Source organism: Chelon labrosus (genome assembly GCF_963514085.1).
Source record: "Chelon labrosus genome assembly, chromosome: 6".
Lineage (NCBI taxonomy): Eukaryota > Metazoa > Chordata > Actinopteri > Mugiliformes > Mugilidae > Chelon > Chelon labrosus.
Window position 1 is genome coordinate 21,781,701 of NC_140342.1, and position 52,682 is coordinate 21,834,382.

General features: G+C 40.5%; 2 protein-coding genes across 2 annotated transcripts; both read right to left on the bottom strand.

The window, feature by feature from the left end:
- Positions 1-2,226: 2,226 nt before the first annotated feature.
- Positions 2,227-7,142, bottom strand: LOC311490042 (putative ferric-chelate reductase 1). Its single transcript, XM_084547379.1, has 8 exons — positions 7,043-7,142; positions 6,361-6,449; positions 5,446-5,652; positions 4,047-4,163; positions 3,690-3,834; positions 3,307-3,480; positions 2,910-3,116; positions 2,227-2,779 (listed from the first exon to the last, which is right to left on the bottom strand). Exons 2-8 carry the CDS (start codon positions 6,445-6,447, stop codon positions 2,727-2,729), a joined length of 990 nt encoding a protein of 329 aa, XP_084403505.1. The 5' UTR covers positions 6,448-6,449; positions 7,043-7,142; the 3' UTR covers positions 2,227-2,726.
- Positions 7,143-20,437: 13,295 nt separating this feature from the next.
- LOC311489917 (uncharacterized protein) lies at positions 20,438-50,129 on the bottom strand (the record flags this gene model as incomplete). The annotated part of the gene is made up of 49 exons (XM_084547227.1): positions 50,112-50,129; positions 46,403-46,458; positions 45,364-45,390; positions 45,143-45,205; positions 44,812-44,865; positions 44,603-44,665; positions 44,402-44,461; positions 44,247-44,312; positions 44,100-44,165; positions 42,700-42,777; positions 42,570-42,623; positions 40,648-40,752; positions 40,466-40,537; positions 40,302-40,367; positions 39,405-39,473; positions 39,095-39,163; positions 38,832-38,903; positions 38,676-38,741; positions 38,523-38,591; positions 37,859-37,924; positions 37,659-37,730; positions 36,684-36,743; positions 36,468-36,524; positions 35,797-35,868; positions 35,489-35,560; positions 35,333-35,398; positions 35,100-35,177; positions 34,055-34,114; positions 33,113-33,184; positions 32,958-33,017; positions 32,808-32,876; positions 32,655-32,726; positions 32,067-32,132; positions 29,695-29,766; positions 29,050-29,115; positions 28,866-28,919; positions 28,696-28,767; positions 28,539-28,610; positions 27,318-27,380; positions 26,288-26,356; positions 26,157-26,210; positions 25,902-25,976; positions 24,839-24,901; positions 24,680-24,742; positions 23,907-23,984; positions 23,578-23,617; positions 23,430-23,481; positions 22,910-23,324; positions 20,438-22,063 (listed from the first exon to the last, which is right to left on the bottom strand). The coding sequence occupies exons 2-49, from the start codon at positions 46,448-46,450 to the stop codon at positions 20,438-20,440; spliced, it is 5,043 nt and encodes a 1,680-aa protein (XP_084403353.1). The 5' UTR covers positions 46,451-46,458; positions 50,112-50,129.
- Between the last annotated feature and the right edge of the window lie 2,553 nt (positions 50,130-52,682).

Genomic DNA, 52,682 nt, shown 5'->3' on the forward strand with positions numbered 1-52,682 from the left:
TACTAATGTTAATGGACACTATTGCACCTTACACCTTATATAATTTATATTCTTCCTTCTCTATTTCTTGTACATTTGTTCATATACTAATATGCTAAATTATAAAATATAAATATAACGACTCAGTCACTTTCTAGTGAAACAAAAACTTCTATAAGTCTATAAGTTGACCCTGAAACACCAATAATACAGAAAGTAACAGACACCATGTGCAGCAGAGTACCATGCTTTAAATACATATTCAAAGGTGAGGCGATGCCCTGGTTGTTTATGGCTTAAAACAAACCGCACACACCGTTTTAATGAAATTTCACGAGTGGACTTGATGCACAGGTGGCATCCTATCACAGTACCACACTGGAATTCACTGAGCTCCTGAGAGCGACCCATTCTTTCACAAATGTTTGTAGAAGCAGTCTACATGCCTAGGCACGGACGTAATTTGGTGGGGGAGGGGGGTGACACAGGGGACATGTCCCCTGCACTTTTTCAAAAGGCCGTTTTGGTCCCCTGCACTGTTTACCGTCCAAAAACAATGTTCCGCTATAGTAAACAGAGACGCGTCAAGCACTAGGACCAAGCGGAAAACGGCCGCTCAAGCTGAAGCCCGCTTCCCTTAGTTTAGCCCCGCCCACAAGCTCCTCCATTGGCTCTGCCGTTTCTTGTGTGATTGGCCGTCCCCGCTGTCACTCCACCTTGATTGCACACCTGTCTGCTAGTCTGCGGTCAGGAGTCCTTGTTAACCTGCTGTCACTGTAAATTGGGCGTTTGTTCTGCCTGGGTCACGTCAGCTAGAAGGATTGTAATATCAGAGGTTTCATTTGCATTTACGTTTGAATCCTTGTCCGTGTGCGTGCCGACATTTTATTCAATTTCTCCCCACCTGTGATGCCAGTTTGACCTGCCCACCACTGGGTGCTGCTATGTAAATGAGCTCTGTGTAAATTGGTGGTAGACTTAGACTTAGACTTAGATAAACTTTATTGATCCACAAGGGAAATTGCTTGGTTACAGTAGCTTAGTTGTCATAAAAAACACACTCTTAAGAACCTCAGATAAAAAGAAAAGATTAAATTAAATAAAATAGAAATAAAAAATAAGTAGAATAAGATCTAGTAACATAAAATAGAAATAGTATAAGCCAAAATGTACAAATTATCATATTAAAATATGAACAAATGTACAAGAAATGGAAGAATATAAATATAAATTATATATACAGGGTAAGGTGTAAGGTGCAGTAGTGTCCATTAACATTAATAACAATGAGTTATCTGTCACTGTCACTGTCTGGTACTGAGTTGGAGTGAAGTTGACTAACTATGTCAAACACAGAATTGGGTGATAATGTTTTGCTACATGCTTTACAACCAGTCAAACCAAAAAAATGGAACATTAAACTTAAAAGTAGCAATAGAAAACTAGAAGAACTACTAGAAAACACAGAGAACTGAAAGATTAGAGTTTTATTAAAAATACTTGTGTCCCCCCCAACATCTGAAATCAAAATTTCGTCCTTGTGCCTACGTGCTTGATTTTATACACCTGTGGCCATGGAAGAGATTGGAACACCTGAATTCAATTATTTGGATGGATGAGTGAATACTTTTGGCGTTATAGTGTATTATAATCTGTGAAAAAAGTGCAAATTAACCTTAATTAACTCTACCTATTTGTCTGTTTTATTTATTTTTTTAATTTCATTTGATTGTTGCACTTGGCTTTTTTGCTTCTAAGTAATTAGGTAAGGTTTTGCCAGCTGGCTAAGACAGCCAGAAACTGAACCACTACTGACATTGGAGCTTTTCATTAACAAAGTTTAAATTTGTATAATCTGTAGATCAGTTACCCTGACAAACATATGACTTAACTAGTTGTCAATATTTGGTGCACATTCCTTTGGCTAAAGATACCAGAATCTGATTAACTCCTGTACATTACTGTAAAGATGGAAACTGAATGTTGTGAATGAAAATAACAGCTGTAAACAGTAGATTTCAACAACAAGAAGATACAACTACAAATTACAGTAACTGGCTGGCAACTGTTCTGCAAGATCTTTACTGGTCTCTGACGGAGAAAATCTTTCAGAGTGTTTAAGGGTTTAAGTAGATTCTCTGTCATTTGTGGGTGTCAGATTTTCAGTCATCCAGGTCATGTTATATGAAAAAAATTAAACCCAAACAAACAAACCAAAGTTTTCTTAACACATTACCACTTATTAAACTCCCAACCAGTCATTTAGACCTGAAAAAGCCACTTGGATGAGTCCAGTTGCTTTTGTTTCACCTTTGTTTGCAGAAATGTGTGCGAGTCAATGACATGAAGCCACAAATGATAAACATAATTTCATTTTTTATTGTTATTTATGTGTTTGGTGAACTCTCCTCTCATCCGTTCAACAGATTACATAAAATTGTTAAACGTAATAATCATCCTGAGTGTCCCACATCCTGACTGGTTACATGCGAGCGAGCAAATCTGCCATTTGCAGATGATGCTTGTGGGGAAGCCGGTTTCCAGAACTCTGCAGAAAACTAAAAAAATTAAAACATCTGTCTGTTTCTTCATCTCAAAGTGGTTATCAGGTACAGTGCAAAAGATCCCCTGAGCATCTCTAAATTAGTAAAATAAAAACACTTTATAAACAGTGACTCTCAGTATACAGCTGATAGTCTGTAATATCAGCTGTCTTCATTGGGTCACCACTTCCTCTCTGGACGCTTTCAGTCTGTCTTCAGGACCGACAGTGTGAGGACGCTCAGCAGGAACAAAACAGCTGGAAGAGAACAAGACATTTTATCTATTAATAGTTGTAGATTTTATTTATTTATTTATTTTAATTCATCTCAAACTGAGAGGCCCTAAATCTTCAGCCTGAAAATGGAAAGGGCGGTGTTGCTGATTACCGCGTGGATGGAGAGCACCACTGGCTCCTGATTCTGTCGTCGGGGTGACGGTGGCGGTGGTGGTGACTTTGGCAGTGGTGGTGGTGGTGGTGGTGACTTTGGCGGTGTTGGTGGTGGTGGTTGCTGGTGTAGTGGAAGTGGTACTGCTCAGGTTGGTGACATCCACAGAGCTGCTGGTCAGGGTGACGTTGAGGTTCCCAGGGTCCGCTGCATAATAATAATTATTATTTTATTATGGTATGTTAGAGAACAAGACATTTTATCTATTCATAGTTGCAGATTTTATTTATTTATTTATTTAAATTCATCTCAAACTGAGAGGCCATAAATCTTCAGCCTGAAAATGGAAAGGGCGGTGTTGCTGATTACGAGTGTGAATGGAGAGCACCACTGGCACCTGATTCTGTCGTCGTGGTGTTGGTGGTGTTGGTGGTGACGTTGGCAGTGGTGGTGGTGACGTTGGCAGTGGTGGCGGTGGTGGTGGTTGTTGGTGTAGTGGGAGTGGTACTGCTCGGGTTGGGGACATCCACAGGGCTGCTGGTCAGGGTGACGTTGAGGTTCCCAAGGTCCGCTGCATAATAATAATAATTATTTTATTTTTTTATAGCACCTTTAGTCCATAAAATTCAATTCAAAGTGATTAGTAAAATTAAACACATAATAAAAAATTGATAAATGTGTGGGTATGTCGCATTTTGAGAGCATGTAATTGTCTTGGTGCAATCATATATTCAAATGTGGGTCTATTTATATGGAAAGACATAGGATAAATGCACTTACTTCCATTTACCTCTCCCGACCCGAGGATGATGGTGAAGGCGGTGTCTTGGCTGCTCCTGGTGGGGGTGGCGGCGTTCACGTTGGGGACGTTGAACTCGCACTGGATCAAATTGTCTTTTACCACGCCTCGAATTTCTGTCACGTTCTAAAGACAAATAGGACACAAAGTATGGTGAGTTAATGTGAAATGCTCCTATTTTTTGAGCAATCGAGAGATACGTGTGGTGCTTTTGAGCACAAATTGAGCAATCCTCCTACTCCACTGTGTATTTGCTGGTATGATTTAAAAGAGTTTTATGTGCATTAATTTCTGTATTAACTCATAAATATAATATTTAGCTGTAATCAAGGCCTCACCCTCTCTAGTTTAGTCAGCTCATTGTTGCTGTTGTCTCTTTGCATCGTCTGGAAGAAGAACTTCTCATTGTCACCTTTGGAGCTGTCTTGACCGCAGATGAAAAGAATGGGGGTGCCCTGAGGAGATGAAGCAGTGATAATGAAAGGTTCAGACGATCAGCATCACAAAGTGTCTATGCCAAGGTTGGAAATACGTCAATAAAGTGATGAAATAGTCCAGACAAAAGCTGAGTTTCCGACCTTTCTTGTTTTGAATGTTCCAGTCAGCCAATGATATGGCAGTGAAAAAGTCACTTAATGGAACATGAAGACAGCCTCTTAACTCAATAAATAACATATTAACGCCTTAAATGTCACATGGCTACGTTCTAGATGTTTGCATTTGGACCGATCATAAGTTCAATAAAAGTTTAAATAAAAAAATAAGCGGGGCGGCACAGTAACATACTCGTTAGGTTCATTTGTGATTCTAAATTGGTCGTAGGTGTGAGTGTGAATGGTTGTCTATCTCTCTGTGTTAGCCCTGTGATAGACTGGAGACCTGTCCAGGGTGTACCCCGCCTCTCGCCCATTGACCGCTGGGACAGGCACCAGCCACCCCTTGACCTTTCTCAGGACAAGCAGTTACAGAAGATGAATGAATGAAAAAAATATATAAGCAGGACACTGTCTCTTTTGATGTGAACACGGTCCTGTAACTTTGAATACAGATTTATACTCTATGGTCAATGACCTTGGTACAGTATTTGCCATGAGTCAGTCATTAACCTGTAAAATCCAGGATCATACAGCTAAGTTGCCTGTATTTGCATTATGTTGCTTTTGAGGCGGCAACTTCCTAGTTAAGTCTATTAAAAGTCTAAATAAAAAAAAAAAAAGCAGGACACAGTCTCTTTTGATGGGAACATGGTCCTGTAACTTTAAATACAAATTTATACTGTATGGTCATTGACCTTGGTAGAGTATTTGTCATGAATCAGTCATTAACCTGTAAAATTTAGGATAATACAACTAAGTTGCCTATATTTGCATTATGTTGCTTCAACTTCCCGGTTTGAAAGTTTTACTTTGAAACCTTTGTTGAACTGCTATCTGTATGTTATATAAATTAAAAGATACCTATTTGTCTGTTTTGTTTTGTTTTTTATTTCATTTGATTGTCGCACTTGGCTTTTTTGCTTATAAGTAATTAGGTAAGGTTTTGCCAGCTAGCTAAGACAACCAGAAACTGAAACACTACTGATATTGGAGCTTTTCATTAACAAAGTTTAAATTTGTATAATCCGTAGATCAGTAACCCTGACAAACATATGACTTAACGAGTTGTCAATATTTGGTGCACATTCCTTTGGCTAATGATACCAGAATCTGAATTGTTCTATAGTTTTGTGCGCTGTACCTGAGTTGCGTTCATGGTGAGCCCCACAGCGATGTACCCAGCGGAGTTTCCACTGAGTTCAAAACCCAGCTCGACACCATTTGGAGCCATTGGTTGGCTAGCATTCATAGACGTAAACAGACAGCTGTCGTTTCCTGCAGGATCACATTTATATGGCACCTCCACACACAGTTTAGTGGTTCCACAACCGTCCCGAGTGATGGACACCTGGTCGAGACAAACACATATCAAAAGTCAGTATTCTTATTTCCTTCTGTCATTGAAGTACTTTTAGCTGATTCTGCATTTTATATGATAGTTTTAGGATATTACTGGTGGTGGCTAAATTAAAGGGCCACTCAAGAATTTTGACAGATTATAATTATACACACTCATTTCCTTTAGTGTTGAATAATGGGGCTACAATGGAGACAAATGACCTCTGATTATGTCAGCTTATGAAAGGTGTTATTGGAATGGATTCTGACCCGTATTAGGGACTACAACTACTACTACGTTTTTTTTTTTATCTGTTCCTTTTGAGCTTCTCAAACTTTACTTTAGCGCACTTTGTAAAAACACAAACATATTTTGACCTGTGACATAAGGGCAGTGTGAAGACTTTCCTCTTACATTTAAGCCGAACAAAACTGCTTCTCGGAAAAGAGCCATAACCGCATCAACATTTCTTAATAAAAGCACAAGCAGAGAGACCTACATGCAAAAAAATTTACATATGGACACAAACTAAAAACCATCCTAGCTAACTAACGGCTTTATGGGCTCCACTATAAACACCTGTATTGTTTGTCTTGTTGAAGCTGGTGCAGTTAAAACTTGTCAAAGTGTTTTTTTAAACAAATACAGCTTATCGGCTTAGGACAAAGGTCGCTGTGGTGCAATCTCCTGTGAGGATTAAGCTCAATGAAAACCTACCTGTGTGTTATTAGGAGATGTTCCTTGGACACCTATTGCCACAAAAACCATCACTGTGGTGATCGACAGGATTGATCCTCGCTGCATTTCTGCCAGGAAGCAATTACAGACAAGAGAAAATTAAAATGAGTCGGGCAAAATCTATTTGAAAGATCTTAGAAATTAACTTTTTAATTAGCATCCCACGACTGGGAAGCTCTTAAAAACTACTGTGAATTTGAAATAACACATCTGATTTTTGTAAAGAACAATAATGTACAATAAAATCATTTCAGTCAGATCCACAATGCGATAAACTCATTTTAAGTCAAGAAAAAATGAAAATAAAAACAAATCAACGAGAAAAACTACAAATATAATATAATGCTTGCTGGGAAACCATTTATAGATAATGGATAGATGATTGTATACTACAATATAAATAATTACCAATTAAATCTATCATCCTCACTTTTTTTCCAGACTTTTAAATAAATTTAAACGCAAAACTTAAATAATTTTTAAGTTCGAGCTTTGTCAAACTATTTGATGGAAAATGAACTTAATTAAATAAACACATTCTGAATTATGTGATAAATCTCGTTACACTTACATGTAATCTTAAAATTAATCAAATTTATAACATAAGGAAAATAAATAATGTAGGAGAAAATGAGATTGGATAAAGATTTGCAGGACTTACTTGTTTTTGTGACGACTAAATGTTGAGTTGAAGAAATGTTCTCTGTCGGGCTGTTTTTCTCCTCCAAGTGCACTTGATCCCTGAGGGAATGACTTAAATCAGCAGACGTCAGACTGATGCCGTGCTGGTGATGCAGGAACGGGTGGGCGGGTGTGGAGCTTGTTAGATGATCTTTTAGCTAAACCAAATTAAATTTGCATAAACTGCTTAGAAGTTTACTGCACTCACTATCTCACTGGGCTTGTCAAAATAACAGAAACATGTGTCGGCACAACGCAATAAATAGTTCTACAAACCACAGCCTCTAAAATGAAAGAACAGTTGAATCAACAACTGTCTGAGTTATTTTAAACAAGTGCTGAATGCCACAACCTTCTTGAATGTAAGATTTAGTGCAGGACTGTTATATTAGCATGCATTAGTTTTCACTAGTGTACCTAACGAACTGAAAAAATTAATCGTTACAGTCAAAATCGGACCGTTTTAATTTTTATAAAACCAAAAAAAGCTTAAAAAAACAAGGCCATTGAACTTGTAGTTTTACCACTCATCCTTCTTCAGTACCGAAGAAGCTGGATGAGTTGTTTTCAGCTGTTTTGGATATACTATAACCTGGATGACTGAAAACCTTAAAACATGACAACATTGTCATATATATATAGCCATATTAATTGTCATATTAATTGGTGCTACAGTGTTAAAAGCTCTATCCATCTTTGTATTTATTTTTATCAAGAAAAACTGGTGCATTGCACCTTTACAAAAATAGCGCTGTCTCTTTAAGAAAGACGGTCGTCTTGAGTTGTTGAAGTTGTGCGTGGCTGTGGCTGTGGCTGTGTGCCGCTGAACTGAGGGCATGTTGCAAATATAAAGTAAAAATAAATAAAGATGAACGTTGGTCTTGCTGTTTGTTTTGGAGTTGCAACAGATAAATGTTTTAGACTAACATCTAAAAAAAAAATTCAGTGGCATGCGATCTACCCGCACTACCTTCGCAATCTACCAGTCGATCGCGATCGACGTAACGAGCACCCCTGCCATAGATCATCTCGTCGTTTCTGACCACCAAGGCCCTTGCCGCTGCCACTAAGGTCCATCATTTAGTGTGACTGCGACGGCAGGCGTGTTGTGCAGAATGTGCACAGATGCTGGCGTGATGCCATGTGGTGGGCGTGACCAAACAAGGATAGGATGCAGCACCATTGCTAATACTTTTTAGCTTTTGACAGACAATAGGCAGAAGTGTCATGCATTTTGAACGTCTGACAGACCACCCACTAACATTTTCGTCCAGTCTCGTCTTGTCAATGATAGCTTACACACGTCTAGTCATGTTTTCGTCATCAAAGAGCCATGTTTAGCTCGTCACTGTTTCGTTATCGTCATGAAAAAAAGGGGCGTCAACGAAATAATTACGTCATCGTCATCGTTGACGAAAACAACACTGAACTGATCAAGTATCTGTGGGATAATCCTCCCCTCAAAGGCCCCCACTAACAACATTCTGTTGCCTGACACCAAAGGACACCCTCAGAAGGCCCATGTCCATTCTCTGATGAGTTACAACTGTATTAGAAGCGCAAGAAAATCTTAAAATCATTCCTAAAAAAAGTCTGCAGATTTGGTAGGTCTCACAAGGGACAAGGGTTCAGTAATACACAGGATAAGATGTTATAATCCCTTGTGCCAAGATCCCAGGCAAAACACATTTAGAGGCCCTGTTCAACCCTACCAAACCTACGGTCATGTGATATGACGATTAACCTACAATCTACATGAACTAAGTAAATGCTGCTAACTTGTAGGCCCACAGAGCAGCAGAGGATAATTCAAACATTGTGAAACATAAGCTAACCAAACGCTGCTGGCTTGTATGTCCCGCTCAGCAGCTAACCATAGCTACCAAGCAACATAAAGACATCAGGAACCTGGCCTAAACAACAGCAGTATGCAGCATGTCAGTGGGGTTTTCAAGTGGGCACCTCCCTTCACCGATGTTTCGTTAAGTTAGGCCCACGACACCTCGAGAAGGCTTAACAGTGACTTCCAGCGTCCTGGAGTCACCCCCCTCCACACTGCCACTGCACAACCCTGTTTTCCTCACCATTCAATGTCTATCAACAACTAATATTTCAATCATTAGTCTCGTCCTTTTATGAACCACGAGCCAAACAAAGAAATCAACTGTGATTCGCCCCGTTGATGCGGACTGAACCACGTAACAAACAAACAAATCTACCGTGATTCGCCCCGTTGATGCGGACTGAACCACGTAACAAACCGACCACATCTATCATGATTTGCAAACATACTAAAGTCACGCAGCCATCCATACCTTTAGCTAGTTCCCCAGCTAGCATGCTTCCTACGTACCCATAGCCACTCGCTCACTCTCTCTGCTGCCCGGGACATGTTGCATACCGCAGTCCTTTGGCTTTTTCCACGTATGCCCAGCTCGCTCAGAAGAGCAATCGCCGACTTTGCCACAAATCCACGGCAACCCACTTCTACCGGGCGGACATAAGCCTTCCAGCCATTCTGCTCTGCGTCTGCTGCTAGCTCTGCATACTTAGCTCTCTCACGCTCGTTAGCCTCCTCAACTCTATCTTCCCACGGGACAGTCAGCTCTATGAAATAGACTACTTTCTCTGGCTCAGACCACAACAGCAGATCTGGCCGTAGTCGGGTGCTAGCTGTCTCGGCTGAAATAACTAGTTGTCCATTTAAATCCGCTCTCATCTGCCAGGCTCCTCCTACTCTTAGCTGTCCCGTGTTATGCCTGATGCCTGCTAGTCTAGCCTTTTCTCCCTCCCGTACACTTACTTAATACATCTATTCTCTCTGTTAACGGCCATGGAATTTACATTCACCCGTTTTTCCTCAATTGCAGCTGCTAAACATTTCAGTACCTGGTTGTGACGCCAGGTATAACGTCCTTGGGAAAGACTAACCTTACAACCTGTCAGAATATGTCTAAGCGTGCAGACACAAGTGCACAGTGGACAGGCATTATCCTCACCTACCCACTGGTTTAGGTTCTGGATAGTTGGCAGCACATCATAAGTAGCCCCTAACAGAAATCTAATCCTGCTAACCTCCATGCTCCAAAGCTCTCTCCACTTCAACTTCCTTTTCTCCACACTCTCCCAGTTCACCCACTGACCCTGCTTAGCCTGCGACACTGCCTTCGAGCATCTAACTGCTTCCTCTTGCTTCTGTACCTCTTCCACTACCATCTTTCTCCTTTCTACTGCTGATGCCTTGCTCCACAGAGGTTTCCCTCAGTCCTAGGCCTCCACGCCCTTGCTGTACATGACCTAGTATATCCCTATGTTTAAGAGCTGCCTGTGCTTGCTGCACTGCCTCTTTTGGGTTCCACTTCCTCCCTGTCTTAACAATGGGCGCTGCACTCCTAACCACTGGATCCTTCGACTGAGTGAGAGTCATTTCCAGTCTAACTTTAGCACACTTAAACTCCTCTGTTAGGCTGGTAACTGGGAGCTCCAGAATGCTTTTCCCATACAAGGCTGTGCCGCTTAAGCAGCGTGGGACACCGAGCCACTTTCTGATAGATGAATTAATCATTCTTTCCAACTTTTCTACCTTTGAGAGGGCAGTCCAAAAGAGAATTAGAGGGGCAGCTGCCCTCTCAAGGGCTATGCAGATTGCTGGAAATCCGGATTTCCCTCCCTCAACAACAGATATCACTTTTAAGAGATGGGCAGGCAGAAACCTGAGGGTTATTGACCAGTTGTTCTGTGACACTGGTGTACAGCCATTCTCATATCTCCAAGACAAATTCCTTCTACTGCAAAGTAATATGTTCGGGCATTTTCAGATAAGGAATTACATCACAAACCATACAGACTGGAATATAATTAAAAATGCTCCAACGAACATATAAACTTGCTGTATTAATATAATTAAACATCAACTACCCAATAAAAAGCATGTTTCCCATATATAGAGAAATCTGTTACTAGATGTACCAGACAATACTTTTTATATCAAAAACAAATGGGAGCTGGAGTTAAATATTATAATTAAGGATGGGGAGTGGGAAACAATGTCCACTGGATGTCATAAAGGTATCAATGGTAACATGTGGAGGGAGTTTGATTGGAAGATGAAGACAAGGTTCTTTAAGACGCCCTCCGTGGTCGGAGGAGATAACCTAGCTGCAATGTACTGTTGGAGAGGATGTGGAGTGATTGGCGACCACTCACACATATTTTTGGGCTGCCCACTGATGCTTCCTTTTTGGAAGGGAGTAAAGAGCGAGATAGATAAAGTTCTGGGAATTAATATACTATTTACCCCAAGTCAGTTTCTTTTCGATCTGACTCCTGAAGGCATGTTCACGAGAGACCAAAAGCACTTGTTACATATACTCTTGATGACTGCTAGGAAAATGGTGACAATAAAATGGATGAATCCACAGCCACCTACAGTGACACAGTGGAAACAGAAGCTGAGGGAGGTGTATTGAATGGAGGCTTTAACTGCTCAACTACAATTAAGGTCTGATGTTTTTGTGAGGAGGTTGCTACCTACTTATAGCAAGATACCTTTTTAACTGAGGGAAATCCCACAGTATGCTGGAATGTCTTAACTGTCCACTTATTTACTTATTTATTATTTTTCACTCATTAGTATTATTCAGCTTTCTGGGCCCCAATGTTTTTTTTTCCTTGTCTTTAGCACCGTCATACATAATTTGTGATGTTGTCCCCTTCAGGATCTCTTTCCACATTTCTGAATAAAAATGACTGAGAACTTCAGTGGCTTTTCAAACAAGTCGTGAAAGTAGACAAAGAAAACACAATGAAAAAAAAATAAAAGAAATACTACACTTTTGTGTTTGTTTATTCAAGAAAATGAGCCAATATTACATACCTGTGAGGTGTAAAAGTAAGTGACCAACTTGTTTTCAGAATCTTGTTTGAACAACCTCAAAGGTGTGGTTTATAGGAGCACCTCTAGTGGTGGTAGTAGTTATGGCACGGTCAAAGGAGGAAGCTTGTCGCTGATAGCTTTGTTGTTTAGGATACTGGTAGGAGCGTTTCCACAAGTTCTTCCTGAGGGGAATCTGTTGAGGACGTTTAGTTTAAAACGGGTTGAGGTGACCCCTCATCAAACAGGCTGCAGGGTTGTTCTCACTGATCGCTCTTCTCTGTAACTCTGTTAGTTCTGCAGTTCTGAAATGTTTGTCATCCCACCATTATTGCTGTAATACCCAAAGATGGTAAGGACAGACTCGACTGCTGCGAATTATAGACCAGTTAGTGTTTAAAATCAAGATTACAAACTCTTCACCTCAATTCTGGTTCAAAGATTATAAAAGAAATTCTCACGGATGTTACTCAATTCGACCAGACAGGCTTACACACAATTAACCACAAATACAAACGATAACATGCGAGCCGTCACGCTGACGTTTTATTTAAATTCCATTTCTGTGGAAAATGTTGTTCAGTCCATACGAGCTTCGTGTAGTAAACCAAAATTAAAATCTGCGGTAGACAAAATTTAAATAAGCCCAGGCCAACAACCAGGAAGAAGAGAGGGAGCACAGTACGACACAATATGAAAATTTCCCTGAATAACAAGAATATTATTATCAGTGGATTAGCGTGCAGTATTTTAAAACGTCCTTGCATAAGATATAATATGTTCATGGAATATAGAAGACTGAAGGGGACAGATATCACTCTTTTAGATGTGTATGCACCCCCTGGGTCTTCATGGACATTTTACAGAAACATTACTGAATTATTGATGACAAAGGCCCAGGGTTTAGTGATATGTGGAGGTGATTTTATTCCATACTTAAATTCGCAAAGATATTCTGACCTATCTGAAAGAAAATGATAATGGGGAGGGAAATTAACTGCAAAACCTGCACACCACAAGAAACAAAAAGGAAAAATCAAATAAATCAGAATAAGAACTGAAAGTACAGTAAAGGACACATAAAGACAACCTTGGACTAGATAGCACACAAAAGATAAAGGAACTTAAAGAGAGGAAAAAATGTGTTGTACAAGATAGAAATTCAAAAGGATTTCACATTCTTTAGACAAATATACTATGAAACAGGGACCAGGTAAACTAAATTACTGGCATACAAACTTAAAGAAGCAAAAAGCAGAGAGAGTAATTCACAAAATTAGAGATCCAGAAACAAACAAACCGAAATATACAATTAATTCATAAATGCTTTGAGGAACACTATAAAAATCTGAACAGCGATAGTTCACCAGATTCATTACTACATGCATTAAAAGTTCCATCATTCTCAGATGATCAAAATAAAACCTTATTAGCTGATTTATTGGGTGAAGAACTGACTGAAAACTAACAAAACCCCAGGAAGAGGTGGATAGAGCAGAGCAGTACAAGACTTTTAAAGAACTATTACTGTAGTTACTGTTGAGAGCATCCCACTATCTTGTTGTGAGGCAGCTATTGCTGTAATACCCAAAGACGGTACTTGACTGCTCGCATTATAGACCAGTTAGTGTTTTAAATCAAGGTTACAAACTCTTCACCTCAATTCTGGCTCGAAGACTAGGAAACAAAAATCCTCCCGGATGTTATTCAATTCGACCAGACATATTTTACATGTGATTCACCCCTTAAAAAAACGATAACATGCCAGCTCTCACACTGAGAGTGTTGGAGCCTATTGATTCTTTGTATTTTGGAAATGCTAAGGATAATGATGACTAGCATGTTCTCCCTGTGTCTGCGTGGGTTCTCTCCGGGTACTCCGGCTTCCTCCCACCATCCAAAGACATGCTCATTAGGTTAATTGGTGATTCTAAATTGGCCGTAGGTGTGAGTGTGAATGGTTGTCTGTCTCTCTGTTACCTTACCTTACCTTAGCCCTGCGATGGACTGGCGACCTGTCCAGGGTGTACCCCTGCCTCTCGCCCGATGACGGCTGGGATAGGCTCTTAACAGGAATAACCGGGTATAGAAGATGAATGAATGAATGAATAATGATGACTATTGTAGATGCACTATTATTTATTGTAACTGTCTTTTGCTGCTCAGGCCCCTGCTCCTAGTCAGGCCATCCTCCTCCTGTGATTAGGGAGTGAGGACAGCTGGTTTTCTTTGAGTCTGTTTGAAGGAGTGAAGGGGGTGAGGAGTGAAATAGTTTATCAACCACTAAATTAAGTTTTTTTATTTTGCTTATTGTTTGAAGTCAACCCAGAGAATATTTCTGTTTTTGTAAATAAATCCAAAACCCTTTTGTTGAAACTGAAACCTCTCTCTGTGAGTGCTTATTATTTAGTGACTCGTAGACCTCCTCCTCACAAACTACTCTGATGTTTTTTACCCTTTTTTTGAAAGCAAGAGTAGCCATAACAGAGAGTTTTATTTAAATTCCATTTCCATGTAAAAATGTGTTCAGTCAATACAAGCTTTATGTTTACTCCAACTGCCAAAATCAAAATCAGCATCAGACTATCAGATTCATTTGAATTGGAAATAGGATGTCAACAAGGCTGCCCCATGTCAACACTCTTGTTTGTCTTGGTTATAGTTTTGTTACAAGTTATGAATGGGAAAATCCACGGTGTGAACACAAGGTTATTTGCAGACGATATTTTGATATATTTGGATCAACCAAACTCCTCATATGCATAAGTCACAGGTGTTAACGTCTATGAGAGATAAACTGAAAATAAACTGGGCATCTGACTTGATGAAGTACCTAGGAATACATATTCCATAGAACCTGGAAAAAATTGTACCAATCAATAACGATCAAATCAAATCAAATCAAATCAAATTTATTTGTATGGCACTTTTCATGCCTTTTAAAAGCAACACAAAGTGCCTCACAGAGGCTAAAAACAGCAAAAACAGAACAAAAAATCCAACCCTCCCACCCCCATAAAAACACAGAGACACAAGACACAAACACCCCCCCCCCCAACACACACACACACACACACACACACACACACACACACACACGTCACACACACACGTCCCACACACACGCCCCACACACCCCACCCACACATACACAAGAGACATGGCCGGGCACCAAGACCTGGCGCAAGGAGAAAGCCACCTTTGGGGGCCGACCACACCGAGAGGGCCTCCAGCCCACGACTGATTTCCTAAATTAAGTCTGAATTGTCCAGATGGAACTCACTGTCCTTTCTGCGATTATAGCACCGAGAGTGGAAGTAATAAAAGCGAACACTCTAACAAAACCTTCATTTCTATTCCAAACTATTCCTGTTGATTCCCCAAATGAAAACTGTCATAAACTGGACAGATACATGGGAAGAGTACCTTCCAAAAATGAAAAACTATTACAGTGCAGCACAGATTAAAGCCCTAGAAACTATATCCATCCATCCTATGTGGCTAAATAGAAGGAGATGGAGGCGCCACATCCCTTTGCAAACTATAATAGGAGACACAAGACTAATTAGTTATCTAAGTGAGGCCAACCCATGGACACAAGTTAGGTATTACATTGAGAAAACTATTAAAAAAATGAGGACTGGGCTAAGGTATTGTAATTTTTGTATACAAGTCAGAGATTATTTGAAAACTACATAATGGTCTGCTGGAACTGAAATGGGAAAACACATTATATATAAAGGAGAAATAGGAAAATTACAGCAATTTTACCTTACGTTTGGACAAATAGGGGAAAAGTAAGGTTCTTTGTCGTGGAGGGAATTTGGACACTGGCACAGAAGTACTTCTTCCCGGGTAAAGACACCTCCATGCTGGAAGTTCCTGTGGAGCAACAAAAGCCAAACATTATCATGTGTTTTGGGAAGGCCCACTGCTGCTGGGATATTGGAAAGAAAATTAAAAAGGTCATGGAGAAAGTTCTGGAAACACCTACTTCATTAAGCTTTGACTCATGGGTAAAACACTGAATTATCTAAAGGGCTTTGGTAACAAATACATGTTTAGTATTCTGTCAATAGCCACTAAGAAATTAATAGAAATATCTATTTAAGTTATTAATGCCCTCGTTTAGCCACGTTTCCTCTAGCGCCTCCATGTTGTTTGTAGTTTTCAGTTGCTAATGCTAAAGCTAGCATTCAGTCTCTTGTAGCCGTAATGTTTCTAGTTTTCCGTTAGTAATGCTAAACTTACCACTTAGCCTCTTTTAGCCGTCGGGTTTCCTCTAGCGCCTACATGTTGTTACCTACTTTTTCATTTTCCTATTGTCCCCTTTTATCGTGATGTTTTCAGTTTGAAATTATTAACGTTAACGTTAGCATTTAGCTTATTTCAGCCGTGACGTTTCATCTACCGCTTTCCTTTCTGTCAGTTATGCTAAAGCTAGCATTTAGCTTCTTTTAGCCGTGCTAGAGGATGTAACGTCAGTTGGTCCAAATGGAAGTAGTATTTTTCTTACAACAATATTTTATTTTTAAATAACACAAACTGTAAAACATTACTTGACGCCTTAATCTTAATTTAGGTTTATATTTAAGTTTGTCCAACACTTTTATTTATGACCTTTAAAACAATACATTTGTCAGCTTTTAAAAAACATAATATTTAATGAGATAAATGAGATATCTAATTTAACTCATTAAATATTCTGTTTTTTGAATAATTAATGCATTTCCTTACTACTATCTATTGCATTACATAAACTGCTACCTACACTAGAGCAGGCATGGGCAAACTACGGCCCGCGGGCCATATACGGCCCGCTGGGCTTTTTAATCCGGCCCGCCGAACCTGTCTTTATTATATTAAATAATATTATTAAACCTTATTTATTTGGCATTTTCCCTGCAGTGCCTGCGTTTCCATACCTGCCAACTTTTCAAAAAACCTTGGAGTGAGATTTTGTCGTGGGTGACCAAAATTATGCCGTGCACGCAGTCACACAAATTGGTGGCTCAGATATAAGATAATTGGAATTAATTTGATGTTGTACCCATGTTGTACCCTGCATTCTGGTGGTTTGTGGGCAGGTCCAAAGCTGTTGATAGGGGCAGCCCACTGAAGATGGACAATGGTTACACTCTGTGAAGCAGACATAGCTGAAGGTCCACCCCCAGGAGGTTTTAGATTAAGTAGATGTGGTTTCCAGCATTCTAGTGGATTTTTGGGCGGTCTGCTAAAGATGTGCAATACCTGAACTTATTCTGATTCATGTTTGGCATCATGACTTGTAGGTCTTAGTCCGTAGACTTGAGCTGAACATTCAACCAGAAAACTATCGGTGTGCCTAAATGACAATAAAGCCTTATTCATAGATCAGTGTTTAAGATTTGACCTAGGTAGGTTGATTGATATTTTGATTAAAATGGTATTAAACTAATTCTTAACTAAAACCTAACCTATGTTGTGAATAATTGTATTCTTAAGAGCACTTAATGATTTATGTTCAGCCAAAAACGACACAACATTAGTTAGGGAGGGACATTATTCTTCATTCAAAGTCTCCCACCACATGGTCCATCAGAGACAAATAAAGTGCAACAAATAAAGTGCAACAAATAAAGTACTTAAACAGCACAACTTTTTCAAGCAATAAAACAGATGAATGCATAACAAAAATAGCTAAAATGAGGCATAATCAGTATCAGATGCAGATCAGAAGCTGGATAGCTGGGTGCCTATGATCTGTGTGCATGGTTATACTGGCCTAGTCTCAGCTCAGATTCTCTTCTTTATCAGACTTCTCAAAGTAGTTTCTGGTTTCTCCTGCTGTCTTGTTGGTCTCTGTATCTCTTCTTCTGTCTACTTCGGGGTGCAGGCATAGATAGTAAAGGGGTGCACTGCAGGTGTAGCGCAGCTCAAAGGTTCAGGGGCGCTCATCAGCGCCATCTACCGTCGTGGAGTTTGAAAAGGAACGGAAGAGTCTCGGACCAAGATCGGATTTTTTTTTTTTTGCGTGAGAAATTGGATGTGTGGCGTGAGTGCGTGTGAAAACAGGCAAAACCGTGTGTCACACGGCGAAAGCGTGAGAGTTGGCAGCTCTGCAAATGGAAGTAGTATTTTTCTTACAACAATATTTTATTTTTAAATAACACAAACTGTAAAACATTACTTGACGCCTTAATCTTAATTTAGGTTTATATTTAAGTTTGTCCAACACTTTTATTTATGACCTTTAAAACAATACATTTGTCAGCTTTTAAAAAACATAATATTTAATGAGATAAATGAGATATCTAATTTAACTCATTAAATATTCTGTTTTTTGAATAATTAATGCATTTCCTTACTACTATCTATTGCATTACATAAACTGCTACCTACACTAGAGTCACAATAGACACAATAGGCCAGCTTATCAAGATTGTGTTAATGTTTTATTAACCTTAAACTTTAAAGCACCACAAAGCTTCTGGAAATAAAATGATTATTCTAGTATCACCACTGATAAACAAAGCCTCACCTCATTCACTCTGTTCTCATCAGCTTAACTTCTGTTTGGACTCATACTGGACTTTATTCTTTTTAACTTTTTGAATAAAATGGGATTTTCAAAGGGGGCTATTTGTACGTCATCCTTTGCATGATTTTGCATGAGTCTTTCACATTTAGTAAATACTTGGATTCTTAAGTAGTAATACGTAGTATTACTGAAAAAACTACATAATTAGTAAAGTGAAAATCTGCAAGTTTTATAAGCAAAATGTAATTAATGCATAAAACCATGCGGAAAAGTGCTTCTGTGGTATTTTGTTACATATTAATGTTTTGTATTATTATTAATGATGCATTTATACACATTAATTACATTTTACTCATGTGTTTAGTTGAGATGGAGGCAATTTTAACTGGTTCATCTGATATTTAAGCTTCTGCTTTATCTTTGGAGTTAAATAAATGTAGTCCTTGATCAAAAAGTAAAATATTTCCCTTTGAAATGTTGGAAAGTTTAAGTATAAAGTGGCTTTTAACTGTAACACTCTAATATACGCTAATACAGAGATTACAAGTATAACAATATGTGTTATATGTGTTTTTATGATCATTAGACAGGTTTCTAAAGTCCTAGTTCGGCTCTCTGTCACCCTCCAGTGGTGATCAGCTGTTACAGCTCAGAGCATATTTACAGAAATCTGAATCAGCTCATGGCCTAAAACTGGAAGTTGATCAAATGCTGTGCACCTCAAAGGCAATCGAGCAGAAAAAGAGACACAACAGACATTGTAGATATTTTGTAATAATTTATTTGTTCAATAAGAAACCAGCACCATAGAAAAAAAAAAGTCACCCATATATATATATATATATAAAAAAACATACAATGAACATAAAAAGACAATAGTGGTGAAGACAAAAACGTACCGTCAGTAAGAAGCGATAAATCATAAAGTGCAGGCGAGTTTTTTACATTTCCTGGCTAAATTACATGACATATAACGACTCAGTCACTTTCTAGTGAAATAAAAACTTCTATAAGTCTATAAGTTGACCCTGAAACACCAATAATACAGAAAGTAACAGACACCATGTGCAGCAGAGTACCATGCTTTAAATACATATTCAAAGGTGAGGCGATCCCCTGGTTGTTTATGGCTTAAAACAAACCGCACACACCGTTTTAATGAAACTAGCAGAAGTTTAAAGAAATGTTAAAAGAGAGGAAGGAAGATGATGTAAACATGTCTGTCTGACTTTGGCAACTCTTGATGAGAGCATGCAGCTCATAACCCATCTTTATCCCACACACACATTTCAGAACGTGAAGAGGCCTTAGAGGGCAGACTCACTCAAAACAACATAAAGCTAATATTAGCATGTAGACAAACTGATGTCAAGTCACCATTTCAGTTAGCATCTTAGCATGCTAACAGCTGAAATAGGGAAAATATCAAGTAGCAACGATTGATTGTTACTGATGACAATGACTTTAATGTTAAACACGCTAACATGATACATTTACATGTACATTTATATGATTTATATTATATTATGTTGGTTTTTAGTATAATTTATCGTACTTTCTTTTTCTTTTTGAGGTGTTTTTCAATTTATTTGACGTCGTAAAGTAGCAGCATTGCGCCTCCAACGCCAAGTGTTATCCCACCTTGGACCTGATGGTGGCGCTGGAGGCAGAGGATCAGTAGAGTCATTAGACACATGAATGTTCAGGTTAGTCCACTGAGACGTTGTGGAGACATTGAGTATGACAATGAGAAGAGTTATTCTTGATGAGAGCAACGTGTTTTAAAACTCATCTCTGACTTTCATCCCTGCAGGAAGAGCTGCTTCATCTCTAGTTTTGACAACAGCTCAGTGTGAAATTTGACTTTTTGCGTAACGACATGATAAAAGTTAGTTTAGGAAGAAAAAACCTGAGAAATCCTGTAGACTCCTGGATTACTGAGCTACTTCGGCAGCTGATAACGTATTTGATCGTCTTTAAAACTAGATGTACAGTCCGTCCTCCAGCAGAGCGTTGGAGCGATTTCGAGATCCTCTGTGGCTGTCTTCTCTATCTCTGTCCCTCCTCCGACTCCCTCCACCCTCTCTCCTCTTCGTCCTCTCCTCCTCCTCCTCTGCCTTACCCCCTTCTCTCTCAGACTGCCTCCGCGAGCTTTCCACCCTGCTCCCTCGTTTCTCCTCTCCCCTCTCCCTGTGGTGACTCCTCGTTGAGTCCTCTCTTTCTGAATGCTCCCTCCTCGTCGCCGCCGCCGCCGCCGCCGCCGCCGCCGCCGCCGCCGCCGCCGCCGCCGCCGCCGCCGCCGCCGCCGCTCCGTCGTGACCTCGATGCGACTCTTTCCTCGCGTCCGTCTTTCCATGATCTTCTCTTCTCGTCCCTCTCTCCGCCTCTTTGCTCGCTCTCTTCTCTCCTCTGCCTTTTTCCATTTCAGCTCTCCAGTCCTTCACTCCTCTCTCCTCGTCTCCTGTCCTCCTCCAGCTCTCCTCTCTGTCCCTGCGGTGGCTTCCTCTCTCCTCTTTGGTGTCTCTCGTTTCGTGCTTGCCTCCTCTCTCGCTTTCACTCCTGCTGCTGTGTCTCCTCGTGCTCCCGCTCTCCGCCTCCTTCTCTTTATTCACAGATTTCCAATCAGGAATCATCCCTCCTTCCTCCTCCCTGCTGCTCCTTCGACTCTCTCTCTCAGTGTGTGTTTTTACGCTCCTGACGCTGCTCTTAACTTCTTCCTCCTCTTTTCTCGTCTTGTGTTTCTCCTTTTCCTTCCCCTCTGTCATTTTGTCTGTCTGTTTCTCTTTTCCAGCAGTTATTCTGTTCTCCGTTTCTTTGTCTTTCTTGCTTCCTTTCTGGGATTGTTCGTGGCCGTGCGTCTCATTTTTCTGCTCCTTCTCCTCGTCAGGAATCGTCTCTAGTTTGTCCTCAGTCTTTGTTTCTCCTTTGTCCTCTTCTTTCTTTGCGTTTGTGTCTTCAGTCTTCTCTTTCTCCTTTTCCTCTTTCTCTCCTTTTTCCTTCACGCTCTTCTCGTCCTTTTTCTTAGGTTTCAAACTCTCCTTCTCCGGCTCTTTGCCCTTCTTCTGCTCCCCCACGACCTTCTTGTCCAGTTTCTCCTCCAGGAGGTCCAGCTCCTGCTCCAGCTCGGCCAGCTTCTTCGGATCGGACTCGATGTCGTCCTCCACCTCCACCTCCACCTCCTCGATCTCCTCGTACTCCTCCACCTCGATGCCGTCCATGGTCTTCTGCAGCTGCGTCTTCACCTTGTTCAGCTCCAGGAGGCCGTCTTGGAGGTCTTTACACACCTGTCTGATCTTGGAGGCGAACTTGGTCTTGGCGCCCTTGCGGAGCTCGTGGGAGTCCTTGGCGAGGAAGAAAACGTCCAGAGCCAGAAACAGCGCCGACATGACGCCCGTGGTGACGCTGATGGCCTGGGCGGCTTTGGCGGCGCCGCCGGCCACGCCTAAGACCTGCACGGTGCTGATGAGCTTGTCGGTGTTGACCATGAGGGCTTTTCCAGCGCGGCCTCCCTCCTTCATCACGTGTTTAATGTTGTGGTTCATAGCCTTTTTGGCGGCGCTTTGGGAGTATTTCTCAAAATCCCACTCCTGCAGAGTGTCCATACCTTCCTACAACAGACAGAGACAAGATAAGGACAGTCAGTGCTGTCTCAGAAACAGAGATATATAATATTTCTAACGAATTAGTACTATAACGCTAGCCTGGTCGTCACCATCCTACGTTTCCGCCCTAAATTTGATTTCGGTCTGGCACGGAGTCTGGCCAAATTGCACTTCCGCGGTTCGCGTGTAACCGCCGCCAATCAGCGAACAGTTGAGTGATGGCGCAGAACTCGCCTGCCGAGTTGCTTGTAGTCCAGCGAAGCTTGTAGTTCAACAGCATAGCAACAATGGCGACGGAGGAAGAGACGCTAGAAGCCATCCGCGAAGTTGTCTTAACTCTCGAGAGCATCACGGAGTTAAAACCAGAACAAGAGGCTTGTCTTGTCAGTTTTATAAATGGCACGGACGTCGTAGCTCTCCTTCCAACTGGCTTTGGGAAAAGTTTGATTTATTTAACTGGAAGCGGAAGTGGTAAGCGTAAGAGCCTGAACTCCGGCGCACAATATACGTCATTACCAAACGTTGCTGATTGGTTAAGGGAACTCCAATGATTTTAAACCTCAAAATAAGCATCCGCCCATTACGGAGACAGATTCCTATTACATTGGGCCAGACTAACGTGCCAGACCCAAATCAAATTTCGGGTGGAAACGTAGGATGGTGACGACCAGGCTACTATAACGCAGGATAATTAATAGAAACTGTGCAGAATAGACTTGAGTATAAGGTCTTAAAAGCATAAATTGCAGATGTATTTAATATATTTTCACAGATAACATTTTAATTCCTGCTGATTCCCTGCATGCAAGTCGTCCAAAGGTCCGCGTCTTTAAAAATAAAACACCTCCTCACCTGCACAAACTCCAAACACTCCCTGATGACCTTGATCTCCTCCTGGTAGCCCTGGATCATCTTCTCCAGCTTCTTGCGGTCCATGTTGGAGTGAACCGTGTCCGTGATGTTGGCCGTCGCCGACGTGATGCTGCCCGCCGTCGCCACGCCGATCCCCACCGCCGTGACGATGATGGAGGCGCCGAAGGTGAACGGCGCCAGGATGAGCCCGGTGATGGTGGCCACGCTGCCCGCCACGCTGGCCACGCCCCCGCCCACGGCGGCCGACACCGTCTTCCTGTGGAACTCGTCGGCGGCGTCGGCCAGGGCCACCAGCTCCAGGATGCGATGCTGCAAGGACGCCCCCCGCTTGTTGAACAGACGCACGAAGAGACGGGCCGCCATGTACACACGGTCGGCCGCCTGCTCCATCGCCCTGGAGACACATTTAAATTAAATTTACTCAACAAGAAAATCCTCAACAGATTCTCAGTTAATATTTTCTGAATGAGAAGTGATTTAAAGAAGACACTATATTTACATTTCCTCATCCTCGGGCTGGAAATTCGAACTCTGATTCCACTCCACCCAACCTGGCAACGAGGAGAAGAAAACATTTAATGAGTGAAAACAGAAAATAAGGGTTTGATTTTTGTTTAAATTACAGAAAGTTAAATGCTCATAGTAACCTTTCACCGTGTTCCACCAGTCCATCAGTTCGTCGCTTTCCTGAAAACAAGAACCTTTGCTGTTAACGATTTATTGCTTCTACACCGATCAGCCACAGCATTAAAACCGTCCAACAGTGAAGTGAATAACACATGTCGCTCAAATCTTTCCATTTTTCCTGCTTCTAACATCAACTATGAGATCAAGATGTTCACCTGCTGCCTGATGCATCCCACCCTCTGACAGGTGCTATGATAATGAGCTAATAAGTTCCCTTCACCTGTAATCATGACAGATTGCTTGTATATATATATATATATATACACGTAAACATAGCACTAAAACGCACCTCCTCATCTTCGAGTGAAGCGTTTCCTTCAGTCGGATAAGCTGCCATCTCCACAGGCTGGACCTCCACCGTGCTCTCCTGGGAAACAAACAATCACATATCAGTAACGTGTTCCTTGAGGTTTGAACTCTGACACACAATAATGTGCCTTTTATTACCAATGAAGTATGATATTATTTCTGTAGCGTGTGGTTCGTGTAAAGATGCAGACGGAGACCGGGTTAAAACAAAGTTAAAGAAAAAGGCTAAAAAGGCCTTCAGTTCATTTTTATAAATAAAGTTTCCTGTTTAAATAAAGATTTCTTGTGAGAAACATTAGAAACGTCTTAAAGAAAGACAGTGGAAGGTCTAAGACTCCTTGTTAGACTGGAAAAAAAATGTCTATTAATCTTTAACGATGCATTATTGACTTCCCCTTTTAGGCAGACGGACTTGTAGACGACGTGTGATGTGGGACAGTGAGTTTGTGTTACGGATGGGGGTCTTTTCAGAAGACTGTGGGAGTAATATCAGCATGAGACCCACATTGCTGTGAATATCCGTCAACAGGGTAATTTATAAACATGCCAGAAAGTGATTTTGTTTTTCTATGAAGTGAAATAAAGTATCTCGCCTTCTTGTCCGAACATTGAAGCTAACTACCAGCAGTGAGCCAGGCCACATGTGTCCCTATTAGTGTATGGAGCCATATTAAAAGCTATTGAGCTGAGCTTTGAGCAACTGGAGAAAGAAGTTAAGATTTTATTGCTGAGAATCCTCCTCCTGCTGCTAACCTGCACTTGGTTCAGGTCCTGCAGCTCAACAGTCTCCTCAATGATAGGCATCTTATCTGAACTCTGTGGAGGAAGGAAGAAAAAAAAAAAAGGTCAATATTGTAAATAATCTACCCTGAAAATGTTCAAATAATAAAAAAAAGACCTTCTTGAAATTACCTGTGAAGATTCAGTAAGTCTTGGAAATTTGGGAAGAGTTTTCTTCACTCGGAACGAGACGACCTGAAGAGGAGAGAAAATGAACAAGAGGAAAAAAAGGTTTTATTAGTGTGACAAGAACTGAAGTTAAGAGCTCAAGCTGAATGAGCAAGAGAAGATGTTGCATATATATACGAAGATAAAACACTGAAAGATGATATGTGACGGTTCCCAGTCAGCCAGGTTATGGTCTATCCCAAAAAAACAAGCTGAAACACGGGCAACGAGAGGACATGGAGGTAGTCCAGCTACAGGTAAGTATCTGGTCGTTAACAGACTCTAGTTATGAAGGTTTCTGATGATCAACACCCACAGAGGTTCATATTTAAAGGAACACTCCACCGTTTTTTCATATTAAACTATGTTATTCGCCTAAGTAAGACGAGTTGATACATACCTCTCGCGTCTCGATGCGTGCACTCAAGCACTTGGGAGCACTTCGACACGGCACAGTAATATCATCACTCCTGTGATGATATTAGTGATGATATTACTGCGCCGAGTCGAAGTGCTCCCAAGTGCTATTCCGCCACACATTATAGTTCTTCTTTTTATCCGCTTAGAAAAGCACCACGTTTTATTTTGTGTCACCATACTTGTTCGTTTAACTACTCGTGTAGCTGTATTTAAATAGGAAAAACGTGGAGGAGTTTGGTCGCTTCTAACTGTTCGTCTGTTTGGCCCCTAATGAATGCATGGACTAAGCTAACTGCTAACCAATTGGCGCCGCGCGCCACGGCGCTTGAGTGCACGCATCGAGACGCGAGAGGTATGTATCAACTCGTCTTACTTACGCGAATAACATAGTTTAATATGAAAAAACGGTGAAGTGTTCCTTTAAAGCCCAACCCTCCACCACTATTTTAGATCAGAAGACTTTGATGAAACGTCTTCAAGAAAGCTTTGTTTTTTTCACATACACAGGACGGTCATGATATTAATATAGCATCTCTTGAAACAGTTTATGAACAGCCCTTCATCTGATATTTATATGTGGATATTTATAACGTGAACAACGTCCTACTCGTCTTTTCTTCTTTATGGTCCTGCGGCGTCTCAGCTTCCCGCCTCCCTCCGGCGCCTCCTTGTCTTCACTCTCCTGCAACCGACGACAGAAACGTGAACTCAGGGGTTAATGACGATGATCTTATCTTCGTAATGCTTCTTAAACTCACTGTTAGAGGTTTAAATTGATCTGGTCTATTTTACCACCAGTACGACTACAGTTTGTTCTGTTTTGGATAAATATGTCTCTAAGTGCTGGTGATATCGTACGTACCTCCGCAGTTTTGGGCGTCCGTCTGAACATCCCCGCAAATCCGACCCTTTTCTCCTGTTAAAAAAGTATTTTCTTATTTATTATGTTTTCAGACACAAAGATATTACAGTGAAATAGTTTAATACACTCACCTTTGTGGTGCCAGCTTCTAAAAGATTTTCATTACTGGCCGACATTTCACCAGGAGCAGAAAGATCCTCCTTAAAGAAAATACAATCACTCACTTGTTGATATTTTTGTATATAAACTTATTATTTTCAACTGGGGAACACTTGGAAAACCAGGCAGCAAACGATGATGTGTTGTTAAACTCTCACTCACTGAAAGCACACACGTTAGGTTAGAATTTATTTATTTATCTCCACCCTGTATTCTGCAGGAAGCTTAGTTAATTCTTGCTTAAATTGATTTACTTAATTAACAGCTACAACCAAATCACATCAGTTAAGTAGGCATGTTAAAGGGGAACTACTGTTTTTTACAACCTGGACCTTATTTCTGGCATAAAATACGATCGTTCCCTCACCCATATAACTATTGTGTAATTTGGAGTCGTTTGGGAGATATTTAGATATATCCATATAGTGGGAGTGAATGGGGCACCGAGAAGCAGCCTCTAAATAATGCTTTATCAGCCACGAAACGCGTTCATTTCACCAATATTTTGTTATCGTACGCTAGTGCAATTCCCCGTTGAGTTCGGAGTTACCTGTTATCATCCTCCGGGGTCTGTAGGTCAATCTACCTAGTTTTTTTGCAACATGGCTGAATATTTTTCCCGATTGGTTGTGGACGAACCATAGCAGTAGCAAATTACAGGTAAACAAGCCGACTGTCACGGGTGCGCGCGGCGCTCAGAGATGACATCATTCGCACTAGCACTAGCATACGATATCAAAATATTGATGAAATGAATGAGCTTTGCGGCAGATAATGTGTTATCTAGAGGCTGCGTCTCGGTGCCCCATTCACTCCCACTATATGGATATACGCAGATCTAAATATCTCCCAAACGACTCTAAATTACACAAAAGTTATATGGGTGAGTAAATGATTGTATTTTATGCCAGAAATAAGGTCCAGGTTGTAAAAAACAGTAGTTCCCCGTTAATACCAGGTCTGAACAAGGTCGGACATTTTACAGAGTTAGGTAGCTCTTACCTTCTCAATCTCTGTGAGGCTGTCGCAGCTGCCTGACAGGTGCTGTGAGTCACTGAGGGGGTCCTGGACAAAAAAAAAAAAAAAAAAAAGGAGTTTTTCGGTCTGAACTTGGTCCAGTTGTTTTTCATTTTTATCAGTCATGTTTTCTGTCATGGTTTGTTTAGTTTCCCGGGTTTCTGTTCATTGTATTTTGTTAACTTCTTGTTTTTTTCATAGTCGTGGTTTAGTGTTCAGTTTTTCAGTTTTCTGTTTCCTGTTTTATTTTGTTAAGTTCTCGATTTCCTGTTGTGTTACGTCTGTGTTTTCCTTTTGATTAGATCACCCGGCTTCACCTTGTGTTAATTCTTGATTTGCTTCACCTGTGTCTCGTCACCCCTCTGTTCCTCGTGCGTGTATATAGCCCTGCCTTCCCCTTTGTTCCTTGTCGTGTCATACTGTTTGTCTGCCACGTTCATGTGTTTTATGTTGTGGTTTTTTTCCATGTCTTTCCATGCCAAGTTGTAGTTTTGATAGTGTTTTGATTTTTGTTTTTTCTTGGATTTCCTGCGACCTCAGCAGCGCTCTTAGTTTTTTTTTGCCAACTCCTGCCTCTTTAGTTCTGCATTTGTGTCCTAAGCCTCCAATCCCCCGCTACTCTTCGTGACGTTATCTGGATTTAATTCTCACATTTTAAATCAACTGTTAAATTCCAAATGAGACGTACACAAGCTGCAAGATTGAACTAAGATGTGAAGATAAAGCAGTGAGCTTCAACCTTTTGTGGGATAAGTAAACAAGTCAAAGGTTTCTAAAATCTCCTTAGTCAGAAATTGTCAGATTGTCAGCAGGAGAAGACAGAAATCTGTGACATGTGGTCAGAAAACCGCAGAAAAACTATATTTTTAGCCAGAAATGAAAGAATTGTCAGATTTAGTATCTGAATAAAAAAAATCTGTTTAAATTATAGTTTAACAGAAGCAATGAAGAACAAAACACAAACACTTGACCTGTCTCCAAAATTTCCAGATGCACTTTTACACATTTTAAGCTCAAATTGCCAATTTTTTTTTGAACTTTTGTTGAACATTTTCTGGAAACAAACAATAGTTAATTAAGTCTATATTTTTATGTTTTGTGTAAGAATGGTTCCCGGTAACTTAATTATTTTCTGATTATGTACAAAATTAAGTCTGAACAACTTATAAAATGCAACTGAAATACACAAATCATTTATTTGCTCACCTGAACAGCGATAGAGCGTGGAGCCGGTTTTGGAGACTTTTTAAAGATCCCTGCAAGTCCTCCTGACTTCTCCTGAGACAAATAATAAACGAATCAATGACGGAGACAAGAGAGAGAAAAACAAACGAAGACTGTGATCACTGGACGACATGTGCACCTTCGTCGTGGCTGCTTCTAACAGATTGTCACAGCTGGCTGATAAGTTCTTGTCCTCCTCCTTGTTTGATTCCTGAACACAATAACAAACAATAACTCATAAGAGTGACGATCACAAATGCAATTTCAATCAAATGGGTGTATTATGTTTAGAGGCTTATGTAACTGCACCTCTTCTGCTGGCTTTTGAGTTTTCTTAAACATCCCACTGAAAATATTTTTCTCCTGAAATCAGACGGCAAACAGAGAAACAACTTCATTGACAGTATATGTTTATAATATTTCTAGTCTGCTGCATCTTTAAGTTACATTTTCATATTTTACAACATAAAATCAGCATTTTTCAGCTCGGTACCTTGGCATTGCTGTTCTCAAACAAACTGTCGCTGCTTGCCGACAGCTCCTTCTGAGAGTCTTTGTCCTAAAATGAATAAATAAATAAAACACATGGACATTATTTCATTATTTGTGTACAAAACACTTCATACTGCACGTGTTCCATACTACGAACAATGTTGTCGGTGGCGTTTAAAACCATTTAAAAGTTAATAAACGCATACAGTTGGAGCGTTGAAGGAAGTTGAAGCCAGCTCAGTTTTGATATGTAGCGCCTCCTGCCTGTCACATAGCGGCAGGTAATGGGCGCCAGTTCAGAGCTTCATATCCCCAGCTTCCACTGAAAATGAACTGTAGCCTGTTGCTTTTTTATCTGTTGTGTGAACTCAGCTGTAAGCCTTTATACTTTATACTTCAAACAATGGCGACTAGAACTGAGCGGCTCACGTTGGAGTTGAAGTTAATAAATGCTGAACAACAGACATGACTGGAAAGCAGAAAAGAGAGAAGATGTCTGATAAGATGGTGTATAAAATAAAAGGCAGAAGGAAGAAGACAGTTCTGTCCTTGTAGGAGATGCATTTAGGTGTAGTTAGATTTCTGTGCAGGTATAGATGTGGTGCTGGACCGTAAATAAATCAGATTAAACTCATCTCACACTGACCTCTGCAGCTTCCTCATCTCCAGGTGTTTTGGGTGTTTTCTTGATGAGTCCGCTGAACAGTCCACCTTTCTCCTGATAAATGCAACCAGACAATTACATTATTTATTAGTTGAATTAGTAAGAAATTATTTAATCTTTTAACTGTTGTGTTGTAGTCACTGTTACTGCATTTAGGTGCATGTTACGCTGCTTGTATTCGGTCCAATGCATCTCAGAGATTCATTATCTAATCACGTGGTTTCTTTGGATGGCATTACCTTGGCCTCCAGTACTACTGTGAAAAACTTTGGTGTTATATTTGACAAGGATGTGTCCTTTAAATTGCACATAAAGCAAGTGACCAGGACTGCCTTCTTTCACCTGCGTAATATTGTCAAAATTAGGAACATCGGGTCTCAGAGTGATGCTGAAAAACTAGTTCATGCATTTGTGTCGTCCAGACTGGATTATTGTAATTCATTACTGTCTGGTTGTCCAAATAGCTCTTTAAAAAGCCTCCAGTTGATTCAAAATGCCGCGGCAAGAGCATTGACAGGAATTAGCAAGAGAGATCATATTACTCCAGTTTTAGCTTCTCTTCACTGGCTCCCTTTAAAGTCTAGAATAGAATTTAAAATCCTCCTCCTTACATACAAGGCCCTTAAAGGCCTAGCTCCATCGTATCTTAAAGACCTTATTGTACCATATCATCCCAACAGATCACTTCGGTCTGAAAGTGCAGGCCTACTTGTGGTTCCTAGAATTTCAAAAAGTAGAATGGGAGGCAGAGCTTTCAGCTATCAGGCTCCTCTCCTGTGGAAGCAGCTCCCAGTTTGGGTTCGGGAGGCAGACACTCTCTCTATTTTTAAGGTCAGGCTTAAGACTTTCCTTTTTGATCAGGCTTATAGTTAGGGCTGGACTAAACCATCCCTTAGTTACGCTGCTATAGGCCTAGGCTGCTGGGGGACGATGCACCAAACACATGTCCTCCTTCTTTCTTCTCTCTCCTCTCTCGCATCCTCCACTTTCTTTTCTCTGGCACAGAGCTCTTGCCCTTTAATTTCCTATCTACTACTAGTCGTGCAATTCTGTGCTATTACTATGTAGAATGTTTACTGCTGTGTATCTCAAAGCACCAAACAGACGTGTCTATGGTTTAGCCAGGTAGTTTAAATGTCACTTTATATGACCGCCAAACATTCAATTCAGGCGGTTTGCAAATTAATTTGGTTACATCGGAAAAAAATCAAGTTGCAGTGTCAGAAAACGTGAAGAGTGATATCGTCGTGTCATGCTTTAAAGCAGAAGTCCTCTGAAAAGCAGTACAAACACAAAAAGTTAAACCAGCAGGAACTGAAACTCTACAAGTACAACAGAAAAAAAAACATGGACACTGTAAAACAAAATGTAGATTCATGCCGCTGCCTTTAAACGGAGTCGTGTTTACCGTGCTCAAGAGGAAACAGAACGCCGCTCGCCCGTTGTGGTGTTCGTGATCTCGTAAGTGAAAATTTGTGGGAGGCTCAGAGCTCACGAGTCGTGACGCGTTGTCTGACGTTTTCAGAAATGGTGGCAGTGGAGGGGATGTTAATATATTATAATTTAATCATAATCATCATTTATTTGTCTGTAATCCCAAGAAAAGTGAGAATCCACAAAGTAGAGACCACATATTTAATTTATTATTTATACTGTTTTATATGCGTTTTAAACATTTACGAACCCTTCCCACACTCTTATTAACCTTTTCTATACTCTTATAAACACCTTCTACACTTTCTTAAACATACATAATAATCTTAACAACAAGGGAGGCATCATAGGGCTTTAAATTAATTAATTAACTGCAGCGCGTTCACACGACACCACACAGAAACACTACGCGCAGCGAGATCACGAGGTGAAATGGACAAGGCAGGATGCTGAACGCTTGGTGTATGCACGGGATGATACGATTTTATTGGCCTATTTTCCCGTGATATAGTGACATTTCTGCGATATAAAATTAGATATGTACGAATGAAAAACCTGCAAAGTAGCGAGTCCGCGAAAAATACTCAACCGCGAAGTGGCGGTGAGGAAAATGCTGATATTCCCAGCGTCTTCATCCTTTTTATTATACCTTTGCATTTCCTACATTTAGTTACTCAGTCGTCAGACTTGCGACTGATGTCCACACCTGAACACTAAACATATTGAACGCAGCATTAACACAGTCCCAACTATCCTTTGTGTTACAGAAAGGAGAGAAGATCAAGACACAAGGAAAACAAAGTGTGATCACGAAGAGGACGACTGAAGGGAAGATGCTGCTCAGACTGAGTGAAAGGCAGGAAAAGAGTTCATTTTGAGGGACGCCTGTCCAACGCCAGACGCTCAGGACAGACACTGACCTCATCAAACAGGTTGTCGATGCTGGACGATCTTTTAAATATTCCAGCCAGGCCTCCTTTCTTCTCCTAAAACACACAAACGTCAATTACGTCTCCGTTAATAGAAACACGTATCAGACAACAAACATCAACCACTGAGAAAGACTCCATGAAGTAAAGGACAGCAACCTCTACCTATTAGCTATTTTTACAGTATTTTCTAAAATTAAGTTGAATTTTTTATAATTTTTTAAGCAGTTCATTTTTGTTTTTTCTTATTTTAAGCTATAGATACTTTTTAGGAGTCATGTCCTTATATAAAACACATATTTGTTCATAAATAACAACGATTTTTCTGACACTTATTCTGTATTTTTACTCCGACTTCAGGACCTTCCCTATAATGTCACATCTTTTGCATCAGCAGAGGCAATAAAAATGTTAATATCTGGATTTAAATACAGCTCAGTGGGATTAATGGTGAGAACCTGAGAGCGCACAGCCAACTCAGATCTGATCTGTGCGGTCAGGTTTCAGTTCACACGGCAGCAGCAGCCACAGTTGCGAAAGAACCCAGAAAATGGAGAAGAGGTTTTCATACTGAAATACCTTCGGGACGGTCGTGTCTGTCAGATTCTCTGAGCTGCCAGATAGCCGACTTTCAGAGCTCGCCTCCGCGTCCTGGATTCAAGAAGGAAGCAATGAACATTTCCTCTGCAGCAGCAACACCTTTTTAATTAACGTCTAGTTCAGACACGGTACCTTCTCTGCTGCAGAGCTCTCTGCCGGTTTCTGTGGTTTCTTAAACATGTTGCTGAAAATGTTTTTCTCCTGAAAAATAAGAAGCACAGGTGTCAGTAACCGTACACTCTGAGGACGTCTAAGGGGTTTTTATCAGTTTATACTCGTTACCTTGTTATTTTCCGACAGGTCATCGTTGCTGGCTGAGAGCTCCTTCTGAGCTTCTGTGTCCTGAAACAGAAAGTGGTTCCAACGTTAGCGTGAAGCGGCTGAGCTTGTGTGGAAGTTGAGAAATCTCTTCCAAAAAAAGAAACACAACAATTTACCGGCAACTCAGGGGTCTTTTCTGTTTTAGGAGACTTTCTGAGGAGTCCACTGAACAACCCTGCTCCTTTCTCCTGATGAAAAACAAACAAAAAAAACAGTATTTAGGCCAGAGGGTGTCAAACATGCGGTCTGTGGGCCAAAACTGGTCCGCCAGAGGGTCCAACTTGGCCCACGGGATGAATTAGTAAAGGAAGTCGAGAAGGAGAAAGAATAAGAAGGAAGGAGAAGAATGAGGAGAAGGAGGAAAATGAAAAAGAGAAAGGAGGAAGAAGAAGAAGGGGGAGGAGGGGGAGGAGGAGGAGAAGGGGGAAAATAAGGAACAGAAGAAGATGAAGGAGGAGGAAGGGAAGTATATGGGGAAGGAGGAACGGTGGGAGGAGAAGGAGAAGGAGGAAAACGAAAAGGACAACGAGGAAGAAGATAAAAATGGGAAAAATGGAGGACGGAAGAAGGACAGGAGGAGGGGAAGATGAAGAAGGAGGAAGAGAGAAAAGAGGATAAGGAGAAGGAGGAAGATGAAAAGGAGAAAGAAGGAAGAGGAGGCGGAGGAGGGGCAGAATGAGGAACAGAAGAAGATGATGATGGACTAGAGAAAAAGTAGATGGGGAAGGAGGAGCTGAAGGAGGAGAAGAGGATGGAGAAAGAAGAAGACAAAAAGGAGGAGGAGGAGGAGGAGGAGGAAGAGAAAGGGAAGGAGGAGGGGAACAACGAGGAAGAGTAGAAGAAGGAGGAGAAGAAGATGAAGGAGGAAGAGGAAGGAGGAGAAGGAGAAGTAGATGGGGAAGGAGGAGAAGAAGAGCGAGAAGGACGAAGATGAAAAGGAGGAGGAAGAGGATCATTGGAAATCAGAAAAAAAGGAAGAAAAAGAAAGGGGAGGGGGAGGAGGAGGAGGAAGAGGAGGAGGAAAAGCCACTGATCGACCTGGATTTCATTTCACTGACCTGTTTGTTCTCAGATAGATTCTCGGTGCTGGCTGAGAGCTCGGTCTCAGGTAGAGCGTCCTGCAAAAACAACAACAACAACAACAACAACAAGTTATGTTGTGTGACACTACTGCACCTTACACCTTACCCTGTATATATAATTTATATTCTTCCATTTCTTGTACATTTGTTCATATTCTAATATGATAATTTGTACATTTTGGCTTATACTATTTCTATTTTATGTTACTAGATTTTATTCTACTTATTTTTTATTTCTATTTAATTTAATCTTTTCTTTTTATCTGAGGTTCTTAAGAGTGTGTTTTTTATGGACAACTAAGCTACTGTAACCAAGCAATTTCACTTGTGGATCAATAAAGTTTATCTAAGTCTAAGTCTACCATAAACAGGTGACGTTCTAGACAGTTTTCTCCTATTAAGCAAATGCTTTTACTCATAGTACATATAAAGTGGATAAGGCCTTAGGGGGCCCAGCTGCACACCACTGTGCCACCCAAATTTTACCATACATTTTCTAAATTGAAAGTAAGTTTGGATATGCGATATAAAAATATATAGGATATACAAATGGAATGAAGCGTAGTTGAAAGTTCAGTAACGAAGATTTGTTCACACGCTCTTTGTTTAACCATCTACCGTTACCTTTGGTCTATTTCTGCAGCTCCATTTTCTTCTGCTTCCCACCGCTGTCAAAATCACCTCATTCTAAATGTAATCATCAGTACTCTCGTTCAATCACCCGTTTGTCTGTGTCCTCCGACAGTCAGTCCCTACTTTTTTTTTTCTTTTTTTTTTTACATTCACTGAAATCTGACACTCTGTCTTTCAGACTGTTTGTCATCCAACCCTCATCCTAATCATCCTGGTTGTCTCAGATGAAAAGCTCCACCACAACCACCACCACCACCACCAGCAGCAGCGTCTAGACATCAGAGGGTCCTGTTTCTACCTGGGACTCTACTTCTAAATGATCTGATCTTATAGAAGTGGATAAAGATCAGCAGAACAAAGATGTGTGAGTAAAAAGTTGGATCCGTACCGTCCCCTCCTCAGGTTGAGCAGCTTCTGCAGGTTTGTGAGGCTTCTTGAATATTCCACTAAATATTCCTCCCTTTTCCTGAAACAGACATTCAGAGAGAACATTAAGTCTACTATCTATCAATCTATCTATCTATCCATCTATCTATCCATCTATCTATCTATCTTCTACAGAAAATATGCAGCTGAATAATCAAAACATTTGAGGAAAGTTTATGATGAAAGACTAGTCACCTTGTGGTTCTCGGTCAAACATTCACTGCTGCCTGACAGCTCTTCGTCTTTTTCAGACTTTCTCTCCTGATAGAAGAATAAGAGGTCAGTTATAAAACTCTTTACATTTAACCACCGGCTGTGGTTGAATCAGAAATCGGAGGAGACGATGTTTACCTCCTCTGTTTGAGGACCGTCTGCAGGTTTGGGCGACTTCTTGAATATTCCACCGAAGGCTCCTCCTTTCTCCTGAAACACACGAGACATGATGACTGTTATATACTCTAGTTTATATTTACATTCCTCCATGTGCACAAACAATGACGTCACAGAATATATGACTCATAAAAGACTCTCAGTCTCAATCAAAGTGAGGTGTAGTATCGGGGTTTCCGTGTTGATTGTGTGTTCATGTTTTTTTGCGCTTTTGTAACTTTTGTTTATGCAGCAATATTCCCTTTAAATAAAATGACGCATAAACCCACCTTGGTGCTGGCAGCAGCCTCGGTCAGACTATCACTGCTGCCTGAGATCTCTTTCTGAGCCAACAGATTCTCCTGAAACAAGAGAGCGTTGTTACTTTTCAACCTTTAGTCTCCACTGATGAGTTTAGATGATTGTTGTGAAGAGGTCAAGAGCGTTTTTTAATTCTGATTATCGATAAAGAAAAAGAGAGACGGGAAAACCAAACATGCTGGGTGTCATGTGGAGTTGACTGGAGTTATTGTGTTTGTTAAAATCACTGATTTTCAACAGGCTTTCTATCTTCATAACATGGGAATGACGTCTCATCTCTCCACAGAGACTCATTTACGTCTGAAACTTCCTTGTTTTTGAGTCCTGCCTCAAACTACAGACTTCCCGGTTGTTTTAATAGGCTGCTCCCACAGGATGCCAAGATCTCAGCAGAGGTATTTGACAGCAGGAAAAGGTGAAATACATCCCAGATGTGGAGCCAGAATCCACATTAGGACCCTGCAACTAAACTAAACATAGTGCACACTTAAATCTGTGCATTTCCTGTTATAATAAACCAACATGTGTGAAGTTAAGTCTGTGGCCTGAGGAGAAACCTTGGATGTAAAGACTGCAAAGATTGCTAGGGGTTTAGGGGTTTAACTACAAGTTTTTATATGAAAACCACACAATGTTGTACCTCTCCACTTGCTTTCGGGCTCCTTCTGCGGAGTCCACTGAACAAACCGCCTTTCTCCTAAAGAGGGGAAGAGAAGTTACTGTCTTTGATTTATATACTGAGCTTCATCCTCCACCCACGATCCAGCAGAAAGTTCAAACTGGTTTTCGTTCACGTCACAGTCTCTCATGTGGTTTCAGTGGGGAGGATCTGTTAGTTCTGTCATGACAGACTCACCCTGTTCTCTGACAGGCTGTCGTTGCTGGCAGAGAGCTCGCCATGCAACGGCTCCGCGCCCTAGACAAAACAAAAAAAAATGTTACCCAACCTGTGTGAACACGACGGCCGAGTTCGCCTACATGTTCAAATGTAACCTGACACACAACGGGGGCGGAGGGAGGGAGCGAGGGAGGTGGATGATGTCAGATTTCGCAACATTTCTCACATGTGACACCTGACATGTTTATTTTTCCCAACCATTACTTACTCTCGTCGCCAAGCACGACTTGTTTGTTTCTAAACTGCGTCCTCGGTCTCTTTCAAACAGATTTTTATCTCGACTAAACTTTTACCTGGTTTACAAAGAAACTAGAAAAACAAAAGGATGAAACTAGAAGATTTGTCACGTTGGCCTTACTGTTTAAAAGGTGACTTTACAGCTACGATTTAAAAGCTTCCTGGCCTCTGGAAGACCAAAAGGAAATTCACATTGCTCCTATGATGAACTTATTTGCATATATTTGCAGTTATTTGCTGTGCAACAATGTTATTATTCATTTTAGTTCGCCTGATGAATGTGAGCCTAAATATCTGTCTCTTCAGCTGTGAGACGCTCCAGTATGTTCACCAGCGTGTCTCTAAATGTGTCCTTAACTTAACCTGAACACATCTGCAGAGTCTAACTCATCATGAAACCATAATTGGTGACGCTACAACCACAAATAATTTTATATAATTTACTCGTGGTGAAGAGTGTGACCACTGTGCATGTCGAGAATGTAAACCCAAGTTCAATTTCAGTAGCTATAATTTACCAAAAATTAAAATGCTCAGAAGCATTTGGGTCCAGTTCAGCTATAAAAGCAGCGCCAATCAAAACAACATTCAATGTGGAGTCACTAAACAATATCGAACCATAAGCTCCGTCTCTACTTCCCTTCGTTACGCACAAAAAAGCTTCACAAGTGACAGTTTAATGTGTTGACGTGTTACCTTCTCCAGTCGGGGGCCTTCAGACGGTTTTGGAGATTTCTTAAACATTGCGCTGAAAACACTTCCTTTCTCCTGATAAACAAAAAAACAAAAAAGCTCATTGTCCGATGTGTTGGTTTGTGTAATTTATTCGCTGTCTCATATTAAATTAGACAGGAATGATCATGAATTCCTCCTTATTTTGCTTTCTGAACTCTTACTTTGGTGTTGTTCTCAGACAGGCTCTCGTTGTCGGCCGACGGCTCGGTCTGCAGCGACTCTTTGTCCTGAAATACAAAAAAAAATAAGTCAATAAGTAAATAAGTCATCACGTCCTCAATCGACAAAATCTTCTTCCTTCGTGTGAACACTGCTCAAAGACTTTTGGCCAAACATCAACAAGAAACAGCACAAAAGAGCATCTGTGAATTTTCTAAATGAACACAAATCTAAAATGTAAGAAATACTTACAGGGAACTAAGTGAAGGAGGAAATTTAAAGGTTCCTCTTGTAATAAAAAACGGTACCTTAACGCTAATGTGTAAACAAGCATCAAAACTTGGAGCACTTTGATTCAGGAGAGGTCAGCTCTGTATAACTGTTTTTAGCTTCTGCTAGCTTCCTAGCCTCCTAACTAACAGTAGCTCCGTGTCTTTGGTCTTTTACTTTCAGGATTGTTCTTGTTCATCACGTGGCCCTTCATTCACAGGCTGAACTCCTGTTTTCTGATCCTGTGTGCATCATTTATAATCTGATCACTAAGAACTAAGACCCACAGCTTTACATGCTTAAGCAACCTGATACAACTCCAGCAGGTGCATAATCAAAACAAACTACCACACATCTCCAGTGGCTTGTGGAGCCATAGAGTCGTGTCATCGTTACCTGCTCAGGTGTCCCCTCCACGGGAATCTTAGGAGACTTGCGGAGGATCCCACTGAAAAACCCCTTCTCCTGGAGACACCAGACAAATTGATTTGAACTGTCAGAGATTGTTAGATAATGACAGTAATGCTGCATCAAAATCCACTGACTCACCTTTGGGTGAGTCTCACTCAGATTGTCATTACTGCTGGATAGGTCGCCACTCAGAGACTTCTGGTCCTGCAAAACACAAAAAAATAAATAAAACGATGTGATCTAATAAATCTGCACAGAAACTGAGATGTTTTATGTATATTTTAACTCTCCCACCTCCTCAGTTTGAGTAGCTTCTGCTGGTTTTGGCGACTTCTTGAACATCCCACTGAATATTCCTCCTTTCTCCTGAAACAGACGGGAACAGTACGGCCTTGCTCAGTTACGGAGGATTTTTTTTTTGGTCAAGTTCAGGCCAGTGACGGGTACGTTAGCAGGTGAACCTGCTGCAGATCTGTGTGTACACTGTAATTTAAGATAACGCTATCTTTATGCTGTCATGGCAGCTACTGTCATGCAAATATCACAGAGCTGCTCACCTTGCTGTTGTTGTTTTCAGACAGACTGTCGCTGCTGGCAGAAAGCTCACTCTGAGCGCTCAGATTGTCCTGAAACACCAAGGTGATGTAAAAGAAGGTGAAGAAAACACTAAACGATATTACAAAGTAAATAAAAATGTGTGCTCCTGTCCATCCCCTAGCCTTTGTGTTGAGCTAAAATAAGCTGAGCTAACCCTTAGCTGTTAATCTCCTCTTTAGCATTCAGACATAAGAAGTGGAATCAATCTTCTCTCAAAACAACAATTTTATCATTATTTTACAGAGGGAGAAAGGCATTTTGTCAGCTCACCTGTGCAGACATCTCATCTGATGGTTTGTTGGTCTTTTTAAGAAGACCAGAAAAGAAGTTGCCCTTTTCCTGTGAACGAACATGGAAGACAAAAAAACATGATGTTAAGTATTTAAAGTTTGTATTTGAGGATGAATATACTTCCTTTATGCAAATGTACGTTATTATTATTGTATTTCACAGCTTCATGGTTCTTACTACAACAGTAAAACCACAGGCTGCGGTCAAACAGTTACCATTTATTACTTAAGAGCACGGCCTTACAGCAACAGGGCTAACGACAACAACAACAACAGCAGAGATCCACAATCCAATCCAACAATCCAAAACAATGAGGAATAGTGTCCAGAATATTCTCCAGAATAACCTCAAAGGTACTTCATGCTCAAAAAATATGCTATATAATATAATATCCAGTGTGATCTGCCTTTGGCGAGGGGCGAGGGGGGCTCTCTGCCAGGAAGTGGCATGTGAAACGTACTCAGGTGGTAACTCAGTTTGCATTGAAAATAAATGTAAATAACTTTGGTCCTGTCCAGAGAACTGTCCGGCAGAGCTTTGAAGTTGAATTTGTCCCTCAAAAAATAAATTTTCGCTCAAGAAGGTTTGTTTCAGCTTGACTTCTCATTTCTGCTGGTGCATCACTTCCTGATTTCCCAAACTACGGGAACGGCTGAGGGTCAAATCACACAATTTGGATTGGAAATATTTTTTGCAAGTCAAAAAATTGGAGGCGTTGAGAACACTTTGCTTTAAAGCATTAAAACATGTTCTTGCTGACGCTCTCCTTCTCGTTCTTCAACCTTTTTCTTCTGCAAGCAAACCATTGTCTAGTTTCTGTTTTGTAAAGTAGCGTACATACAGTTTGTTTGCTAAAGCCACTGCAGCAATCCTTACGTGGGTTTGTTCTGATGTCTTCTCATCTTCCTCGGCATCTTCAGCATCACTGTCGGCTTTACTGACCTGCCAGCAAACACAGGAATTAGTGAGTGAGCAGACAAGGATCAAAACTGGAAAGTCAGCCTAAAAAAAGGAGAAGAAGAAGAATCAGTCGATGCTACCGTCAGTGCTGGAGACGTTGAGCTCTCTTTGTTTGTTTTGCGGAACATCCCAGCGAGCCGACCTCCTCTGTCCTGAGGAAAGGTGAAGAGTAAAACTACTTTCAGTATTTCTCCAAAATCAAACAAACTCATCTCAAACTACATTTCGTAGTGTAGTAAGTAATGTGTGTTTTGAATTTTACCTGTTTGGGTTCAGCATTTTTTTCCAGCTTGAGTTTCTCTGTGGACTGTTCCCTTTCTGAGCCTGCCTCGTCTGCTGTGGGATCAGGACTCGGCTCTCTGCTGGCCTGGAGGAAGACTCCACTACATGAACAGTCTGTGGTTTTAACAGCGCAGCCGGACGAGAACAGAAAACCGCAATAACGAAAACGAAAGTCCCAAAAAGCACTGATCGAAGCAGAAACTCACTCACATGCCAGTTCATTACGTATGTCAGTGAAAAAAAATGCATTGCACTAAATCTGCCTTTATGACTGTAATGATGTTCAGTTTATGTTGAAACTGGTGTAGTTCAACTGTATGATCATTATGAAGCATGTAGTGTTTCTGTTATTTAGCCTAGCCCTATGGGGTTGTCATAATAATGACTGTCTATGATTAAAAGTCATATAGTTTGTGTGTGGTTTATTTTTCTATTGCGAGACAAGATATTGTGTTGAGAGGATGTTTCTCTGAGCTGCAGTAAAGAAACAAGAATGAACCATTATCGCGTTGGGTGATTAACTAATGTATGCTCCGGTTATACATATCTTGTCGCCATGGTGATCTATCCTTGCTGTTACATGTGAGTCAGCTTAGTGGGTTAACCTGAGCTGGATATCCCCCTAATCTGACTTTGTGCTGCAGGCCTTGGATACTACAAGAATCAGCGCTAATTGAACTCTGGAGACATTTTCAATACCGGGAAGGACTTATGAAGACGTCTAAAGGGCACGTGGCACACCAAACCAACTATTTTGCCGAAGTCTGACTGATTGAATGTAAACCAAAACAACCCTATTCAAGGCTTTTTTTTGTTTCACAGCTTTATCTAATCAAATACACAGATATTTTTATGACAACATGATCAACAGGTTGTAGCTCTTCCTAGCCTCCTAGCTAATAGTAGCTCTTCCTAGTGTCCTAGCCTCCTAGCTAATAGTAGCTCTTCTTAGTGTCCTAGCCTCCAAGCTAATAGTAGCTCTTCCTAGTGTCCTAGCTAATAGTAGCTCTTCTTAGTGTCCTAGCCGCAAAGCTAATAGTAGCTCTTCCTAGTGTCCTAGCTAATAGTAGCTCTTCCTAGTGTCCTAGCTAATAGTAGCTCTTCCTAGCCTCCTAGCTAATAGTAGCTCTTCCTAGTGTCCTAGCTAATAGTAGCTCTTCCTAGCCTCCTAGCTAATAGTAGCTCTTCCTAGTGTCCTAGCCTCAAAGCTAATAGTAGCTCTTCCTAGTGTCCTAGCTAATAGTAGCTCTTCTTAGTGTCCTAGCCTCAAAGCTAATAGTAGCTCTTCCTAGTGTCCTAGCTAATAGTAGCTCTTCCTAGTGTCCTAGCTAATAGTAGCTCTTCCTAGCCTCCTAGCTAATAGTAGCTCTTCCTAGTGTCCTAGCCTCCTAGCTAATAGTAGCTCTTCTTAGTGTCCTAGCCTCCAAGCTAATAGTAGCTCTTCCTAGTGTCCTAGCCTCCTAGCTAATAGTAGCTCTTCCTAGTGTCCTAGCCTCCAAGCTAATAGTAGCTCTTCCTAGTGTCCTAGCCTCCTAGCTAATAGTAGCTCTTCCTAGTGTCCTAGCATCCTAGCTAATAGTAGCTCTTCCTGTTTCCCTGTTTAAACGTTGAATGGTTGAATCCAGACTATGTGGTGTGGTAGTCTTCGTGGTGCGTTCAAGTGCAACTTTTCAGTCCAGACATTGGTGACATGAGGTTTAGTGTGTCTGTAGCTTAAGTTCAGTGTTACCAAAAGTTCTCCCTTTAAGCACAGAAAAATGAAAGGTAAAACAAAATAAAACCGCCATGAAAAGTACAGTATTGGAAGTAAAAAAAAATAAACAAAAAAAAAAGAACAAAGCGACAGTGAAACGCAGCGACCACCACCTGCAGGAAACACCAAACCCAGCCGGTGCTTCATACCTTTGGTGATGACTTGAATTGTAACCCTTTGAATACTCCTTTCAGACCGCCCTGCTGACCACAGTCACATGTCATAAACCAGCTGACAGCATTAACAGTGCAACACACACACATAAACACACACACATACCGGTTTGTTGCCAGGAGCCTGTTTGACTGGGACGTCCTCAGCCTTTTCCTCTTCGTCAACGCCGTCGTTCACGTAGCTCTGGGGAGAAGAAACACCAGGAAACTGACCTCAAATAAAAACAGACAGGCTCCAAAACAATGTTTATGGGGAAACTTTTCTATTTCTGAGTCTGTCACATGAATCAATGTATATTTACTGAATGACTTTTCGACTATGAGTCATGAACAGCAGCTCTTACATGCCGACACACCTCATGTGTCTGAATGCACATTTGCGTTGTATGCATGTACACGCCCACGCACACCTGTCCTCTACCGGGACCAGATCCAAAATCTAATCTGTGTGTTTACCCCGGACGTATTTTATTTGAAGTGACTCATGGAAAAATAAGAGAGATATCTGGCGATTTGTCTCACGATATGAAAGTATCATAGTTTTCCATTCAGATGTCGAAAACTGGAACAAGCTGTTGGCCATTACTGCTGATTAGCTGAAACATAAACCTGTTTTTACTGCAGATCCTGCACATATTTAATTCTAATATACCACATCTACCTGTAGCCTACACACTGGAGAGATACACTCAATTGCCAGTTCATTAGGTACACTAATGAAGACGAATGCATCCTAATATAATAATCCTGCACTAAAGCTTAGCTTCATGAAGGTTAGGGTATTCAGTGTTTGTTTCATATTCTTTTGACGACCTCATTTTAGTCTTTTAGGGCTAGTCTAAAAAACAGAAACACTTTAATTCAATCCTGTCTAGCAGCACCACAAGCTACATCCTCTAAAATGATAATACAGTTGAATTACAGCCTTTCTGACGCTGTTTAAACGTAAACATTTTATCCTTCTAGGGGTTGCACCGACCAATAAAGTCGACTAGTCAGTAACCTTGCAGAAAAGCCTCCGTAGCTTCCTTTGTGTGAGACCCTACAATATGTGTTCAGGTCAAGAATATAGATTTCATTGTTGTTTTCCGTAAACATTACTTTCTACTGTGTTTTTACGTGTCATCGACTAAAAATCGCCTATAACCTTCATGAAGCTAAGGTCTTATATTGGAATGTATTCGTTTTCACCGGTGTACCTAATGTTTTGGCAGGTGAGTGCATACTCCTATATTTTCTTTACTGTCTCTTTTAATCTATTTTATATTGAATATCACCTACAGATGAATATCCCCATTTTATTTGTAAGTCATAAAAAGGGTGTTAGCCCTGCGATAGATTGGCCACCTGTCCAGGTTGGACCCTGCCTCTCGCCCAGTGACAGCTGGGATAGGCTGCAGCCCCCCGGGGACCCTCCAGAGGATAAGCGGTTACAGAAGATGAATGAATGAATGAATGAATGACTGTTTGCTGTATAATCTATAGTGAGGAGAGGTGGCAGCTTACAGTGAACGTGGGCGATTTCTCTCTCTGGCTTCGTCGAAACATCCCGGTCAGAGCCGACTGATTACTCTACAACAGAGCACACATAAGGAAATGGGAAGACGTCAAATCCGCTGTTTATAAATGAGGCTGGAGCTGCGGCTGTAATACCTGTTTAAAGTCCGGTTCTTCTTTGGGAACCTCGGCAGCTTCTGGTTGGTTAGATTCTCTGGTGCCCTGAGGAGAAAGAGGAAAATAAGGAAGGTGTTTATGAAAATAAGCGAGGAGGAACGTGGAGTTTTTTTTTGTTTTTTTTTTGCGTGTACCTCATTGTCCTCGGCCTCTACCCTCCTGCGGTGGCTGTATCTGGTTGCAGTGTTCAGTTCCTACACAAACACGCACACAATAGAGGGAACGATAACAAAAGGTAAACAATTCAAGAAAGAAACTCTGTTCTCTGGAGAGGCCGCCGGCTCACGTTAACTTCCGAACACAAAGCAAACTGGGGATATTTGGGTGTACTGCACCTTTTCTGTTGGTCTGGGTGGAACAACAGGTGTGTCAGACGGCTTCCCTTTCGTCTCCTGCTGCTTGTTAGCCAGATAAAAGTAAAACACAAGTGAGTACCCACATACTTTATTGGATATTGGTTAGAATTAAAATGCTGGTTCGACTTTAAAACCCTTTTATGGACCATAAAGAGGCAGTTAAAAGACAAAATACAGTCAGTAAATACCTCATTTATTGCTGCTACCAGTCTGTTCACTCTGTTTTGTGTGTGACTCAGTTCCTGCACAGATAACACAAATAAAAAGTTGAGTCAAACTCAACTATTCTACTGATGCCGTCTCTTGTGGCGTCAGCTAGTCTTGTAAAACACATTATAACCTTTACATAGAAAATATTCAGGTAAAATGCAGTTTCTTTTAGTGTAGATGCAGCTGTACTGAACTACTAATTATTTATTATTTAACATATATTTATAGTCTTGATGGATAAATTCTTTTGGTGTAAAAGAATAAAAGTGCACAAACAAAGCATCAAAAGATTGATCGAGCCGAACTTACGGCGTCCGTCGGTCGTCGGGGAACAACAGGAGATGGTTTCTCAAGTCTCTCTGGGTTTTTTACCTGTAAGCATAATTTAACCTTCTTTCAACATCCTGAAACATATTTTAAAACCTGCTTATGTCACTACACACAAATATGCCACCAAACAAGCAAACACACAAACACACAATTAACTGCGCCACTTGGTTAATGAAAGGGTTTTGGGTTTATTACACTACCTCTGCAGGCTTTGGAAGAGGTTTGGGCTGTGAAGAGAGAACGAGAGAAAGGGTCAGACCTGAGTTAGATTAGATTTATAATACAGCGACAATGATGAAGATAATATGCATTTTTAACAGGCAGCAAAAAAACATCTGTTAAGCGTTTTTCTAGTTTTGTTAGCTGCCTCAGTTTCTCATGTTTTAAGACAAAACTGGTTTTAATTTATTGCTTTCTTCATCTGCTTTGATACATTAACAAAACTTGAATGGCGCCTTTTTTAGTGTGATGAAGCTATGAATGAAAAGTGAGAAGATAAATCTTGTCTTTTTGAACCACTATATTATCGTACACTACTCTGCAACAGTTGTCGGGACTTGATATCCACCAGGGAGACGTCTGATCAGTCCCAAATTAATTCTGCGACAGTCATAAAGATCTACCTTCTGTCTCAACGATTCACAACCTTGATTTCTGTACCATGGACTCACGAAGACACTTCAGGTGTGTTCACACCAAGATGATGACATCCAACATAAGAAAGCATGAGCAGCACTTCAACAGCAACTCCCAAGGCAATGTAGTTGACAATAAGTTTCGCAGACACCTAACCACATGAAAGAATTCACCGCAACAAGGGTCGACTGTGACGTCTCCTGTTCTTCATGTCTTTGTTGTTCCTAAAGCACTTTTGTGTGTGTGTCTGTGTCAGGCTGAATCCTGCTGGGGATGGCTGCTGAACATCAAGGAGTTTCATTGCTATGGGGTGGGGGTGCCTGGTCTGGTCTAGGTGGGTGCTACATGTCTAAGTAACATCCACATGAATGAATGAATGAATCGTCTAAAAAGCCACTGACAGGGGTACGATTAGTCCCAAAGACCATAGTGTGAACATAGCAACCAGCCGACCAAGTAACTTTAAGCACGCTGTAAGATCTTATACCTATCAATACTTCACAGGATTGTGTGGATTATATTTTAGGGATAGTTTATATTCTGTAAAAAAACAAAAAGTCAGTTGAGAGTGTTGAGTCTGTGTTGAGCTGTAAATATTCTCACCGGCTTTGGTTTCTTTTTGACTTCTGGCTTCATCATACACGCCTCCATGTTGCCTGCTGGAGCAACAAAGAGAGACCAAGAGTTAAACAGGACCAGGTCTCAGGTTGGTGAGTTAAAGCATCGTCACGTCAAATGCTTCTCTGAAACATAACTGGAGCAGCAGTAGTTAAGAAACCAACTGATCGTGACAGCAGACAGGTAGGTGTCCAGGACCTGGAGACTACACACTAATCATATAGCGTACAGTCACTGCAGTTTACTTTCATGCAATTCATCATATTTTGCAGCTGTGAGCAGCTCCAAACAATAACGTCACTCAACAGCAACACTTTATATCAAGTATTTTAATCTGTAAACTCTCTTTCTGGAGTGCTTTGTTGTTTTGTGAGTGCACCAAGGACACACCGCTGGTATTGTGAAGGCCAGCTCACCGGCTTAAAGGAAAGGAGCCTTTTATTAGTCACACATGTGGTTTTCCTACAATGAGGCGTTCAAGGTCTGCTGTGCTCTGAGCCTGACTCAAGGGAACTGAGGCTCTCTGGTCTTTACACGAGACGTTATTTAACTTTAAGGAAAGGAAATGAACTGAAGTTAAACTGATTGCAGAGCGTGCGCCGCTGCTGCAAAGACGAACGAACTACACCGAACCACATTAATCACAGTGAAGGAGGGCGAACGTCACACTGCTCTTGAGCTGTTTGTGTATGTAAACAATGACGCTCAAAAGGAAGGAGGTGTTCAATGAGCTACTGAATCTCGGCTGCACAGGTGATACTTAACATTACACTGGGGTTTAATGACAAAAAAGAAAAACATTAAATAACTTAAAGCTTATCCTTTAAATCTTTGACACAACATGGGGTGAATATGTTCCCATATTAAATAGTTTACCACACTCCATCTAGTTTGAGTCACTCAACTTAAGTCTGCAGCAGTTTGAGATGAATTTCACCGACATGTTTTTTTATTCACACATACATCTGCCAGCAAAATCCAGGTAATTTCACCTGGATTTAACAAAGCAAATAGGTCAGAGCCTCCTATTGGATAATTGCTGCATGGGTGATTATCGTTCATCTGGCAACAAGTTATTTAACCCCAACTGATGCAATGAGTAGCTTCTTATTTCTTAAACAACCATGTCTAAAGACATTAGTCTGTTTGAGAAGGGTCAAATCATTGGCATGCATCAAGCAGAGAAAACATCTAAGGAGATTGTAGAAACTATTAAAACTGGGTTAAGAACTGTCCAACGCATTATTAAAAACTGAAAGGATAGTGGAGAACCATGGCATCAGGGTAAGAAGAGAGGCAGATGAAGTGATGCACCCATCATGCCTAGTGTCTACTGTACAAGCCTGTGGGGGCAGTGCTATGATCTGGGGTTGCTGCAGTTGCTCAGGTCTAGGTTCAGCAACATTATGTTGCCCAAAGAATGAGGTCAGCTGACTACCTGAATATACTGAATGACCAGGTTATTTCATCAATGGATGTTTTTTCTTCCCTGATGTTCATGGGCATATTCCAAGATGACAATGTCAGGATTCATGGGGCTCAGATTGTGAAAGAGTGGTTCAGGGAGCATGAGACATCATTTTCACACATGGATTGGCCACCACAGAGTCCAGACCTTAACCCCATTGAGAATCTTTGGGATGTGCTGGAGAAGGCTTTGTGCAGTGGTCAGACTCTCCCATCATCAATACAAGATCTTGGTGAAACATTAATGCAACACTGGATGGAAATAAATCTGGTGACACTGGAGAAGCTTATTGAGACAACGCCACAGAGGATGTGTGCTGTAATCAAAGCTAAAGGAGGTCCAATTAAATATTAGAGTGTGTGACCTCTTTTTTTTGGCCAGGCAGTGTATATTCAGGTGAATTAACAAACTACCTGCCAGTATTTAAACCGGCTCCACCTTTACTGATGTGATGGACACATTAACGCATCAATACTGTGCAGCGACATCCTCCTGGATTTGTACCCAAACTGCTTTCAACACTGCTGACACAACCTCCATAATTCTCGAACGAGCAGAGGAGGGAGAAAGGTTCAGAGTACTAGTATTATCACAGTATCTGTGTTTGGAATAAAAATACGGTAGGTAATTAAATGCAATATTTACTTTTACAAATTTAGAGACAGAGCTGGATTAAGATCACAGACAAGTTAATAAAGGTCCTCAGGTAACATTAGTTCTGTGTGATTAGGGCTTAATAAAATAAAACGCAAGTAATCTGACGATCTTCCCGGCCTATTGACAATATTTTCCACCTTTTCCATTATTTTCTAACATTCTACAGATAAAACATATAATACGCAAATCTGGGAAGTAATCACTAGTTGGATTTTCACTTGTAATGTTTATTTCCATTATTTAATCGTCTGTAAATTATCACCTTGACTTAAAACAAGAAAAACAATCTACTGCATTAAAAGAAGCACCAGATTAAAAATAATTACAATGAATTACTTTGCAAGATACTAGATTAATCTTGTATCTCTGTGTAAATACAAACTATTAATACTGCATTTCAAAACACTGAAAATACTTTTATATTAGCTTTGTAACAGAGTTGGCGTTTTATTTGCTTAACTTTTATTTAATCACATTGAGTCCCACCAAGGTTAGCAACCTGTTGTTTGAGGGAGACCTGGCTAAGATAGCAGCATTATTACAACAAGCGTTGATTCATATCAAAGCAAGGACAACTAGTGTAATAATAATTTACCACGGAGTTTGCAGTAGCGTGAGTTCAATGTCAAGTTCTTTAACTTAATTTCCCTCTGCAAACATTTCAAGGTCTGCAGGCTGGAGACAGACAGCAAATCCTGTGAGCGAAGGTTACGATCGGAGTTCAATCAAGTCTTATAAATAAAAATATACTGGTGGCAATGCTTAGAGGGAGTAATCCAGTAAACTCTGAAGACACTAGCGGTTAGAGAGGCAGCTTTGTGACTGATTCAATCCCCTGCCTTGAACAAGCACCTAAACTTTGGATGCTTTGATGGCAGCCCACCGCTCAACGTGTGCTTACATGCAAAGAACAAAATCCTTTACGTGTTTAGCTTGTGTCTTAAAACTGAATCTATCAAAGGTTTTCTACACTGTACCTGGAGGAAAGCTAAGATATGAATGTATTAGCAGGTGTCTGTTTACATCCCCTGATACACCCCCCACTACAACATAACATTAACTTGATTTAGCATGTATTCAAAACAAGTTATATTAGCTTTAAAATGTTAAATTAACACAGTAGTTTATGAATTAATACAGATATCAAGGTCTACATACGTTAGCCTCTATGTGTTGAGTAATTACAGTGATTAATATTAAGCACAGTTGAATATGAGATATAATTAAGCTTTAAAAATGTACAAGTAACTCAAATCTAAAGAAGTGCAACATTTAAGTGTATATTATAATTTAAGTTAACATAACCTATGTCTCAATTATACAGACCAAATTTATTTAAGTACATTTTGAGTGTTTTTACTGGAAAAAAGAACAGTTTGTGGTCTATGCTAACGTTTGTATATTAGCATTCATGCTAAAAAAAAAAAACAACCCAAAAAACTTTTAGCTAGCTAGCTAACCGTTAAAAGCAACAAAACGTAAACAGGCAGTAAATTATGAACCACAAACGTCTAAAAACGGTCGAAATACATCCAGTTGCTGTCAGACTGAACGGGGTTTGTCACCTACCGGGGAACTGAAGACACTTTAGAGACGCTCCTTATTTAACTTGTAGTGAATATATAAAGTAAAGGGAGCGAACCGACGGCTCCTTCACTGTCAAGACATTCCCAGGAGTTTTTAAAACTCCACCACACCCGCAGCACAACATCTGCACGAGCGGTGCGTTCAGGGGCTCAGCGGAAACTCTGAAATCCCAGCTTCAAAGTTCCCCTCGCCTTAACCGTTCGTTTTTGCAACATGTGTAGGACCAATAAACACATTGGTTATCGTTAAAAATGTATTATACATATTAGAATTGCTCTTTAACCATGAGGAATTAGTAGAAGGAACAATTATTAAACTTTTGTCTCCTTTTTAAAAAAGAAAATTATTTTATTTATTTATTTTTTAGGAGAAGAATGCCTGGTATCTTTTTTATATTAATAAATATATTTATTGTATCAAACCCCTGTCTTCATTCTTTATTAAAATATAAAAAATACATATATTTATTTTATTATTTAGTATTATTTGTTTGTATTTACTGTATTATTTTGAATTTTTTTCATTTTTCTGTGGAAAATTGCTTCAACCCTGAGAAATTATAGGTACAATTCTCATGTATTCAGGATTTATCATACATTTGTTTTCTCTTTTGTTTTGTTTTGGAGATAAATGGCTGTTTAATAATAATAATTTACACTGTATTGATCCCTGAGGGGAAATTATCTTCCTGCTGTTTGACCCTTCGGTCCCAAGCTGCACCGCTAACCATTACTCCACAGCTCCTTTTATTAGTCTTCTTTTTAAAAAAAACTTATTGATATAAATTAATGAATTTATTTATTGTATTACACACCCACCCTTTCTACATTATTTCTATTTTATTTTTATGCATATTGTCCAGAAAGACTGGCACAAGCCGTATCAACAAAACAATCTATTAAATCACATATTATTGCATGATCACATACTAATTAATCCAGATAATGATTGTATTCAGTTAAAGTTCTAGCGTACTGTTTAAATTAAACTAAGAGCACATTAAGTGATGTATTTGAAAAGTTAGGCCTGTTTAAAAATACAGAAATAAAAAAGGAACATGCAAGTTCCGCTATACGGTTGAGGTGTGATAATGAAATTCACGACTATACTTCATCTAATATCAATATGCTGTTTGGAAATCTGTCAAATTACTGAGTTTGTTACCCCAGAAAGAGAGGAGAATAAAAATCTCCCTCAAAAAACTACAATATGGTAAAAAAACGGAAAATGCAAAACAGTTGTGTGCATGTTGATGACTGCCAGCATGTGCTCCACCTTTGCCTGTCAACTCATGAACACAACCTGTCCGACTCATGTTCCCACATTTTTCAACCGTGTTCACCAACACATTAAGTAATAGAAATATTAACGACACCACCCAAAGGCAACACCACTGACGGGTCGAACAAAGCATCTTAAACAAACCAAAACACGCCCCGAGAGCTTCCGTACCTTAAATCTGCACACCTGGTGCTTAATAAAGAGAATAATCAAAAACAGTATTGTTCAAATATCTCACCTTATTTTGTTTTGTCTCTTTGTCAACGGAGAGGATGCGCGACTTGAAACCCTTTGTCTCCTTTCTGGTTTCTGACTGTGGACTCACCTGGGAGAGAGGCGTGGCCAGTTTGTGTGCTACCTGTGTCTGTGGGAAAACTGACTCATGAGTTTCATGTGAGTCGATAACATGTAGGCAAGATGATGAGTGCTGATCCCGAAAATAGAAAAGTTAAGACTCAGCACTCACCTTGACCTGAGTTCAAACACTGACACATCAGGTTTTTTTTAATTTACAGTTATAACATACAGTATGTTCTGAAATAATTATTATTGTTGTCTAAAAATAACTAATTCAGATGGAGAAATACGAAAACCTTTAATATTTACGTTCTCATTTATGATTAAAAAGGATTATAGAGTAAAATATTGCACATAAGTCCTTAAGTTGGTGTTGTGAATTAGTCTAGTCTGCTGCTGTGACGTAGAAGTGTACGAAGGGGCGTGGCAAGCACCGTGTGACATCATCCGTGGGTGTGGTCACATGTACAAAAGGGGGCGGGGCATAAGGAGACGAGCAGATGAGGTGACTGGAGACCATGAAATATTGATGAAATTCAGCGAGTTGTAGCAATGGTGAGTGAAAAATACCTTTGGCGAGTATCGAGTCGGACTAACCAATGAGAGAGAGAGAGACTAATTCAAAACATAAACATATATTTCGCAAAACATTGACCCCAATCAAACACAACTTTGGTTTCTACCACCAAAACATGTTGCGTCAGGTGAACCAACATGGAACCAAGATGTAGCTGTGGTGCTTTTGACTGTATTTTCTTTTTAAACAGAGGGCAACGACACCAAGAGGAGCTAGCTCACTCGCTAGCTAGCATGACAACTTTAACAAATAATGGTAAAATATATTGTAATGTCCTAGCTTGGCTCCTATGTATGCATTTATTAGGTTAAAAATGTCAGACAGACTTTGTTTTGCTTAACTGGTGTTGAATTACACCTTATATTAAAAAAAAATCACTGTAACCACCAACATGCAGG

What these genes read in the sequence shown, in the direction of transcription:
- LOC311490042 (XM_084547379.1), bottom strand. Translation starts at nt 6,447, where the DNA reads ATGCAGCGAGGATCAATCCTGTCGATCACCACAGTGATGGTTTTTGTG. An exon ending in AGCTGACTAAACTAGAGAGG is followed by an intron (nt 3,835 to 4,046) that starts GTGAGGCCTTGA and finishes ATTTGTCTTTAG; the next exon opens with AACGTGACAGAAATTCGAGG. An exon ending in GTCGGGAGAGGTAAATGGAA is followed by an intron (nt 3,481 to 3,689) that starts GTAAGTGCATTT and finishes ATTATTATGCAG; the next exon opens with CGGACCTTGGGAACCTCAAC.